The 72,089-nt window shown below is 40.7% G+C and overlaps 1 protein-coding gene across 1 annotated transcript; it reads left to right on the top strand.

The window, feature by feature from the left end:
* The first annotated feature begins 18,953 nt into the window (after positions 1–18,953).
* Positions 18,954–47,805, top strand: LOC126347322 (transmembrane emp24 domain-containing protein bai). Its single transcript, XM_050002261.1, has 5 exons — positions 18,954–19,255; positions 19,333–19,453; positions 20,546–20,616; positions 36,861–36,987; positions 47,261–47,805. The coding sequence occupies exons 1-5, from the start codon at positions 19,079–19,081 to the stop codon at positions 47,380–47,382; spliced, it is 618 nt and encodes a 205-aa protein (XP_049858218.1). The 5' UTR covers positions 18,954–19,078; the 3' UTR covers positions 47,383–47,805.
* The last annotated feature ends 24,284 nt before the right edge of the window (positions 47,806–72,089 follow it).

The following is a 72,089-nucleotide window of genomic DNA, read 5'->3' as shown; positions in this document are numbered from 1 at the left end:
TATACTTCTTCCATCTTCATTCGATATTTTCATCTCTGAACTGGGTAGGGCTACTCCTACTTACATGTAACAAAAAACAAACAAATCCATATATTTAACTTACAAGAAATCGTCATTATATAGATTTTACTCCATTAGTGGAACATACATTCCTGCACACCACTCATAAGTCCACTTATTCTTTAATTCTTTACTTCCCTCGACTACTTTTAAGGCAAGACACTTGTTCACTATCTTCAACAAATATTGCAGTGCGACATACTCACTGTAAACAATATCACTCCTTCTTCCTTTCATATCAACAATTTACCACATGTACACTGGCCAAGGGCCATTCTGTTTACCCTTATTTATCAAGTTGTCACTCTCACTTGGTTTGAACACACATGATCACATATCACTCAGTATAAATGCTCTTCTTCTGTTTCACTTCCCAAAGCGACAGACCAACTCCCAGTCTACCTAAACTTACATGCATTCCTTTTACATCCACGTCCGCGACCTCCTTTCATGCCATACCATGAACCCTCTTATAGGGTCTTATAATCCTCTTTGCAACATATCCTCACTTAACTCACATTTACCCTTTATTTCTATGATTCCTTCAATACTATCAGACCTCTGAACCACACACTGTATTCCCAAGTTAGTCTCCTGTTTCTCTAAGTCAACATTTACTTCTGCTCATATACTACCATTAGTACGACCACATATTTTATCAACTGATTCTTCTACTTTTGCCATTTAATGGCAACGTTTCTCATATCCCAAAGTCTTTGCTCCTTTTGTTGTGTCATTCTCTAAAATGTGTTTTCCACCATATTTGCCAGGTTTGATCATCTCTACTTCCACGACATTGGCGTGTATAATATGCTGGATATTCACTGGTCCATAACCCAGAGGAAATAATTAATGACAAAATGCCTTCTGTCTGCTTGATAGTCTATGCTATCATATTAATAGCTTCTGTCCTATTTCATTGTTCTCTGTCTTCGCCTTTTTATCCATTCTTTCGTTCCACTTGACACTATTGTTCGTATTTTCTTCAGCGCCGATTCGATCACTTCTCTATGCCACTGATATTGCCTGTTTGGGGACCCTATCATTTGTGTGGTATATTCTGCTACTACCTAATTCATAGCGCCATTACCCGAGGAAACTCTGTTGGACTAAGAGTCAAATTGTTCATCACTTCCTTAAGATCGTTAAGCAACACATCCCACAATGCACGATGTTCACTGCAGTATAATCGACAGAGCAATCTCCAGTACTCTCATAATGCTTTCAGAGTTATTTGGGGAGGGTTGGTATAGAAATATCAGTCGAATCCTGTGTGTCTTCAATAGTGCTTTCCATCGGCGTTGACATACATTAAGAACTGTTGCCGAGATAACGTTGTCCACTTGCCCAACTTGTTTCAGGTTTACCTTCTGGAATGTGTCCGAAACTTTCTGCAAAGCACCAAGATCATATATTTCAAAACCAGTTCTATCGTTATCAAAATATAATTGTAGCCCCTTCTCGTTTGCGATAACAGTCCCATCAAATCAGTTGCTGCCAGTTGTCTCAATCTATTTGGTAGGAGCCGGCCGGTGTGGCAGAGTGGTTCTAGGTGCTTCAGTCCGGAACCGCGCTGCTGCTACGGTTGCGGGTTCGAATCCTGCCTCGGGCATGGATGTGTGTGATGTCCTTAGGTTAGTTAGGTTTACCTAGTTCTACGTTCTAGGGGACTGATGACCTCAGATGTTAAGTCCCATAGTGCTCAGAGCCATTTGGTAGGAAATAGATGATCTTGGTCCAGTGTCATCAGTGGTTTTGACTTTTAGCATGGTTTCCAGGTGGCTAACACATTAAATAGTCTCAATGTATAATGTGCATAACCCACAGAAGTATGCCATATTAATTTATATATGATTTGTTCTTGTATACACAATAACAATACACTCTCCCCCAAGTTAGGCTCTGAAACGATATTCCTTTCTGCTGTAGGTAAAACTGTTGGTATCTGTTTAATCTAGTACAAACTTTACTGATCTTCTGTATCCTTCTCCTTGGTTTCTGTTAATCCTGTCATGGACTGTGGATTGGCCACAATATTCAATACACCAGGCATGTAGGTAATGGTGATTTTATATTCTTGCAGGTATATCCATTGTACTAATTTTCGTGACTCAATCCACAAAATAAAAGCGAGAGAGAAGCTAATGTGTTTTGTTTTTTAAGAATTGGGAAATTTCTGATGCTACATTCTGTCGGAGCTTAATTGTTCAGAAGCTGGGATGGGTCTGTAGTGTTACATGCCATTTAGACAAACGGCATTTCCATCCCTGTTTATGACAAGGGAAGATAATCACGAAAAATTAGTAAAGTAATATTAGGTAGGGAATAAGTCGCGAAAATTGTGCACAGTAATCTCGTTTCACGTTTGTACAGAGTTGAACAGAGAGGTGAACTACCACATATGTCAACGGGATTGGCTCTGGTAGAGATTATGAATAAAACGTGTATAGATGCACCCGACTAAAAAAATATGTACCTGGCCATTATCAGCTGAGACTGACTCAGAAAAATTGCAGAAGATGGTGCAGGAGAATCTGCATACACAGACACAGAAAACACTCAAGATCTTTAATAATAATGCTCTGACACCTTGCTTTCAAACAGACGACCTGGTATTAGTGCGTCATTTTCCTCATAGAGCAATCTTAAGAAGGAGCAAATAAAGCTTTCCTTCGTTACGGGGGACCATTCAAAGTGCAAGACATACTGCATCTCAAAGCAATGCATTTGGTAGACCCTGAAACAGCACAAAATAAAGGATTGTACGACATAGGTATGCTTAAAAGATTCAAGGCCTCAGGAGAGATCACATCCCTTGTGAATTCGGTAGACTGACGACCACCAGTTGTCCCACTTAAATTGTTTCTGTATTTATCTTTTTAGTTTTTCCAGAGACAGTTCGAGTAATCGGCAAGGCTCGACGGCGAGTAAACGAATTCAACTGCTGCAGGCTGGGCCTTTTATGTTTTGACGTCGCAGTTTGACGGCGTCTTGACTGTCAAGTATCAGACACCCCCTCAAAGAATGTCAACAGTAGCGAACAAAGAAAGCACTAAAAGTGAGATGCCACTTGCCTCTTGTCGAGCCTTCAAGGCGTATGTTGCTTTTAATTTGTATTGTATCTCCTTCAAGTTACGAAGTAATCGTGAACTGTACACTGATTGAAACAAATACAAGACAGTGGATGAAGAAATGTTGAAGTCATTTCGTAATTAGAGTAGAAATCGTTCTTTTCCTTCCACAAATAACAGCTGCAAAGGAGAAGAGTTGAAGTCTTTCTGGGGCTACACACGGCTCTGCAAGACCTCCACGTAAAGGTAAATGAACACACGACACTTTGGGAAACAGTATGTGAGTGTTCTGACTCAGCTTCAAACACGTGAGAAGAGGGCCAAGAACATTTCATTTTGGCGTCCAGTGGTCAGGACACAGAGCATTGGTGAGGTGGAAGGACATAAAAAGGCGTGAATCGTAAATTTTCAAAATTTTGAAGATTAACAAAGCGATAGATTACAGTGTTCCCTAGAGCAACAGAAAATAAACAGACTAACAAGATATAAGTGGACATATTTAACCTTATTGCCCAAAATCTATTTCGAAATACTATGAGTAAAGTGAACCAATGTATTCTGGACAAGTAAGGAAATTTGAAAACAATCCACAGTTCTAAAGTTGTTGACTAACAAATATATCACCTGAAATCAAATTCACGTGTTCCGAAAATAATGTCGACACGTGTAGAAAAGCATTTCTTCCCTACAATGTAAATGATTTTTGGTAGGTTTGCGGAAGAAGATTTTTTCGGCGGATTCGGAGAAGAAGATTTCGAATCCTGACAACGGATGACAACGGATGTGGCAGGTGATGCAGTAGTAGCTGAGCAACGCTGCAGGGGTATTGCGATGTGCCACATTGCAGTCGAATCGCTTCTTTCAAGACGTTGGCAGGGTCACGTGACACAACACATTGCGGTTCATAGCATCATACACACTTCTGCGTCAGCTACACAATCTGAGGTTGCAGTTTGACAGAAAAGTGAGCTATTAAAATTAAGAGCTATACATTTTTTTGTGGAGATATTGTCACATTTTTTCTGTGTTATTATGTTTGTGTAAAAATGTGAGGTACCTTGCTGAATAGAAGCTGAGCAAAAGAGAAGGGTATATGTGCATTATTTGTCGAGCAGCATTCCGACTGGCTACAAGCATTTATGTAGCAAATTAAGAATTTAAACACAAAGTTAGAGTCCACAAAGGTAGAATTATCTAATACAGTATAAACAGTAAGCCACAAGTTAGATTCCACTTAGGAAGAGTTGTCTAATACAGTAGGAACTAAGTTAACAAATTTAGGAAATGCTTTCACAGAGTTACCTAAGAATAGTAGTAGTAGTAGTAGTAGTAGCAGCAGCAGTAGAAGTAGTAGTTGTGGTGGTGGTGGGCCAAAGATAGAATCACTCCACTCTGCAGTGTTACCAAATTTATTAAAGATGCTAGATCTAAGATAGCGGCCATAGACATGGCAATGTTGCACTGAAGTCATGGTGGAAAGTTCAAATTTTGGCAGGAAAATAGGACAATTCGGCTATTTCCACTAACCTATCTCCATTCCCCCTCCCCCTCTGCTCCCCTCCCCACCCCTCCCTGCCCATCTACAAATTGGTGGGAAAGGTCATGTGTATGCTGGGATGCCAGATAGGATGAACTTAAGTATTTTGTATGTAATGTGGTATATTGTTCACTTTAAAAATTTCAGTTGTCATTGATCAAGCACTAGACATTAGCTCCATCCAGTGTGTCCAACTTGCGGTCCAGAGGCCAACTGACATAGTTCACAACACCATGAGCAGAGGTCACTGTTGACCCTCCCCCTCCCCTCCCCTTCCCCTCCCCTTCCCCTGTCCTTCCATGACGTAAGCCAAGATGGCAGCACAGGGATAAAATTGTAGGAAATTCGCACAGCCTGTGCTGAGTTTCACTTGAGGGCAGACGTAATGCTTTATTGTGTACTATGTGCTCAACAGATGAGATGTCAGTGCTAGAGAAGGAAGAGTTTAGTGGGTACATTAGCTGTAATCACGCACCTGAGAACTCATCCACCTGCAAAATGCTTGGAAAGCAATGATATTTGGTGAATGTATGAAGAAGACGAATATGCTTCATCAAATCATGAGGATGCAGCAAGATGGGGCTAAGTTACACTTTACAGCTCATGCTGATAAATTCTTCTACTGTAACTCGAAATCATTCGATAAAAGACCAGTCAGTCTTCCGAGGTGCAAGAGGCAAAACGTTCACCCATTCTGGTGCAAGGATCCATGTGTATAATTGAGGAAATCCTGGTGATGAGCAGGGGTGAATTTAATAAGTGTAATACATGGAAGCACACAGCTGAGGACTGTACCCATAGCCTCCTACACAACGAATGGAAAGAAAAGATAATGGTTGAACGTGTGGTGAATACTTTTCGACAATTTGAGATGTAATTACATGTTTTATTCCGAGGATTACCGCCACACTTGAACATTGACTCTAAAAAGATCACAGCACACTTGTGAAACCACTCAGACTTCCTCCCTTAGACACTTTGGGGCGGTTTTGTGGGAAATACCACAGCCTTCACTTGTCTTTGAGCATAGGCTGCTTCATAAGTTATTAAATCCAATTGACTATGTCTCTAAATACACTTTCAAAAAATCGCTGCATGGTAGTTTGCTTCAAGATGTGTCATAAATAAATCGTTAAACAATCTGCTCGGACATATTTCATAAACTGAACATACACTTGTGCAGTAGGAACTATTAATTAAAACTACAAATCGAGACTGTTCTGCAATATATGAGTGCATAAACAGATTAGGTAAAATATTTAACACCTCATTACATTTGCAAATGTTGCTTTAAACGATTTGTTTCAAATAAATTCGCACACTAAGCACTGCACTATCTTCCCAGGTGCACATGGAATGGAAATACACTATGTAAAAAGAAATGAAATATGTTGCACGGGAATATTTTTTATTAACTGAAACGAAAAGAAATGATCGCAAATACACTACATCGAAAATCTGAAGACGATCTTACATCACGTGAAAATATTGTTAAATACACTTTCTCAGTATTTTACACTGGGCATGTTCATAACAGAGTGAACTGACGACCGCAAGCGGGGGCACTCCAGCACAAGTAACGGATCAGTGGAACAAGTTGATATTCCCAAAACCCCACAAGCAAAAGCGCCCGAAATCCGTGGCCAGCAGACCAGCACCAACTTGTCCTGCTTGTTAAGACCAGCATTTATCAGCAGGTGGGATAGTATGCAGCACTTCTATTGGCTCCTGGAAATGCTGCATGGCAAAAACAACACTAGTCGCCACATGAGAGGCTGCAGCCACATTGGACCACCAAAGTCACCCCAGCACTGCGCCTCTGAATCAAGCATCGAGCTACCAGCCCTCAGGCTAGGAGGTTAGGCCTACAGCAGCAGCAGCAGCAGCAGCAGTAGCATCGAGAGCCGTCGCCATAGCCAGGCTATTCCCACTGGCCTTGCCCGGAAGCACCACCTCGTCCTCTTTCTCAGCCTTCTCAGAATCATCGCTGGCAATGAAAGTTATTTGTGCTTCAGCGCATACCACTGTGTGCACCTCACTGACTGCATTATCAACAGGATGGACATCATCACCCTCTAATAGTAGTATTGTTAGTAATAGGGATGATCCTGTTGATAGCAGCAGATACCTCTCCAGTCTTTTTAGAGGATATTTGGTCAGTGCTGGTTTCTAAGAGTGTGCCTTCCTGCCATGGAAACGGAGCTCCTCAAAGTAGTCAATGATCTACAGTATCTTATAATTAAATGCAGTGGGGTGCCCTCCTCAAACTATGGCACCTGCCCCAAAGTTGCTCCGGCGCTGAAGGCACAAGTCTTCATTATCTTTTGGGGGAAATAACGCGGAGCACAACAATCACTGAGTGGTTTCGTGAATCCACCTTGAGTGCTATAATGGACCGGTTTTCTGAGAGAGAAGTGAGAGATTCAGCTAAAGCATTCAGCAGAATACTACATATGGAATTCACATGTCTATGACCTGGTAAATGGAAGTTCCAGCTATATCAAGCGCTCTAAGGATATAGCTAATAAGATGTCATGTATTAATGTCGAAAGCAGAAAGGATCAGGCTTCTGTTGCATGGTCAATCCTGGCTTGAGAGAGTAATTAGAATTACAGGGATCATCCTGAGTGTCTTGGTACATACCATATAGGTGATAATATTTGTGGATATTATAACTTGAATGGTATCTAGTTCACCATTAACATCGAGGACATATCTAAATTTGAGGCTCAGAATACCAGAATATCTGTTCACGTTTATGGCCTGGAGAAGAAAAGCAAGTCAGATGAACAGGACAAGCATATTGTCGTCGGCCCCTCTAGTTCTCAAATTTTGCTGGTGAGCGTAATATGCATGTAAACATACTGCTCTTCTCTGATGGTGATAATCATCATTATGTTTGGATCAATTACATGTCCCAACACCTTTCAACCCAAGTGAGGAAGAATCATAGTTAATGGCAATTTTGCGTAAGGCGCCTCAATGCTTTTTCCTCAGACAAGTTATTAGCAGCGCATCTTGTAGATTGCACTTCCATGGACCCAGTATGTGTTCCTATTCCCACTGAGTAAAACAAATTCATAAAGTTTAAAAATGCTTATCATCAGGAGTGATGCCCATTTGTAGTGTATGAGGACATTGAATGCCTCCTCACACCTGTGACCCACTGTGCAAGTGAGCCTCTGATCTCGTATACCAGCTTTGCAGAAAAACATGTACCATGTGCAACAGTGTACCAAATTGTATCGTTCTATGAGTTGAGTCTTAACCACTACAAATCTTACGTTGGGGATAATCCTGCAGTTTGGATGATCACCAAGCTGGAAAAACTTTCATGAGAGGTTGATAAGCTTTACAGTGACAACGTTCCCAGGACCAAATCGAAAGAGAATCAAGATCTGTGCAATAAAGTGGTTACCTGTCATATTTAGGGGTTGCCACTAGATACAAGAGCAGACTCTCCTCGTAGGAACCACTGTCATCTTAGAAAGTTGTTCCGTGGCGCAGATCACAATTTGTGCAGTTTGAAGTACCAGCTACCAACACACATACCCGTTTTCTTCCATAATTTAAATGGGTATGACGCTCATTTTCTAGCTGAGCACTTTTCTGATTTCAGCATGGAGGAAGATCATGTCAGTGTCCTACCTGAGAGCGTCAAGAAATACATTTCATATTCCAAATGAATGACGCCAAGAATTATGCTCCGCTTCGTTGACACACTACGTTTTATGCAGGCACAATTCCAGAACATCATTGAAACTCTGCCTCAGGAGGATATGCATATCACTCGAGATGCACTTTTTGACAAGGAAAAGTTTGAACTTGTGACAAAGGACGGGGTTTTCTTGTACAAGTATGTGGATAGTATGGCAAAACTCAATGACAGCAGGCTACCAGACATAACTGCATTCTCCAGCAACCTTACAGGTGATGTCATAACAGATGCAGAGTATGGACATATAGTGAATGTCTGGTAGGAATTCAGTATCTCTGCTTTAGAAGAGTATGCACAGCTTTACATGGACACATACGTGAGCTTGCTTGTGGACGTTTTCGAGAAAGTTGGTAGTCCATGCCTGACAACATATTCTCTGCATCCCACCTTTTATTACACGGCGCCTGGGTTGTCTTGGGACGAGAAAGTGAAGTGTAGCATCAAATTATTGACCGATGCTAACTGAGAGATCCATGTGGGACTTCGTTACTATATCCATAGACATGCAAAGGCAAATAACCAACAGATGGGGTGACAGGTTCAGTGCATCCCTTGACTTGAGTTACATCATGTAGTTGGATGTAAGTAACTCATACGAGCACACTATGTAACAATTACTGCTGATTGTTGAGTTTTGATGGGTACCTGAAGACAAATGCAAGAGATTGGGTGGAAAAATCATGGGGGTATAGCGCCTGATTATGATGTAGGGTATATGATGAAGGCAGAAGTCACATAACCCTATTGGTTTGCATGGTGCACACGCCGATTTCCCACTGGGTCCAGAGCAACTAGTTTCGCAAGGAGGCTCCTCTCCAAAATTGATGACAAAACCGGTGAAAAAGCAAAGGTACATTTTTCATTATCGTATTCTCCAGCAGTGTCTCAAATTGGGGATGGAGCTGGTTAGAATCACGCGTTGTTGTTGCAGTGGAGATGGCGAAGAGTGCAGTACAGTTCATGAAACCTATTTATGAGGCAGTGGCGGACACAGGATACATATGGCGGGCGCTCGGGGCGCCCTCCCCCCCACCCCCCTTGCGGGGCCGACCGCATTACCGACAGCGCAGCCCCCGCCACTCAGCCCGCACGCTATTCATTCGTTTCTTTCGTCAGTCGAGTCGACTGAATTGAGTTATCGAGTAGTTGTACTTTCCCATGTAGCACAAGTGTCCATGTCATCGTATTTTATACGTTTTTCTGGTACATAGATAGCTAACACACACCTAAGAGGAAAGTGGCAGCCATTCTAGTGATCTCGATGCATTATGAAGGAGGATCTACTTAACGGCTTAGCTCTCTTGAAGACTCAGCCTGACATTGATTGTCCTATCGACGATGTAATTAGCCAAGTTGCTGGGAAGAATAGGTGCACAGAATTCATGATTTAAGGAAGACAACCACAATTGTAACTTTTTTATGTCATTAGATGGCATTGTGTTGTATATGTGTAAACTTTGCATGTGAAGTGATTATTTTTTTTATTACAGTAAAAGTAAAGGTAGCTCAAGATATCTTTAGCGCTCCTTCATTGAGGTCTTCCTGTATCAGCCACTATTATGAGGGGATGTGCATAGTAGACTATCCAAACTCCACATGTACAGCTTTCGTTATGAGTTTGCGAAAGCTCATTTCAAAAATTCTAAAGTTTTTTATACGGATACAGATAGCTTCATCTGCTTGGTGAAGAACTGTGATTCATATGGAGTGATGAAGTACCACGTTAATGAATTCGATACATCTTCATACACAGTCGATAATCTTTATGGTATTATTCCACAAGCAAGAAGCTTATTAGCCTTTGAGATATAAGGCGAATGGATTGCCGATTGCGGAGTCTCTAAGTCTGGGATCAAAACTGTATGCAAATTGCACATTGGAATATACCACCCAGAGGTAGGATAAGTGTGGGCATCATATACAGTGGAGAGCCCTCTCTATCAAAGGCTATTTGTAGTGTTTATGCAGGGGTGTTCGCTTTTCTGCAGTACAGCTCCGCACATGGTACGCCAAACTAGTATTCAATAGAGAGGACATGCGGTTTGCTGTCTAAAATCGACCTGTCGCCTCATGATGGTAAAGGGTCATTTTTGATCACAGGATTGGATTCACGCATTCTCACACTGCTCACTTGTAGTGAGAGGGTGGGTGGGGTACTGTGATTGAATGAGAGAGAGAGAGAGAGAGAGAGAGAGAGAGAGAGAGAGAGAGACAGAGATAGTGTGTATCTGCACAGTAGTAGTGTGACCCTTTTATCATAGTGTAAGTAATTTTGTGTGTGTGCGTATGTTGTAAATATTTATTTACACCATGTGTGGAAAAAAACATAAAAAACAAGAAAAATCTATACTTAGATGTATATATAGAGTGATTTTTTTTCACAATGCACAAAGTCTAGGAACTAATCGAAGAGAGTATATGGAACAAAAGAAGTTTACTCAAGTTACAATCGGAAACACTTGGTTTCTGAGCTACAGGCCATTTATTCAGTCATATTTTGTTACAGAGACTGTGGTGTAATATGCACTGTACCAATCACTTACAGTATGCATGGTTTTCTCCTAGAGGGTGGTACTGTTACTCATATGTCATGCCCTAGCGCCCTTTCGTGCCATAGTAATTTGTAATACTGTGTCTGATTCACTTCTCTTGCTTACTCACCTTGAAGTGGAAGTGATACAGCATTGTACACAATGGTTCCATATTCGAATTGAGAGCTTGCTGATATGGTGTTTGATTACAGAAAGGCACATGGTAACAGATGGCGGGCAGCAAAATTATATCAGTTGTATTGCTGCTGTCAACAACCACAGCTTCAATGTTTGCAACAGTGTTTCACTGGTTGTAAAAGACAGAGTCGTTTCAGGAAGCTGGAAATCGTGAATGGCATACCCAAAATGTTTGGACACCAGACTTGGAGGGAAATGTGATTAACACCATGGAAGGCGACTCCTGTTTCAGTACCAGGCATTTCTCCTGCGAGTGCAGGCTAAGCTAGATGACCCTGTGTAACATTCTCCATGTCAATTGTTACTACACTTATCACTTACAGCGTATGCAGGGCCTGCTAGCGTCAGATTTTCCACATCAGGGGCAGTCTTGTCACTGGTTTTTTCACGTGGTAACCACGACTTTGGGATTTGTGTCATCCATCCTATTCACAGATGAGGCCATCTTTATGCAGAGTGGGATCTTCAAGTTTCATAACAGTTATCTGTACGATAGTGTGCGGAAAAACCAATGGTATGGTGACAGCAAACCATCAGCATCTGTGCAGTCGAAATGTGTGGGCCAGGAAAATTGGCGACCATATTTTGGGACCAGTCCTCCTTCTATGTCGTCTAACAGCCAGAAGTTTGGCTTTCGATCTCAGCTATCAACAACAAAAGCAGTAGATTTTCTGAAGGATATGAGAACAAGAAACTCACTTGTTCAACACTGTTGGATTTAAGCAAAGCCTTTTACTCTGTCACACATGACATAACGATTTAAAAAAAAGCTAGAACATTATGCTGTTGTAGATAGGCCATTACAACTATTTCAGTCATACTTAAGTAACAGAGCACAATTAGTAAAGGCCAACAACCAAAATTCGACGCCCAAGAAATCAAAGAGAGGAATCGCACAAGGCTCAGCAGTTGGGTATTTCTTGATCATTGTGTATGTCAATGACTTCCTAAATTACATGTCATTTCACAGTATACTATGTGCCGGTGACAGGACACTAATTACAGATGGAAAAAATCTACAAGGTGTCTTAGACTACAGCAGAGTAGTAACTGAAATGAGCACTACCTGGTGCACAGCCAATCTTTCATCTACAAATAAAATAAAAAACAAGCTTATATGTTTTACCCTGAAGGCGTTCAAACAAGGTACAAAAAAAGTCAAATTACTGGGACTGCGTGTAGATCAAAAACTTACATGGTGTAAGCATACAAATTATCTATGCAGCAAATTTGCTCATACTCTCTTCCTACTGCACAAGGTCAGACACATAATTAGCAAATATTTATTAATTGCTACATACTTTATTTATTTGCAATCACAACTACAGTATGGGATACTGAACTGGGAAAGTTGCAAAAATCACTTTAAAGAACTCAAGATAATGACACTGTCTAGTATGTCTATCTACACTTCTTTAATGCATGCTTAAGAAATCAAAGGGAATTTTAACTGAAAGTCCCAAGTGCATGTCCTTAGTACTTTATTCTAGATCTTCTGTACTCAAGACTGACATAAAAACATAAGAGGTGTAAGTGTCCATGTTTGAAACTCTATAACAAACTCCCAAATACACAGAGCGATCTATCCATGAATAGCTTTAAGCATGCCATAGAAGTGTGGCTCAAATGTGCGCTGTACTAATCACTTGATGGCTTTCTAAATAGCAACACGCAGGCATATGCAGTAAGCAGTCAATAGTATATCATGAACTATGCCTGTGAGTATCTAATGTATAAGTTTTTACACTTTTCTACCTGGTACTTAACTTAACACATAATTATGTATGGTACTATCGTATTTGTGATTAATATAATTTATTATTATTGTTATTCCATTGTATGCATGATTACTGCATTATCATTGTTATTTCAGCACAGACCTATAGACATACTTTTCTTGCACATGCATATTTAGGTAATTAATATTGTATCGTTATGTGTATTGAAAGCACTGATGAAGCCAATTGTGTGAACCCCCCCTCCCCCAAAGGTAAATAAAGATTCTGTTCTATCATACCCAGTTCTGTAGCTTCTAAGGATATATATGTTGTATTTCCAGATGACTTGCAATGTTTTGTAAATGGATATGCTATACTGTTTCTTTATTCTACAAATAGCAATGTATGTTCTCCCTTGTTGTACTACAGCTTGCTTATTCTGTATATATGACTGATTTATGGGATGACTTTGTGGGTGGGTATGTCATAACGTTTCTTCATTCTAAAAATGGCAATGCCTGTTCTCTTTTGTTGTACTACAGCTGATTTATTCCATGTATGTGACTCATCTATGAGACGACTTAAAAATGAATTCGATCGATTGATATGTTGGTGTGACATATCACAGTGAATTATATTCATGCATTAATGGCTATAAAACACCACGAAAACACATCTGCATTTTAATGCAGCCGAAAAAGCGTGATTCGTGCAAGTAAAACAGAGTGATCCGATCTGTTGTTTATATTGTTGCCCAATTAAATCACAGACTCTAGCCAGGTTCACACATGCAACTATAGCCTGCTTCACATAGGAGGGCACTTCCATGCATAGAGCCAAAGCGATAGGTATGCATGGTAGGGATGAGGTTTGCATATGCGAGGAAGGCGGAGAGTGGGCAAACTAAGTCCGTATTGCTGTACTGTGTTGTTACAGACAACAATCATGTTCATTTGCCTTTGGTACTTTATATAACACGTTCGCATTTTAAAACTGACATCAACCATTTGTCTACATCATTACATTTCTTTGACAACTGCTTCTGTTTCACATAATTTTTTAAAGGTGTACAATGTGAATATGTGAGTGTGATTCACTGCTGTTCGATGTAAAACACTATGTGTAAAAACGAATTGCTGGTAGCAAACACTAGTGCAAAAGACTTTCGTAAAACTTGTTAGTATGTTGTCATATTTTTCGTTGTTGACAGTCATTATGAGTTTAAATTAACTCGTTCCACACCACAGTGGGAGAACTCATTTCTGATCCACTGAGCAAGCTAACAATTAACCATCTTTTGAAAATAACTCTGCAGAATGCTGACCGATAACATCAAAGACCACCGATATCTCGACAGGTAGCCCTCCCTTTCGTTTGAAGGCATTTTCTAATTCTTGCCACGAAAATGGCAGGGATATATGCATCGAAATACTGGATTTTTGATGAATTTATCTAGTGTATGCAACTGATACGTTGACAAAAACATTTTTAAGCCATAAGTCTTTAAAACCAAGAAAGATCATAACTTTACCTTGTTTCAGTCTACATCATAATACCATCTGCTATCTGAGTCCGTGCCCAAACCATTTTATTTAAATTTAGGATGATATGTTCAAGGTTTTTCTCCATCTTCACCTTCCTGTGCAAGTCTTATTTTTGAAATTTTTCAGCATGACACACAGTCTGCACATACTGATGTGGGCTGCTGTCTATTGCTTCACACATAAGCCTTTCAGTGTCTGTTATCTTGAATGTTTTGTTTTTTCCCCACATAGCTTGGAACTTGTGCACAAATTAATTATATAGGATTATACCGATAGTTATATATGGGTACACACAAAGCTGTGTGACCACATTCACATACAAGGAAGTCAAATTTATATATTCTGTCATGTGAATTTTATACATTAACGAGCTGCTGGAGTCCAGCATGAGCCTGGCTTATATTGTCTGGAATACTTTTATTTTTCAGCCTGAGCACAATATCCCCTTTCCTGGTGCTCGTACTTGGTCATTGCTCTGTAACAGCTAAATGATAACTGGCATGGTAATACCAATGACCGACTTCGAAGCTAGGTATGGCAAGAATGGTTCAGTGAATCACTTTTTGAAAGTGACAGCGATTATTTCGGAATGGTAGTCACTACTATTTCTCTTACACATAAATACAAGTTTACTCTCAGGAACCAAATCAGAAGAAGAGCCAGCATGCAGAGTAAATATCCAAGAATCTTTCCCTAAGGATCCTTTAAACCTGCCAGTACCATCACTCACTTCCAAGAAGATTTTAATGGAATGATTTCGATTCACTCTTGTTTAATCAAGGTAATACACTGTAGAACTACATCCTCTTTTTGTATTGTGCATCTTTATAACATACATGGTTCACGTTGCTTCTATGTGACTTCTTTCAATTAAAAATCCTCTTCTTAACATATTTAAAACCAATGTATTTTAAAATTATTTACATTGACGAATCGCCACCTTTGAAGCTAATTTGCTCAGGGATAATTGTAAAATGTTTTCTGTGATGTTGGATATTCCGTTCTTACATACATTCAAACACATAGCGCTTTGGTACATCGATGTCAAAACCATCTATTTGTGTTACAGGTTTCTTGCGATTTCAGTGATTTTCAGGCAATATGAAAACATCGACTGCTTGTGAAATAGCTACATGATTACCCTGCAATTCACAATTAAGGGCGTGTCAGAGCGTTCATAGAACCACCTTCAAGCTATTTCTCTATCATTCCCTTCTCGTGCAGCATGCAGGAAACACGAATGCTTTTATCTTTTCTTGCGATCTCTAATTTATTTTATTTTATTATGATGAACATTCCTCCCTGTGTAGGTGGGCGCCAACAAAGTATTTTCGCACTCTGTGGAGAATGTTGGTGACTGAAATTTCATGAGAAAATCCTGCCACAACGAAAAACGCCTTTGTTTTGATAATTGCCACCCCAATTCGTGTATCATATCCATGGCAGAGTCTCCCCTATTTCGCGAAAATACAAAACGAGCTGCCCTTCTTTGAACTTTTTCGATCAATTCTATCTGCTGTGTATCCCACATCTGACAGCAGTACTCCAAAAGGGGGTGGAAAGGAAAGTGTAAGTAGTCTCTTTAGTAGACATGCTGTATGTTCTACCAATAAATCATAGTCTTTGGTTTGCTTTCCACACAACGTTAACATATGATAGTTGCATTTTAAGTTATTCTTTTAAGTTATGCTTTTGACACCGTTCCTCACAAGCGACTTCTAATCAAGCTGCGGAGCTATGGGGTATCGTCTCAGTTGTGCGACTGGATTCGTGATTTCCTGTCAGGAAGGTCGCAGTTCGTAGTAATAGACGGCAAATCATCGAGTAAAACTGAAGTGATATCAGGTGTTCCCCAGGGAAGCGTCCTGGGACCTCTACTGTTCCTGATCTATATAAATGACCTGGGTGACAATCTGAGCAGTTCTCTTAGGTTGTTCGCAGATGATGCTGTAATTTACCGTCTAGTAAGGTCATCCGAAGACCAGTATCAGCTGCAAAGCGATTTAGAAAAGATTGCTGTATGGTGTGTCAGGTGGCAGTTGACGCTAAATAACGAAAAGTGTGAGATGATCCACATGAGTTCCAAAAGAAATCCGTTGGAATTCGATTACTCGATAAATAGTACAATTCTCAAGGTTGTCAATTCAACTAAGTACCTGGGTGTTAAAATTACGAACAACTTCAGTTGGAAGGACCACATAGATAATATTGTCGGGAAGGCGAGCCAAAGGTTGCGTTTCATTGGCAGGACACTTAGAAGATGCAACAAGTCCACTAAAGAGACAGCTTACACTACACTCGTTCGTCCTCTGTTAGAATATTGCTGCGCGGTGTGGGATCCTTACCAGGTGGGATTGACGGAGGACATCGAGAGGGTGCAAAGAAGGGCAGCTCGTTTTGTATTATCGCGTTATAGAGGAGAGAGTGTGGCAGATATGATACACGAGTTGGGATGGAAGTCATTACAGCATAGACGTTTTTCGTCGCGGCGAGAGCTTTTTACGAAATTTCAGTCACCAACTTTCTCTTCCGAATGCGAAAATATTTTGTTGAGCCCAACCTACATAGGTAGGAATGATCATCAAAATAAAATAAGAGAAATCAGAGCTCGAACAGAAAGGTTTAGGTGTTCGTTTTTCCCGCTCGCTGTTCGGGAGTGGAATAGTAGAGAGATAGTATGATTGTGGTTCGATGAACCCTCTGCCAAGCACTTAAATGTGAATTGCAGAGTAGTCATGTAGATGTAGATGTAGATGTAATCCATAAGTATTTAGTTGAATTTACAGCCTTTAGAATCTTGTGTTTTATCCTGTAAACCGAATTTAGCGGATTCCTTTTAGTACCCATATGGATGAATTATAACTTTTCATTATTTGGAGTCGAATACTACTTTTCTCACCACAGATATATCTTGTCTAAGTCTTTTCAAATTTGCTTTAATTTTGTTGACTTTATAAGACGGTAAATCCCAGCATCATCTGCAAACAGTTTAAGAGTGTGCAAACAGTTTAAGATGGCTGCTCAGACTGTCTCCTAAATTGTTTATTAGATCAGGAACAGAGGAGCGTCTATAATACTTCCCTGCAAAGGCCAGATATCACTTCTGTTTTACTCGATGATTTTCCGTCGCTTACTACATATGAGCTCTTTCTGACAGGAAATCACGAAACCAGACGCAAGACGAGGACGATGCTCCATAGGCACGCTATGTAATTAAAGTTTCTTGTGAAGAATTTCACGTTTATTGCCGTCACATGATATTTTCATTAGGAAATCATACTAAAACGATTACAGATACACATCCACAGCTATACTGCTACAAGAAAGTAAAATTGACATCTGAGTGAATAATTCGTGCTCTCTGTGAATGAAACTGCATGGTCGCGAAATACGGCAAAGCGCAACATGCGAGAGAGAGATGCTCGCAGTCTACTTTGTAACTCGCGGCTAGCCGCTCGGGGGGGGGGGGGGGGGGGGAATTTTCGTTATTGACTGCTAGCAGTTAATGGTGCGAGATGCGCAAAACTGCTGAGAATGTGGCGCCACAGCTTGTGACTTTCTGTAGAGGCATCATGAGCTACCGCTCACCTAGGGCGCCAAAAATTCTTCGTGGTTATGCAGCTTTCAATATGGCGTCAGCTGAAATCACATAGTCGGGTATGAATGTGGACAGCGCAGGTTATGGCATTAGAAATGTGACAAGAGTTAAATACAAGGAAGAGGAAACCCAAATTCTGGATACGAAAATTTATTGATTTGGCGCTGGGGTAAATCACGGACCTCTTACACTTTATAAAAAAAAATAACACTCAGAGACTAGCACACTGGACTCGCATTCGGGAGGACGACGGTTCAATCCCGTCTCTGGCCATCCTGATTTAGGTTTTCCAAGATTTCCCTAAATCGCTTCAGGCAAATGCCGGGATGGTTCCTTTGAAAGGGCACGGCCGATTTCCTTCCCACTCCTTCCCTAACCCGAGCTTGCGCTCCGTCTCTAATGGCCTCGTTCTCGACGGGACGTTAAACACTAACCACCACCACCACCACCACGAAAATGCTATGTGTAAAGATAAAATAACCAACAGCTGGCTTGTTATATCATCTGCAGACATGTCACTGTTTCAAGAGTTTGTAATTTTATTGCATTCGCTGACATAACCACTTCGAATAACTAGTTTTGAGTTTAACAGATGCCATATCACACTCAGGAGCTATTTTCTGCATATAATCCATAATTTAAACAATGCTTGGTCTCTCTCTCACTCTCTCTCTCTTACACACACACACACACACACACACACACACACACACACACACACTTATGCAGTAAAACAAACATTTGTTGCTGTCCATGTAGTTCCAAAAGTTGTGGAATTTACCTGCCGACCACTGATTTCACTGCTTTTCAGTGATAACATCAAAGTGAGGCCACAAAGCACAAACAAGTTGAACTTTTTGTCGCATAACATGCAACTGGAGTAGGCCACTAGCTGTGGCGATAGGTTAGTTGCGTGTGGAATCTCGGCTGTATCGATATAGTTGCAAAGATGTCTTACATCAGGAAATGACGTTCACTTGTGAAAATCTTTGAGTAAAGCCAACTCATCTGTGTTTGGATTTGATGCAATGCGAGTGGTAGTTAACAATATTTGACAGTGTGTTGTGCTATATACATGGTAGTGAGCTCTTTCTGTTACAGAAATGGATTTGGTTTATTTATTATTGGGCATTATAGCCGTTATAAGAAATGTAGAAGGAATAATGTGGAAAATGGAACCAAATACACAAAAATGTTTGAGAGAAGAAATCCAGTCTGACGTTCTTGTGACGGGGGATTATGAAGTATCTCCAGCTCCAGGGCAGAAAGTGGATTATATAGTGGGTTCTTGACAGTAATGATAGAATTTACTATTAATTTGTGGAGTCACTCACTCATAAAATGTTTTCTGCTTTAGGTTAGAGATTCAAAAGGTCATATTCTGTCACAGAAGGAGGATATATCGAAAGGGAAATTTTCGTTTGTGACTGAAACGTACGATAAATTTGAAATATGTTTCACATCACGTGTGCCACCCAGTAAGTATTCGAAACTCCATGTGAAAATTGTAAAATATTGAAACCATATGTTGTGTGTGTGTTTTCGCCAGACTTTTTCTTTTAAAATGCGCAATTCGCACATGCATACCACTGTTTTAATACAGGTAATGAATGCACTACTTTCGCAAAAGGCGCAAGACTGAGCTGTATATTTCAAAGTTCGTCGATGTTCACTCAACATGGGAAGTTGGAACAGGAAAACTCGGACGTTGTTCCCTCAGTTTCGTAAAATTCTGCAACTACTGATTGTCTCATCGTTACTATTTGTAAATGATTGTGATAATTAATTTTTTGTTCTTGAACATATTTCTATTCATATTGTGTTACAGTAGTTTCCCATACAGAAAACGAATATATCAATATTCGTGTGAAGCATTTACAAATGGCAAATTATAGGAGTCCGGAATAGCTTCTTGAATGACCTTTGAAAGTTGCGTAATGTACTGCAGAATGAACTCAACTTAATGTTTGATGCACTAACAACTGTTGTGTTGATGTTACCTTCAGTCTGAAGACTGGTTTGATGGATTTCTCCACACTAGGCTGTCCTCATCTATACATAGCTACTTCAACCTGCAGCCTATAGCCATCTGAACCTGCTCACCATACAGTACATAGGCAAGCTTTGGTCACTCCCAACAATTTTTTTTGCCCTGAAGCTTCCCTCTTTTAAGAAATTAATGGTTCCTTGTCCTAACTGCACCCCTATTTTCGTCCCAAGTTTCGCTATTTCTTTTTTCCCCCCATTACATTTCCGCCTCATTAGTATAGTGTATCCATCTAATCTGCAACATTGTACTGTTGCATCACATTTCAAAAGTTTACGTTACTGTCATGGTTGAACAGTTAATCATCCATATTGCACTTACATAATAACTGTCATGCCAGAACATGTGAAAAGTCAGCATTAGTTATGTGGGTATCGTGAAACTCTTATGTTCAGAAAGAGATGCTACAAATATTTATTTTCAAAGATATTGCTTTTTGTATTTTCGTGGTGTTTCTGTTATTACCCTTGAAGGTTAAAATGGTGGTGTGGAGTGTTTGTCATGTATTTCTCTTTTGCTCTAGATCAGAGGGGCGTAGTCCAAGAAGTTTCTCTTATTACCAAAAGAGGTGTTGAGGCCAGAAATTATGAAGGTGTAAGTATGTTGTATTAGATATGTTTCAAAAAAATGTAAAAAGTGCTAGCTATTTGTAATAACAAAACACTTATGGAGTAAGAATGTCATCTCTCAAATATATCTATCCCAGTCTGTTGACCCTAAATAATGTCAATAAATTTACATATGTAGAGAATAAGATAATTTTAAGTAAGTTAGATATTAAACATTTCATCAATTTACTTTATTCAGAAATATATGAAATATATGAATGTTTTTGAGAAATAATATTTTGTACTTATTGATTTATTATATAAAACGCTGTCCTTCAGTTTTGGGGTGGGGGACTGGGATTAGTAAAAAAATTCAATTCTGTGGTAGTATGTCAGTGTCATGGCAGAGATCAAAGTCTCAACAAGTGACCAGTGGACATCATCACTAATACAAACTTTAGCAAATGACAAACGACAAACAAATAGTGCCACCACAGGTATAGGGGATTCAAGTGGGTGTCAACCTCTTCAAACTTGTTAAAAATTTGAAAATATCAGACCACAGGAGGAAGATAGTTTTTCTCAGGGACACAAATGTAACTCTGGAATGTGCAATATAAATATAGAAATATTATTATGACAAATTCAGTGGTTTCATCAATTTGCAACAAATCTCTCCACTCCCAATGATACCTAGACATTGGGCTACACTATGGTTCACTTTACCATGATGACATTTGGCAATGTAGTCATTGGTGAAAGCAGAACAGCATATCATAGTAAACAACACAATATAAGTCATCACCCACAAGAACTAAAGAACATATTGTTAGTGGAACACATGAATGCTGTATACAAGTTAAATATGCAAACAGAAAAGAAGACACTATCTCTGTGTCTTTTATAAAACAAAATGTACTTGTGTATTACATGAAGCAGCAGTATGGCTATGATTTAATTATGTGTCTAGCTATCACACCTTAATTTTCTTCTATTAATTACTACAATATTTTCTTTCGTAATATTTGGACATTGTGTTTTTGCTTAAATAAGTACGTGTGGTATTAGGTACTAGCAAGAATGGAGAAAACATGTAATCCTATATTTTCAGTGTTAGCAAATATACTATTTAAATCAGTATAGTTGCACAGACGTTTGTATTGTGCTGTACCCATTCAGAATTCCACTGCTTTTAAAAGTGTTCTATAAAATAATTCGCTGCTCTTTAGATAATAGTTCCTAGTTATTTATAATTAGGTGTTAGTACATTACATTTAGTTTTCTCGAAATGTAGGAGATTTGATGCTAATGTAGTGTCTGTAATGGAAGTCTGAGCATGGGACTGAGGAACAGATATTATGTGGCACATACACACGTGTAAAAGTAGGGAAAATTTTACGAGCTTTTGAGCTACTGATATTTTTTCTATTTCAACCACAGTCAAAGGTGGGAGAGCTGGAGAAAGAAGGCGATCGAAGAAGCAGCCTAGCAGATATTTAGAGGAGGGGTATATCACAGAAATAGAAAATATGCTTAAGCATCAGTTTGTGTCTGTACTGTCCGGAGAAGCTGTTGTTTTGGTTGAGGAGGAATCCAAATAGCACACGCCTTAACACACACATTAAAAAAAAAAAAACGGAACTAACGGGACAAGCGTGTGAAATTTGGGGTTTTTGGGTGGGAGGAAAAAGTAAATATAAACAAATTTAGACACCATACAAAACGACGAAAAGAAACCAACAACGCAAAACTTAAAGTCCAATATGATGAACATTTAATCATAATGAAAGAAACAACTAGGCTTTATTGGTGCCATGTCTAAGGCAATATCCTTAGAATTCTCCATAAAGAGGTTTGCAATGGTTGGAGCTAACAGGCTACCCACTGCTGCAATGCCGTCTGTCTGATCATAATACTGGCTGTTGTACAGAAAATAAGATGATGTAAGTGTGTGCCTTAATAGCTTGACCATTTCACTTACAAAGAGCTGGGGTCCTAGGTTCAAACAGTCTTCAATAGGCACATTTGTAACTTTTTATTCAGTGTCACTGCCATGAGACTACGCGTTCTTACATTTGATACTCATAGTTTGCCATTCTTTTTGTGTCTCATTGCGTACCTGAAACTGTTCTCCCGACATATGCGCTGCCAGGTTGTGATGTTAGAGGCAAAGCCCACTTGTTGGCACCACTCTTGTCAACATTAGTCAATCATTTATGTGTCGGGGTGGAAGAAATATTACAAAGGGAATGCATAGAAGAGCTGTTGAAAAGCTTAAACATTTCGACAACATTAGCAGTGTGTGCAAATGACTTGCATATATTTATTATTAGAAAAAAATATTAAATGATATTGATAGTGACTTCATCATGAGTAGTTCTATCTTAATTATATATGAAAACCACGAAGAGAGGTTAGTGTTATATGTTGCCAATGTATTGCTCTTCTCAAACATACTCTGTAAGCTGGTTTGCCATGTTTGTCCCTTCAATAAAAGTTTGTATATACATAAAAAGCAGGTCAGCTTACAGAGCATGTTCAAGAAGTTGTAAATTGGCAACATCAGGGTTGTAAAGAGAGTGTGGTGAGATAGGCCTGCCCAAGGGTCCAGGAAGGGGAGGATTAAGAATTAACCGAGTCATGTAGGACAGTGTTCCTAACTCTTGTTTCTGTCTTTTGCCTATGAAAAGAAGCCGTTCCCTCAGCTCAAGACTGTAGACACTTGCTTTATTGGCGTCATTTTGTCCGAGTAGTTCATAAAGAAGCTACTACTACTACTACTACTAAAGAGGCATCCATTGCTAACATGGTTTTTGTGACAGTAGCATGCTTGTTTCACACTGCTGCAGCCAACACAGCTCACTCATGTTCAACAACAGAACTCTCACTACTACTACTACTACTACTACTACTACTACTACTACTACTACTACTACTTCACAATGGTGTTGCAGGACCTCAAAGGTTTTTGAAAGGGTGCTGAAGCAGATAACGCTATTTGACCAAAGTCTTTTGATTTTTACCAACATCTGATAACTGAGGACTGAAGCGAGAAGTAATGGTTGAGGAAGAAAGCAAAAAATGTGGAAGAGATAATAAGCCTTCTGTGACTGATTATTAATATTGTTAGTCATTGCACCTGCAGACAGCTACACTCTGTTCATCTAACTTGAACCCTTCACCTACTTGACTGTCCTGCAATTTGCAATTAAGGCTCTTGTGTAGAGAAATATATGCTCTGCCTTTGGTTATCAGCTGCAGTGTTCAAACATCTGGTGTAACACTGCTGGAAATAGGCCTTACTTATGTGGTAGAATTTTGTTATTCTAGTGCAAATGAAACTCCTACACACATTAAAGCATTGAAAGTGCTAAGTTTCTTTGCTATTCAGTGCTGAATGTTTAATCCTTGTAGGTCGTTTATAAAATCTCACAGGACGATTGGTTTCACTGCATGTGCCAGTTGTGCCAATAAGAAACAGCGTACAGTAGGTGTTGTAAACAATAAGATATAAATTTTGCTTTATTTTCAATGTTTCTATTAAGTTTACAAAATTCACAAATTTTTTACTCTAATGATACATTCATTTTTTGCACAATATTTGCCAATGGTATAGTACAATCAAGTGACATTTTCTCAGTGGTGCTTCATTTCTGTTAAACCTACTCAAAATATATAAAATTTACTAAATGTGCATAGAAGAAATTGCAGGAAGGTAATTTTATGGAGAAAGGAGGAGGATGTAAAATAGCAAACAGAAGAGTTTTTCCAGACCTGAATTTTGTTTTTTATCTGGGTAAAATTATAATATGAAGTACTCGGGAAAGATAATGACATGCCACAAAATGTAAATTTGTTCAGGGGAGTGTATTGTGAGTTGTGATAAAGTCATGTATGTGTCAAAAATGTGTCTTGTCACTATCTTGCCCCCAAGCGGGCAATTTTATCTCAAATCATATAGGTCAAGAGTGAATGTGTCACATCACTATTTCAAAGTTTGCTGAAAAACTATATGTTGAAGTTCAACATGATATTCTCCAAATCTACAATATTTTGATTTTCTCGTGATTGCCTGTTGTGTTTGTGCTGACTTCTAACATTAACCAAACAATATTTTGTGTGATTCTCAAAAGTTTTTGGATGGGGTTTTTAGTAAATAATTTGTAAAAATGCAATTTCTTGCATTTTTAGTAATAAATATTTAAATAATACAGATAGCTGGAGAAGAGAAGCTAGGACCACTTTGCTTCCACCAATTCAAAAGAGATTAGTCAGTCATTGTGTTGATTTCTACGTGACAAAATTTGGGAGAATGGAACCTTAAAAGTGTGATTTTCAGACTTTAAAAGGATGACGGCCCATGTGGATGCATAAATCTAAGTGTTTCATGGACTTTCCTCATCGTTCCCTTTCAAAACAATACCCGTATACCAGAAGGAATAACAAATGTAGAAGTTTCTAGTAGTTATCCGTATACTGTTATAAGATTAAATCTTTCTTGTACTTCATACTGCACTGTGTCAACTGTAAATATTATTTTAGATGTATGTGTATCTTAACATTTCTTCACAAAGTGATATATTCTTTAATTACCGACAGTGTTTCCGTATTTAAGTTCATGGTTTGGTCACATGTAATTAGATTTCGGCAACTGAAATTACATTGGTAAATGTAGACAGCTTTTTCTGATTCTTTGTTGCATATACCAGAATTTTTTAGCAATAGTATAAAGCCCACTGCATGCCAATGTTTTTACATTTGTTCATTTGTACTATATTTATTGGTCTTAATTTTTAATTTTATTTTTGTATCATCCGTGTTCGTGGCTTCTGGTTCTTCAACTAAGATGGTAATTTGATTATTTTAGTCATTATGCTTGTGGGTGTGATTTTTTGACAGTGTGAACCTTACAAAAGTGCAAATCAGTCATACGCTTTCCGCTTAACCACTTCCCTTTAAAATTACCAAAATTTTTGTGGTATAAGAAATCCGTCCTGTCTGTCGTTGTGCTGCATGAACATTTGGTTTTAAGACAGAGTATAGCCACCAGTTTTGATACCCAACACTAACATGTTACATTTGCATTCTAAGCTGAGAGTTTACATTTTGAGGACCACTGTACCTGAAAATTAATTTTTTATTCTTGGCTTGCAAATATTAACCTATATATGGAAATATTAAAAATTGTCTTACATCCACGTCACTCCCTGTTAACAAGTGATAGTCTTTAATTGGCATGCTTATAAACATTACTTATTTTTAATTTTAATAAGTGATACAAAATTTCTTCTGTGTGTTACATGACACATCACAATGTATGGTTTTAGTTTACCCTTAGAGATGCCTTCTTGTGTCTGGTTTCCAGTAACAGTTTTTTCTTCCCACCTCTAAATTTCTACCAGTGTACTACTATTAACCATTTAAAATGCATCATGAGTCAGCTGTTTTACGAGTGTGTTGTGGTATTTCTCTAATTATGGTTTATGATAATTACATATGTCCAATATGTCAGAGGGAAAGATTATCTTCCATTTTGTGTAAAGTTGAATTTAATTTAAAAATGGGTGTATGAAAATTTAGATGAGGTTAAGAATAGTTAGTGAAAATGTCTTGCAGAAATCATTGTTATAGTAATGCAAAATATTTTAAGTATTAGTCCTGCCATGTGAGAGGGTGAAGATAGATAAGCTGATTTGTATTTCAGTTAAGTTTTACCTTGCTGCACTCAGTAATATCCATTCAAGTAGTATTTCTTAATCACACAGTATTCAAGGTCTTAGACTGTAAAGTGAGAACGGTTTGTTTGATTTTTAAATTAGATTTTTATTTAATATACTTCGGTATCATTGTACAATCAACACTTAAGTTTCATGTTCTCATAGTAGTGTGTGCTTTCTTTTGTTTAGATGTTGTTCACCGATAGTTGCAAGCTGCGCATATAACAGTTTTACAACTATTTTATGTGCACTTCGCTCCCAACTTTTACCAAGTCAGGTGTACAAAGAGCCAATTGGTGCAGTACAACCCGGAATTATCCATCCTTAGCCGCAGAACTAGTAAAAAGATTGCATTATCCTGATCATTCATGCAAAAATTACATGTATAGTACATCAGTTGACTAAGTGACTTGCTTCTTCTGTGACATCAGTACACATTTTACAGTGTGGAATTTGTTTCCATGTACTTGCAGAAATTGCAAAACTCATCTGTGTGTGAAGTTCATAATTGCGAACATTTAACTTTTTCATTTACTTATTGACACACTGCTGCAAGTTCCACCATTGTAAGTATCTGGAATAAGTCAAGCCGTTAGTAGCTCCTTTAATAATTATGTATTGTTAAACTGGTATTAACTGTGTGCTTACTCTGGCTCATATTAATGCAATAAAACAAACAGAATAACAATAATACTATGCAAATGATAGCGTTATTTGCCAGACATTGAGCTGCAGGCAGGTGCCAGAAGCTGTAATGTACAGGGTGATTATAATTAAACCTCCAAAAAGCTGCAGAAATAACACCACTGGTCAGAATGATGTCAAATTGCAACAGAATATTATCGGAGAAGGGGGCAAACATATGGCAGAAGAAAAAAAGTCTGAAAATTGATGAATAGAGGGCACTGTATGTTTCAGGATATGTAAATGAAAACACTTGTCATGCGCATGACCCATCGAAGTTGGTATAAACACGCCAGGTACACAGCTTCTCCTCCTTTCAAGTCTGCGATGTTTGCCATGACTCCCGCAATGCAGGATCATGCTCTGCTTGTAAAGCTGTAATAGAAGAATGATGACTGTGCACACATCGTCCTGTAGGATTTCTGGACACTGAAGGGTTTGAAAAAAGGTAGCTGGGCCGATAACTGCTGTGAGTCTGAAGAAAATGATTCAGAAAGTAAAAAAAAAACTGTTCTTTTGGTCTACAACCTGGTAGAGGAAGGAAATTAATTGGTTCCATGTCAGTGGAAACTGTGGCCACAGCAATGCAGGAGGAGACGAGTGGTGGTATGCAAATGTGTAGTACACGGAGAATTGCCCGGACGTTGAACATACCCTTGTGCACTATGCGTTAAATCCTACGAAACATCCTTCTTTGCTATCCATTCAAAATTACCCATGTGCACGAGTTGCTTCCTGTTGACCTGCCCGGTATTGAGTGTCTCTATTTTTAGTGGCCATTAACAGTCTAGCAACAGGTGTAGGGCCATCCGTCTCACCTTCTCTGCATGCAGATGTTTGCATTTTCTACTGCTCCTCCAGTACTTGTGTTGCTGAGTGGGTCCTATCGGGAGACATCCATAAGGTGCAGTCATGGGCTCTAACCTACGGCTTCCAGTTTTCAGCCGCGAATTCCTGTGTCGTGCACTACTATCGGCATTGTACCAATTGTCTGGAACCAGAACATTACCTTGATGATGGTCCACTCCCTATAGTGGAGACATAATTTCTTAGGACTTGTCAGCTTAAGCAGAAGTGCTGGCCCTCTGTTGCCTGAGCAATACCAGTTGGGGTGCATATCACTCTACACTGCTGCAACTCTACAAAGCACTTATTCAGTCCTGCCTTGACTACAGGAATCTGGTTTATGGTTCAGTGGTGCCCTCTTCGTTGTGGTTACTAGGCCCAGTGCACCACCGGGTTTCAGCTAGCGATGGGAGCTTTTAGGATGAGTTTCGTGATCAGCCTACTGGTGGAGGTGGGGCCCATCCTTTGCAGATCAGACGCCAGCTGCTCGTTGATTACGCCACACACATTCGTAGCTCTCCTGAGCATCCAAATTACTATCTCCTTTTCCGAACCATGGTGGTTCATCTCCTGCATCAGCAGCCCAGGTCAGGGATTACAATTGCTGTTTGCATCTGATCCCTTCTCTGTGAACTAGAGCCCTTTCCTTTACCACCTCCCCTCCGGATCCATACACACACACCTCCATGGTGTATCCGTAGACCACAGCGTCAGCTTCAGCTGGAACTTTTGCAGGGCCCTAAGGACTCAGTTCCTCCTGAGGCTCTCCACTGTAATTTCCTCTTGATTCTTAAAGCATCTCAGGGCTCTGTCATAGTCTACACTTATGACATTGATGGTTGATGGTCACGTTCGCTTTGCTTATGCTCAAGCAGTACAGTTGAACAGTACTACTTGCTGGATGGCTGCAATGTTTTCACTGCAGAGCTGGCGGCCATATCCCCTTCTCTTGGGCATATCAGTTCATGTGCTGGTGTGTCCTTCCTTGTCTGTAGTGACTCCTTGAGCAGCTTACAAGTTGTTGGCCAGTGCACCCTTGCCATCCTTCAGTAGTGACCATCCAGGAGTCCATCTATGCCCTGGAACAGACTGGATGTTCAGTGGTGTTTGTTTGGCCCTTGGGATGTGTCGGAAGCCCATGAAATGGTGGGGCCAAATAGGCTACTCAGAAACCATTTGTGGAGATCAGCATCACTGAAACTGACTTGCGTTCGGTATTATGCCATGAGTTTTTTAGGATATGGGATATGGAATGTCATAATCTAGATATGCCCAATCAACTGCATGCCATAACGGAGACTACAAATGTGCGGAAGTCCTCCATAGGGGCCTCTTGCAGGGACTCTGGGTCCTTTGCCAGCTTAGCATTGGTGATGCATGGCTGACCCATGGCTATCTCCTCCACTGTGAAGACCCACCCCAGTGTAGGTACAACGACCGGTTGACGATGGCCTACATTTTGTTGCTGGGCCCTACTTTTCAGTTATCAAACTTGTTCCCAATGTTTTAGGTGACAATGCCTCATCGACTGATTTAGTTTTAAATTTTATACGTGGGTGTGGGGGGGGGGGGGCATTCATTGTTCCATATAAGTTTTAGTGCATGTCCTTTGTCAATCTGTGTTCTCTACCCTAATGCTTTTAGGTTGGAGGTTTTATTGTGTTGCAGAGTGGCTGGCTTATCCGTTTTTGTTCTCTTGACCAGCTAGCCACGGTTCTCTGCTCTATTGTTTTAATCCCTTCTACTTTTTCTTGCTTCCTCTATGGTTGTCTTATCTCATTTTGTCCATAGTAGTGTTTGCTACCGTTCTGTAGTTCTTGTGGTTTTTCTTTTCTCCAGGTTTTGTGCGGTAAGTCTTGTTTGTTTCATTCTTTCCCTTGTGGCCTTGTTTTGTAGGACCAAGAGACCAATGACCAAGCAGTTTGGTCCCTCCCCTCTCCTCCGCCCCCCTCTGCTTTTTCTTAAACCAACCAACTAGAGTTTAAGCTGGTTAAATTGTGGCACATAGCACCTATATGGGCTCCTCTGGCCAATACAAATAAGGCTGTGAAATATTCAGGTGAATTATCCCTGAAATTGCAGCTGGCAGATTGAAAGTAGGCCCTGTTATCTCGCAAGCTGTTCTGTTAAGTAACAAACCATTCCAATTTAATTCTAGCCTCTGTGCTGACATAAGCTTCCCCTGCTCGAAAAAACTAGCTGTTGCTATCATCTTGCCAAAGGCAGAGTACAACCAATGTGCCTCAGCCTGATGAAAGTACAGTTCCAGCTCGATCACTTCTTTATTGCGTTCTTATCTCCTTTTGTCCCATTAGCAATTTTACTGTACAGAGATCCTGTCCCTCTCTTTATTACCATATTCAGACACTGTGATTTCCCCTTAGTAGCATTTTCGTAACTTTTTACATATTTTCCCTTGTCTTTTGTAATTAATAACAATCATTACTTTCAATATCCCCCACTTGCCAGGATTGCATGGACTATGTAGCACTCATAACATACTTGTTTCCCTGTTACTGGTACAGAAAAGGAAATGTAAACTTTCACTCCATCAGTTCTCATTGATGCTGTGGGTACCTCAAAATAAAAAGGCAAGTTTTTGTGCTCAGGTTGTAAAACCAACCGCAACTCTGGCAATAGTTCCTTCTGTACTATCCGTAGACCTTCTTAATATTGCTCTGGTGACAAGAAGTCCACCCCTAACCGACCTCTTATAGTCTGCTGCAGAGACCCTTGTAGTTCTGTTACTTTCCCTCGTGCTTCCCAAACATTATCTTTTATGGACTGCAAACATTTTGTCATTACTCCTTCCTTATCTAATACTTGTAGTTCCCTGATACTCGGATTAAATGTCTCTTCTGTAGCTCTGGCGTACTGCATTACTTCATCAGTCAGTTGTCGTAGTAGTTGTGTGTTATGCAATACATAAATCTTAAAGTTGCAATCTGTTTAGTGTGCCAATCATTCACCGTTTTGTTCCCTTTTTCCCAGTGCTTAAACTCTTCTGCAGTGTTGTTAATCCTTCGAATGTCTTCCTCATCAGCACTGCCAAATATGGTTTTCATAAGCTAACCTCCAGCGTCGATCCAATCCCACTTTCTTCGCATATGTGGAATAATCCCCAGTACCAGGGTCATCTCGCTCCTTAATTTCTCGTACGCACATTGTACACTATTACACACCTCCACACTGTGCCTTTCCATTCCCTTGCAGAATTTGCCTTGTGCTTCTTACAATCTTCTCATCTTGTGATCAATCTCCCACGCATTGAATATCAACTGTGTCACCCAGTGATGACTGGTGATCACTAAGTCTTCATGCTTGGGAAACAGCACTCCCCCTTCCAGGTGCTGGTTTGATAACACTTCCACGCTGACAAAGATCGGTTGTCCCCCCAATGAACCGCAGCATTTCCCTTTCTCTGCATCTCATGTGCAGGCAGGAAAACCTATTACTTTCAACACTGTTAAATTGCTGCTCCACAGCTGCTTATATTAATTACACTAAATCTATATCTAACTGTACAAAAAAAATAAATGACTATCTCCTCGGCCTTCTCCACACAGGTTCCTCATCAATTCATTCACAACCACTTGTTTTTTCCAATATCTTTCTTCTCACTCTCTGTTTGAGGTCCGCATCTCCTACCTATAGAATAACTTCCAGACTCCCTTGACAATGTTTCAGCTGTCCTACATGCATAATTGTTATTCTTGTCGGCAAATGAATCTTGATATATTCTGGCCCCTTATACTTTGTAGAAAAGTTTTTTGTTTTTCCTTCAGCGTATATGAAGTTGGTAGCCTCACTCATTGACCAACTTTATACTGTGGCATTAGTGCCATACAGCCCACTGCTTCTTCCTGTTTCTTCAGTGGTCATGTATTTTCCCTCTCTACTGTACTCCTAATTTCCTTAATTACACTGGCAGATTCCTTAACACACTCTCAAGTCTTCCCATTCTTCGTTTTCAATATGTCAAATGGTGATGGCATTTTACGACAGTATACTACTTTTTTATGACAGTATACTACTTAATATGACAATAATCCTCATATGCTGTTTAGAATTGTAGACAGAGACGACGTACTTTAGACATCCCAGTTGGTGTGATGTGCGTCAGTGTGGTATCTAAGCATCTTCCCAATTGTCCTATGCACTCCTTCAGTTCTTCCATTGACTTGTAGATGGAGAGGACTCGTCCTTAACTACTCCACATTCAGTAATTTATGTTATTCCTTGAAAGGTCTGACATGAAGTTCGATCCATGGTCTGCTATTATTCTTTCAGGCACTTAGAACTTCTGTTTGCAATTATTCACACGTGCAACAGCGACTGTTGCTACCTGCTGGTTTGGTATCATGACCATTCCTACGTTATCTTGAAAAATGATCTAAGATTGTGATTAGGTATCTATTCCCTAAAGGTGTTTTATTGAATGGATTTAAAGCATCAAACCCCGGAAATTCGAATGGTGCTAATGCTTCAGGGAATCTCTGTGATGGTATATTTGTTTGACACACATCTGCTCTCTGTGCACACTGGATGCAATTCAGCATGTATTGATTTACAGCCATCTGTCTGTTTCACCATCAGTACCTTTCTGTTAAGCTTCTGTTGGTATATTTGCAACCTCCATGACCCACTAGTATGTGATCATGAGCTTCTTGTAGCACTTTATTCCTTAGCTTCGCTGGTACCATTACCAGTGGTTCCAACTTGATTTTGAAGCATAGCAACCCATCCTGCATACAAAACTGTGGCTGCTTAAAATACTGCTTATGTTCGTCATCTGCTCTTGTGTAGTTTGCCATTCCTTATGCTCATTATCCCCAATACGTAATATTGCTAATTTTCTTACTTAAGCGCCCCTCATTTCTGTGTTTCTTCTGAGGCTTATGCGCAACTTCGAAATCAAATTCACTTACTCTTACTGCCCATCACATCAATCTACTAGAAGGATTCTTTAACCTCAACAACAGCAGTGCAGTTAGCTATAAAGAAAGATATTTATCTGTCGACTGGAATGCAGCGTAGACGGACAGTGTTTGCAGCTGGTATAAAATGTTTCAGGTGTGGATAAACGGGGCATTTAAGGAGGCATTGTCGCCAGCCTCAGGGTGATGTGAATAAAGAGGAAGTAATAGTTTTATAAGAACAGGACCAGGGAAGAATAAGGTGTTAAACACCGGCAGGAATCCCAAGTCCATGTACGGTCATTTCCAGTAAGATTGGATGCTATGAAACTTTTTACAGAGGTGGACTGTGTGATAAGAGGAATGGTAGGAAAAAAGGATTGCAGGATGTTATTGGACACATGGGTGCATGTGTCAGTTGCCAGTAGTGATCTGGTGAAATATAAGCAATAGGAACCACCAAAATCCAGACTGTGTGGAATGGAGGATAAAGGTATCACATCATTAGGATTGGTGGACATAGACTTTTGCCTGGATGTGGTCCAATTTAAACAATGTGTAGAAACTGTGCAACATGTGAGTGATGTGATTCCAGGATTGGAGTTCATATCTCATCACTGTGTCTTAATCGATCTTCAGCAACATAGGGTGGGCTTAGACATGATAATGTTTCAGTTAGTGATGTTGTGAGGGGAGTGTCGTGACAGACAAACCAAACTGCGAACGATCACACTAAGACTATTTGCATGACTGTGTTCCTAAGGGTACTGGGAAATCACTTTCGATCAGTGTCCGATTCTTCAGCCTCCAGGATATCCATACTACTGATTAACAGCCCCATTTTTGTCTCCTCTGCACTGAAGTTAGTTATAAAAACAGGCACCTTCTTTTCACCCTTTATTTCTTGTACCCATCCAGTATTTCTTTTGAACTAAGCAATCCACCTGATCAAATATTTCATTCACTTTGAACAGTTCCACCACACACAAAATTTCTATCGGCAAGCTAGACTGGTGTACTTATTGATCGAATGTGTCCGATACTCTAAGCAGGGAAAACATGTTACTTAGCCCTTGCATTCACCATACCGACCTTGGACATAATCATACTTGTGAATGGTGGCATTTTTATTGTGGCACACTCATAATGGTATGTCCCTCAAACTATTACAGCCCATCTACTACTCAGCATAGTTGCAAGACGATTGGGATGATATGCTGCTATCATGTATAAAGATGGTAAAAAGCATTGTAACACTGCACTCATTGGGCCACATTACATGTTTCCACTGGTTTATAAACAAGATATTGTGCTTCTTTTCCACTGGAGTCTCTGCAATTATGTAGTTTACAAGAGATTGGCAATAGCAGTACAACTGTGGAAGTTTTAAGTATGCAGTTCCAGTACCAGTGTTTTTATTTGCTGTGTTATATACATATAGATATGACACACCAAATTGCAGATGTACTGGTGACTCTCCACACTTCCACGGCTATAACAGTAAAAGGAAAGTTGAAAGGCGCAGTTTCACTGGGGAAGAAGATAAGTTATAATTTCTATTAATATGTTTATTCCAGTGCTTTCATATTATTTGGCTCAACTTCTGCCAGGCATTATTGTACATAAAGGTGTAGAACATTAAATACCTCTTAAATGGTATGACCTGCAGAACAGTCTAGTCTGTGGTTGGTAAATACGATGCAGATAGCATCAAGAGTGTGTGACGAGAAAAAAATTGAGTTAAAGGTACGGGGAAACTGGTTGTGCTGATTGATAAAGGATAAACTAGATGAGGTGAATGGTAGTATGCACTTGTGAACTGGGAATTTGATATTCTGGGAGGCCATTTAAAAATAATAATAATAATAATAATAATGCACAACTACAGAAATCTCTAGTTATTGATAAATGTTCAATTACCCGAAAGTTCCTAAATGCAACGTAACGTATACCGTACAGTTAAAAGGAAGTCACGCTTGATCATGGTTTGCGTCACTTTCCATTTTTAACCAGACATAACGTCTGAGAAAGGAAAGATGATGATGATGATGATGATGCAACCTTCAGAAGTAAGATGTTGGAGTGCAGTTTTGCAATTTTAAGACATGCATAACGTAAGAAAGTAAATAAAAGTTAAGCTTTCAGAGGTGAAAGCTATACAGATCAGATTACTTCCAAAAGTGCAAACTGTGATTAAAGTAATCAGACATGGGGGAAAAGTATGTAATGGCTACAAAAATATACTAACTCAAGGACGAAATTTGATGGGAAGATGTAAAAAAAATGTAAAGGATAGTGTGTGTGAAATGTCAGAAATATAAACAAAAGTGTGGGAAACAGTACTTATAAATTAATAGTAGTAATAATAAATTAATATTTCACTGTATTTTCTGTAGGATAATCATTTTTGGCACTAAGAATGATCCATTTCTGTGAATGGTGGGCTCCATGTGGTTCCCAAGTTGTGCAGTAACTGTAAACCATAAAATTACCAAATAAGTAGCAACCAGTCGCAAAATTGTTTTCTTTATTTACTTTTGCAAATCGATTTCAACTGATAAACAGCCATCTTCAGTGCTACAAATACAAGAATAAAAATAATTAATAACAGTGACCAAATGAATAAATGTACATAAAGCAACGTAAAACCAATTAAATTATAGAGACTCATTAAACCATTTAAATGCACTTACAAATTTACCTTTCAACGAATATGTGCCCTGAGTAGTAACACTGTCTTAACAAAGGTCAAACATAAAGTGATACATCGAGAATTAACTATGACGATGAGAAATCTTAAGGGGCGCTGCAAAGCAAACCCGCTCTCTATGCGAAAAGATACAGCTAAAATAAAATAAAAATGAGAAGAAGATATGACATACAAAGTGAGGCAAAGTATGTAGATAAAATACTGAAATATTTACAAAAAATGGATATATTGACAAAGATTTTGTCAACCACATAGTACAGTTATATACACCAAAAAGCAAGTGTACAAATTAGTAAAAAAGGAACAAACATAGGTGAGAAGCACACCACAGAAAAAAAATTTAAAATACTCTTTAAAAAAATTTAAAATTATGTATCATATTATCGAAGAGCAAAAGTTAATCATAATGACAAAACGTAAAACGGTGTTGGCATCCATCTAGCGTACAGTTAATGGTATTCAGGAAGATCGGATTCACCCCCCCCCTCCCCCCTTCCCCCCCCCCCCCCCCCCCCCCTGGCAGATGGACACACATTGCAAAAAATAAATATCATTAACTGTATGCTAGAAGGATGCCAACACCGTTTTACATTTTGGCAATATGATCAACTTTTGCTCTTCGATAATATTATAAATAATTTTAAAATTTTTTCTATGGTGTGCTTATACCTTTGTTTGTTCCTTTTTTACTAATTTGTACAATCACTTTTTGTTATATATAACTGTACTATGTGGTTGACAAAATCTTTGTCAATATATCCATTTTTTGTAAATATTTCAGTATTTTATCATTATATTTTTAACTTACTTTGTATGTCATTTCTTCTCATTTTTATTTCATTTTAGCTGTATCTTTTTGCATAGAGGGCGGGTTTGCTTTGCAGTGCCCCCTTAAGATTTCTCAATGTCATAGTCAATTCTCGATGTATCACTTTATGTTTGACCTATGTTTAAGACGGTGTTACTACTCAGGGCATATATTTGTTGAAAGGTAAATTTGTAAGTGCATTTTAAATGGTTTAATGCGTCTATATAAATGTAAGTGGTTTTACGTTGCTTTATGTACATTTATTCATTTGGTCACTGTTATTAATTATTTTTATTTTTATTGTTGTATTTGTAGCACCGATGATGGCTGTTAATCAGTTGAAATCAGTTTGCAAAAGTATATAAAGAAAACATGATTTTGTGACTCTGCTTATTTGGTAACCCATTTATATGTAATGTATGTAAATCATTTTGTTGGTCTTGAGCCTATGCCATTGAAATGAATATACATTCCTTTCTTTAGGTTTCACAATTTCATACTTTATATATGAGGACTATTTAACTGGCTAGAGAACACGTATGGCAAATGTTATTTACAATATTCTATACTTTTGCAAATATTTTAGCAAACCCTTAACTTTCATTTCAGATTGGAGAAGCAGCTAAACTCAAACCTCTAGAGGTAGAATTAAAGCGCCTTGAAGATTTATCTGATGCTATTGTTAAAGACTTCTCTCTTATGAGGAAGCGGGAAGAAGAAATGAGAGATACAAATGGTATGTATCAATATAATTTAAAGTATTTTTGATTTGGAAAGTATTTTTCAGTCCTGGCTGAAGGTCACTCTCAAATTTTTTTCTTTTTACAAGGTGTACAACTTTGCTTCCGCCGTTTCTTCCCCAACATTTGAGGCTTTAATGAAACAAATTGGTTACACATATATCATTCAAACTATTTTCCATCACTGGCCACTACTTTTCTTCCATCTTTTGGGCAGTGTACGAATCAAGTGTCGAAAAAATTGTTCATCTTTTGAAGCGATTCACTAATTGATCCAATTTGTGACATCCTCATGAGATCGGGAGTGTTGGTCAGCCAGGCCATGCGCCATTGATCTAAACAGGTTATAGTCAGAGGGAGCAATGCCTGGAGAACACCATGGATGGGGCAGGACTTCCCATTTTAACGTTTCTAAGTACATTTTGACCTCTTTTGCAACATGAGGTCGAGCATTGTAATGCTGCAAAATAACTTTATCATGTCCCCGCTGTATTGCCGCCGTTTGTATTTTAATGCTTGGCTCAAATGCATTAATTACATTCAATAATGAGCACCTGTAATTGTTTCACTTGGTTTTAACACCTCATAGTGCATAATGGCGAGCTGGTCCCACCAAATGCAGAGCATGATCTTGGAGCTGTGAATATTCAGTTTGGCCGAGGACGTGGAAGCATGGCCGAGATATCCCCATGATATTTTGCATTTAGGGTTATGGTAATGAACCCATTTTCGTCCCCGGTCACAATGCAGAAATCGCTTCGGTTTTTGCCTCTGAAGCATCTGTTCACAAACACAAACGCCATTCAATGTCTCTTGTTTTCAGCTCACACGGGACCAAAGTTCCTTTTTTCTGAATAAAAAGTCCAAGCTAACTGCTGACATCAGCAATCTGTTTCTTTTGGCCGCTGCTTACCGTTGTTGCCATATATTGGCAAATGGCGGAAGCAAAGTTGTACACCTGGTATTTGTGCGTTTCATTCTACAGTGAATTATTACTTATTTGGGAATAATTATGTTTAAAGGTAATTTGGTGCTATAGAGGTTATTAAAACATTTAAGAGATGATGTCATTTAGTAGGTGATAACTTAAATCACCCACTATTGTGGGACACACATTATTTGCAAGTACATAAAATGACCTTTATTTTTTTTGTTAGCACTAAATAGGTTCCCCTTTTGCTAGAACACCTTGTGGAAGATAAAGCTGGTATCAAAGATCACATCTTGGATATTCAGGAATCCAACTGAATGTTCACATCATCCTTGCACGATATTTCAATCACGTGCCTTGCTGTCTTCTTCAGGTGCTACCTGAGACTGGTCCTTGGGTTGATAAGAGTCCAGTATTTATGCTTGGAAGAAGCTAGGTGTTCCCTAATCGGTCCGCGCCTAGTCGAGTGTTCCATCTGTGGTCAGCACCCGCCAGACTCTGCTTCAATGGACCATTCGTCGCGGATGTTCAGACTGCCATCCATGGCCGTTTTGGCCATCCTCAACGGCTGTGGTCGTCATCTGAGGTGTCAGACTCGATCTGAGATGTTGGTTACTCTGTCTCATGACTGTTACTATGATTTCCACTTCTGTTTCATGCTGGGCGCTCCATAATCGGTCCATGCCGCGTCGTATGTTCCGTCTGCAGTCCACCAGCCCACCAGACGCGGCTACATTGGCCCTTTCTGGTCGCCGATGTTCCGACTGCTGTCCGTGCCCGACCTATCCGTCTTCTGAAGTAGAGTTCATGATCTGGGGTGTGTCGAACCTTATTTGTCCGACACCTTATCTCACGGCTGTTCTCTTGGTCTCCACTTATATTTCTTGTAGAATCCCGTAGTGTCCTGTGTTGAGTTTCCACAAGCTCAAGCACTGGATTCCAGGCAGTGCTTATTTGGTATCCCGAGTCACAGTTGATTAGACTGTCTGTGACCTTAATCTCAATGGCTTCTTTAATGACAGGGATGTCATACATTGGCCAGACCACCAGAACTACGGACATCAAGTGTAAAGAACACCAGAGAAGTACCAGACTCAGTCAACTAAATCAGCATTAGCAGAGCATTGTCTGGAACTTGGTTATTCAATGGATTACAATGACACCAAGATTGTGACACAGACCTCAAGATTTTGGGACAGTGTCATTAAAGAAGCCATTGACGTTAAGGTCACAGACAATCTTATCAACCGTGACTCGGGATACCAAATCAGCACTGCCTGGAATCCAGCGCTTGAGCTTGTGGAAACTCAACACCGGACACTCCGGGGTTCTACAAGAAATAGAAGTGGAGACCCAGAGAACAGCTGTGAGACAAGGTGTCGGACAAATAAGGTTCGACACACCCCAGATCATGAACTCTACTTCAGAAGACGGATAGGTCGGGCACGGACGGCAGTCGGAACATCGGCGACCAGAAAGGGCCAATGTAGCCGCGTCTGGTGGGCTGGTGGACTGCAGACGGAACATACGACGCGGCATGGACCGATTATGGAGCGCCCAGCATGAAACAGAAGTGGAAATCATAGTAACAGTCATGAGACAGAGTACCCAACATCTCGGATCGGATCTGCCACACCTCAGATGACGATCACAATCGTTGAGGACGGCTAAAACAGCTGCGGATCGCAGTCAGAACATTCACTACTGGAGGGGTCCATTGAAGCAGAGTCTGGCGGGTGCGGACCACTGGCGGAACCTCGACTCAATGCGGACCGATTAGGGAATGCCCAGTTCCTTCCAGGCATAAATACTGGACTCTATCGACCCAAGGACCAGTCCCAGGTAGCATCTGAAGAAGACAGTGAGGCACGCTGTTGAAATATCGTGCAAGGACGACGCGAACATCCGGCTGGATTCCTGAATAGAGATGATGTCAACAGATCGCCAGGAAAGCATGAACAATTACAACCCAGACCTCGTTTCTTACGTGATCTGGGCTGGTATGACATATTTTTGCTGTAGATGTCAGGGCTTAGAAATATTGGTCAGTTCCTAAACAATAAATGTGTTACATGCTTGTGATATTGCATACATTTTTATAAAGGTAAGTGTAAAATCTAATAAATAAAAATCTGCCCAAAATTTAAATTACTGTTGAAAGCACTTTTTAATTACTTACATTATGATTGGAGAAATAATTGATTGGTAGAAAAGCCACTGTGCTTTAATTTGTGCAAAAACATACACATGGAAGTGCTACATTGCACTTGCAAGCTGACAAATTAGCATGCTGTATCATAATTCTTCTATATGATACTCCTGAGCATTTTCATATTGTATCTCATCCATGCGTTGATTATTTTTAAAAAAAATCATTTTTGTAATAAAGAGCAAATTAACTAGTTAAACTAAAGATGTGTAAGGGTGGACTTATAACTCTGGTTAATTTATTAATTTAATTGAAACTTTCCAACTGATGATATGTTTTTTTGCAGTACGACTTTTCAGCTGAAGCAAGTTTTTGGTAGCTATCATTGGTGCTCCACATATGTTAGCTAATTTTGTATAGATAAAAGTAACATGTTTATTGTGTAGTGATTCTATGTTGTTACTGTTTTCATTGGACTGCTGTATTGGTTTTTAACATATTCTGGAAACCTCATTGAATTTTTTTGAAGAACTGTTGATAAAATTCATGATATTGCAATGAGAGTGACTAAATTGTTGAAATGATAGTCATGTAATATGAATGGTAAAATAACATCCTGGATGAAATTACATCAATGAAAAAGCAGAATGTGTGATGTGATTGTAAGTATGCAAGGGAGGATGTTTGAGAATCAACTCTGGAAAAAAAGTGAAATTTCTTTTTGCTATCATTATTTGGCTGCAGGTGAAATGGAGCTTTGTATTTATGACTCATATTAAAGGACCTTTTGTGTAATGAATTGAAAAAAGTGCAAAGATTAACTTCCAGACATGGCTTTGCACCATGCCAGTACTAAAAGCGTAGCCTAAATGACTCTCAATGAGGTGGCCGATGAAGAGCTAAAGCAATAGAAATGTAAAGCGGGTATTACATGTCTGTGCTGTGAACAGTATTGGTCTAGCGCGACAGCCGTCTGGCGGTAGAAAGGTTGAAACTATGAAAATTAGCAGATAAATTGCCTACGTGCCAAAATAGAGAGCAGTTCTAAACTGCCATCAATCCCCACTTGCGCAGTAGGCAGCGATAACTCACACATGTGCAGAAGGGTGTACCATAGTGCTTTCTGCTTGTTGTGTGGTTATTGTTAGGTGTCTAGTGGCTAATTTCAGATTTTCGTGTTGGAGTTTTTTCACATTGGGATCTTCCGCATTTTGTTTTTCAGTAAGCAGGTTTAATAAACGCAGGAAAGAATCTTTTGATAGCTTCGTATTCTAGAAATAAAGTGGAGCGAAAAGGTGTTAAGCATCTTAAATCAGGCATACAGTGGGGAAAGTTGTATGTATGACCTGCTGTATCATAATAAGGTAGTCGGAATCGTCTATTTCTGAGTAATATGTATATAACGTTATATGGTGATTTTTGATTTGTATCGTAATGCCTTAGTTTACGAAAGCTCATGTTTGATTTGATTGCATCTCTTACTTGATTTCAGCATGCCAGAAAAGAGAAGCTGGCAATGAAAGGGAGAAAGTCCTTGCAGTTTGGCACAGTGCGACAGAGGACTTCAAAACTCTGAGTAGCACATACCTGTAGTCAAAGTTTGGAAAAATAACACAAGTACACCTTTAAGTATTGGTCCTTTAAAGTGTTGCAAATTGCAGTGCATATATCCACAACTACTTTTGAAATGGCGGGCTGTGCTATTCGTTGCCTAAAAGCCAGACTCTTTAAGATTACCCAGTTGCCAGGAAACATAATGTTACATCCAGCCTGCAACGTAACAGGGCATTTATCGGCATTTTATTTGTGATCTAGGCTGGTATAATCACAAAACTTATAATCATATGATTTAATTCCTACTTTCAAGAATGTGAGACAGCCTCCCTCATGACTGTGTCACATTTGCTAATTCCATCTTCTATCACAGACAACAGCTTCTCCATGTCCATCCTCATGAAGCTCCGAAATTCATGCGGATCTTTGACCCTCAGTTCTTTCATTTGCAATGAATATAATCCCCTACCTTTGTCCCTTCTTTTCATCAGGGTCAAACTCAACAACGTCTGGCTTTTTGGTTTCGTCTTCGTCCTGCCCTAATCCAAAGATTTATTGTCACTACCAGGACAACAGCTTCAAAAACAAGTGGTCCTCTGTGTGCAAAATATTGTATTAATACATATACATGTGTAACCAAGTGCCATAATATAAAATTAATTGTTGAGTTTGTAATTCAGAACAGTAATAACCTACATAAGAGTATAACAATTACTTAATAAATAATAATAAACATTTTCTTATGAAATAGGAACCTTGAGTCACGTAATTTGAACGGATGACGTTTCAATATGTCACAAGGTCCCCCTTGTGATTTGTGCGGTAGAACGAACGACTTTACAAGAGATCAGACAGCTCTGTTTGCGTTTTGTGCATCATCACTTTCTACTGCACGTGCGTCAGGTATATCCCGCATGGATGATGGAATAGGTTTACGTGAACCAGCCTGTAGTTACAGGTATGCAAGCTAGGGGTACTGGAGCTTAGGTGTACGGTTTAGGCGCATTGTGTAATACGGGCTTAATGACAGTGACTAATGATATTGACCAATTTTCACTTATTAACATCATCAGCCATCAGACAGCATCGATTGATGTGTGTAACGTGTTCTATGAATGAGGTGATTCCACACTGTCAACATTTCACCGATCATTACTTTCATGGTATCCCAGCATTCCTAGACTTAGATGTCCGAAAGACAATGTTATCTGCTTGATACAGCTGCCAAACAACAAGAAATCTCCCAATACAAGAGATTAACATGATATTCAACGTTTTTAGATTCTTCTAGTTCATCCATCTTACCAAAAGTTTTCTACACTTGCTCACATGTGCCTGAGCAGGTCTTTAAAATAGTTGCATACTCTTGTTGTTTCAAAATTTTTGCCTAAGTCTGTTTCCTAATTAAAAAGATAAATTGCTTGGGGGGGGGGGGCATGGGGGTGGATAATTTTATCACATGAAGGGGTTATCATGCTGTCAGTGCAGAAATGCAGAAAAATTTCTTTTCCAAGGAATACAAAAAAAAAATAGTTTTAGTAGATCAGATATATTGAACCTATCAGATTTGATTGACATGTTTTGTAATTAAAATGTTGTTTATAATTTTTTGCAAAATCTGTAAATCCATCCTCCTGTATGGTCATTTGGGATAAGTGATTTCTGTAAGAGCATCACAAAATAGTCATCTTGACCCTTATTCTCATACCCACAACTATTTAGGTTATTTGCAATTTATCAAAAGTACACAGGTACACTCTTAGGTAACTTGATAAGTGGAAAGTCCAGTGCCTACATGACACAGGAGATAAGAATGTACAGTGGAACTTCATTTATCTGGCTCTCATTAATCTGGATTTGAAATTCATCTGTTCTGTTTATAGAAACTACAGTAACTGTACAGTATTGGATATTTCGGAAGTAATAATGGCAACAATTGATGATGACTAGACAATGGATTACATGCATTTGCATGTTGTATATGCATTTGCATATTTGGCTGCTTTTCACCAGTTATATTAACTAAAAACTTGTGACGAAGCATATTTTCACTCTATGTTTACAATATTTTAAAAATTTATATGGGCGGTCTCTAGTTCGATCTAATTTTTGATGGTCTCACAGATTGACCACAACCTAGAACTGCGTGAAGTCGCTAACCGAGAGGCCACTGCCTAGTGAAATCATTACTTCACTTGTACACAGTTAAACGTATTTACGACATGTAGTGTGTAACGTGTTGTGCGCCATGCCACCCGAAAAATAATGTCGTTTTGTGGATAGCTGACCATGTGGAAATGTTGACTGAATTGGTTTACATTATCGAGTTTCTAATAGAGCAGAATGTCAAGACAAGTCTTCATATCGCAGGAATGCAGAAGAAAGGCCTAAGACAACAACTTCTGACAACAACAATTTGCAGTAGTAGGGATTTGTCCAAAGGCAACCAAAAAAAGTCAGTTTAACACGGATCTATGGGAAGTATCCATTGCAAGCAATCTTCCTCTTCACAAACTTATGAACCCTGTCCTCAAAGGCTTCCTGTGCAAATATTGCTTAAATCAAAATATACCAGATGAAACAACATTGAATAAAAATTATGTACCGACAGTTTACATAAATGTTCTGAAAGAAATACGCAATGAACTTAAGGACAGCATTATCTGGATTTCAGTTGATGAAACTTCAGACACTTGCGGCTGTTACATTGCAAGTGTATTTGTTGGTGTTTTGAAAGAGAGCCTTCTTCCTATTCAGCAGCCTGAAAAGAACTTGAAAAAGTAAATCATTCTGTGATCTCGAGATTTGTGAATGAGGGTATTAGAAAAATATTTCCAGAATCATATGCAGATAATAGGGTGTTCGTGTTTATTTCAGTTGCACCTCTGTATATGATCACAGCACGAAAATCCCTTTGAGTATTTTATCCCAATTTGATTCATGTGATGTACTTTGCTCATTGAGTACATCACCTTTGCTGAAGAAGTATGTTCCACTTTTGTGAATGTAAATAAACTGATTTCATCAACAAAGAAAGTGTTTCTGAAGGCTCCTGTTTGCATCAAAACCTACAAAGAAAAACTACCAAATGTTATCTTCTGAACCAATGGTAACTCGTTGGGGTACCTGGGCCGAAGCTGTGTTTTACAATGAACATTTCAAGGCCATCAGAGTGGTAGTAAATGGCTTCAATAATACAGAGGCCTTGGCAGTTTGCCAGTGCAAGAAAGCTTTTAATGACATTGCTGTGATTAGCACTCATTTTCCCATGTACCTGCAAGTATTAAAAAGCTTGAAACTCAGGGTTTGACATTGAATGAATCTATTCAGCCAATGAATAAAACTATTCTAGTGAACTCCTCATTGCCAGAAATATTCCCAAGAAAACTTGAAGAAAAGTTTAAAACATTTTAAACAATATCCCAGGCTTTGAAGCCTTGTGCCAAATTGATAGTTGTATTAATGGGACCGGTGAAATTTTACCAGAAACAATGAATGCCAACATAGCATCCAAATTCAAATACTGCCCAGTTACCTCAGTTGATGTAGAATGGTCCTTTCTTGCTTATAAAAATGTTTTGAGTGATCAAAGACACAATCTTACTACCGAAAATTTGGGACCGTACTTGATCGTTTGTTTACAGCAGTGGAAAATTGTAAATAATGCTTTGGTCCAATTGTATAAATTAATGGTTAATGCTGTTCAAAAAAATTCATGATTGTATGTTGCTTTTTAAATAAAATATTACAGAGTTTTTGAGCATGCCCTTCTGCACGTGACATATCTTGAAGTTGATGCTTTACATATCAATTGTTTTGCTGCAAGTCACTTGCATTGCATCTGCTTGTTACCAACAACAATAGCAAAGAAGGAACAATTCTTGAAACACGGTGTGCATCCCCAATCTACAAATTTTTAAAAAATAACCCCAGAAAGTCCCCTTCCTAAAATCTACCAGAAAGTATTCAGAAAATATCAGCATCCTAAATGTACTGATCTTTTGCGTGTCCAATGCTCTTCCTTATAATTGATATGTACAGGTTCGACTTTGAGATATAATGCATGCAATAACTGCCATGTTTTTCTGTTATTTGATCTTGCATATTTCGACACCTTCATGCATTTTAAAGCATATTTCATGCATATTTTAAAGTTTCCATGATGAATGTAACCCGGTCTCTAATGATGACAGCCGAGCGAGGTGGCGCAGTGGTTAGACACTGGACTCGCATTCAGGACAACGATGGTTCAATTCCGCGTCCGGCCATCCTGATTTAAGTTTTCCGTGATTTCCCTAAATCACTCCAGGCAAATGCCGGGATGGATCCTTTGAAAGGACACAGCCCACTTCCTTCCCTAATCCGACGAGACCCATGACCTCACTGTCTGGTCTCCTTCTCCAAACAACCCAACCCAACTTTAATAATGACAATCATTAGATTTAAATTTAACCTATTGCCATACACAGATCCTGGTACGGTGTCAGTCAGTAAGTTACCATTGAATTGTACGGTACTGTATTGCCTTTGTTTATTGCAAGTGTAAAACATCATCAAAGAGAGAGAAGTTAGTAGTGCCCGTGGATGAAAAGATACTCTGCATAGGAAGGAGGGAGTAGTATTCTTTAAAAGCATTGCTGCTGAATTTGGTTCTGTAACTTTAGTGATTAATCTATGACCAGCCTCTTGTAAGTCCACTATACAATTTGTGCATTTAATAGGAAACAAATTCAACTGAACTTATTGACATAAACCTATGAATCTAGCTCAAAAGAAAGTTGCTGATTATTTCAATGAATAAAACTGTTTTTTCTTCAATAAATGCCTAAAATGTGTGTTAAAATTATATGTGATTAGTGTGTTTGTATGGCAGTCGGTGTGTTTATGGCACTTAAACAATGTTGTGATTTAGACAGAATTTTCGGTTTTTTGATAACCCGAATGAACTATGGCCCCACCTAGTCTTGATAAGTGAGATTCCACTGACTATTATTTGAGCATTCACTGTTTATGCACTAGACTATGCCCAATAAAAGCTCTGCCAACATAATCGTGAAGGCTGAATTCTCTCTCTCTCTCTCTCTCTCTCTCTCTCTCTCTCTCTCTCTCTCTCTCTCTCTCTCTCTCTCTCCTTACCCTTACCCTTCCTTTCCTTCGCCCATCCCAGTGTAGGATTTAGTTCCTCACAAATACTGTGCCACATTCTGTTAATATGGCAGCTGTATAAACTGAAAATATTTGTTTAACCTGTTGTGAAATGTGACTTTATTTGAGGACTATGAGTAAGAAATGTTTTGATTGTCCCGTAGAAATCAGTTTTAATAAAAAAACATTAAGTTAATTTATTTCATCAGAACCTACAGAATTCCCTACAAATAGAATTACATTGTAAGTTCTTGGAATTTGCACAATGAAATCACATTGGGTATGAAAGAAAGAAATAATAATTTTTCCTGATATTATCAATATATGGAATACAGCCAACAGCATAGGATGCTGTCATGTTTACTGTATGCCATACACATTGTAACTGGATGTAGATTTTTGTTACTTTGCTCTGCTGTTGTGAATGTCTGAATATTTTGCTTTTTATGTGTTGGTAGTATTATTAAGAAGCAATTCTTTTCTTTTGCAGAATCAACAAATAGCCGAGTCCTTTACTTCAGCATTTTCAGTATGTGCTGTCTTTTGGGTTTGGCGACATGGCAGGTTTTGTACCTACGAAGATTTTTCAAAGCCAAGAAACTTATTGAATAATTGTCATCATTGGTGATTTGGTGTAAATTAACCATAGTGGCTTTGCAATCCTCATGTCTGCTGTTTCTCACTACAGCAAGTGAAGAACTCTGGCAGCACATGAACTTGAGTTGTTTGTGAATTTGATGTGACACGTCATCCATGTGAGTTGAATTACATTGGACTGTGTGACTTCTTTTAATTGTTTGTTTCGTTTCACTGTGTTGTGCGGATGAGTTGTATGATTGCATTGTCACAAGTTGTTACTTACTCGACTGTAAATGTATTTGACAAAACATTCTTCAGAACTTGTGAACCTCATTATCTGTGCTGTCTTAAAAGCTGTTTTGTACAAAAGAACTGAAATTTACAATATTTGTTACAGTGCACATTTTCTTAAAATGTTTGTAACATGCTGTAAATTATTAAAAAATATTTATTTAAGATATTTCGATTTTCTCCATCCTGGAGTTTTATGCGCAGTAGTATGAGCATACGTTATGTACAGTAATTGCTTTGCTGAAGCGACATTTAGTAATGAGACTGATTAGTAAAAAAATGAGCCCATGTATTTGATGTCAGAGATCAGAAGTAAGTCAGCTTATGTAAAAGTAGGGTGGCAGATTATGTCAGGTTACTATATTTGAATTGTGCCTTGGCTGAAGGAAACTACTAAAGAACAAGAGAGGCGTTATGCATGTACTGTTAAAACCATTTGCATTTCAGGAAATCGATCTACGAACTATGTCTTCCCATACATCTCTCATGAAATGACCGGCTGGCAAAATTAACAAATTTGATCTTATACAAAGGCTTAGCAATAGTCTTGCTCCATGCACACCATTTGTGAACTGAACATGAAGGCAGACTATTTAGTTGCACAGTGTATTGTCATCCACCTTCTGTGAGACACCTTGTGGTGTATAAATGTAAATAAAGTTGATGTTTCTGAATTATGTCTGAAGTGTCCCATACTGTACGACATTCACATTCATTTTCCACATTTAAGTCTGGCTTACTGAAGAAATGTCAGACAACAAATCCAAAGGTCTTGCCTTCAACCCCTAGTCAGTACTACGATTTTTATCTGTTACATAACAATTATTTCACATCCAACAGTATGGGTTAGTGTGAAAAACATAGTTGCATTGTTGTTTGGAGTCCACACAAAACTCTAGATTCCCTTGTAACTAGCTGGGGAACTCGGTTTTAAAATTGGAGGAAGGCAACAGCATACCACCTCCAGTAGGACTGGACCACGTCTAGTAAATCCATGTGAAGTTGAAACCAACCTTTTAAGTGTAATGTTTTTTCAAGGTACACCATTTGATATTATTTTTGTTGTAGAGGGAGTTTGTATTTTTGAGAGATTCATTGTTGTTCTGGGCTTCTGTGTCTTCATTTATGTTGCTCATTTAGTTTTTTCAAGCTGTTATTTGGTTACATGTCCTGATGATCTTTGTTGCAGTGCAGGCTTCTGTATTTCTCTTGATATTAACACACCAACATCAAAGATGTGAAACAGTTTCATTTCTTGCATGATCCATAAAAAATTAATGTTACTATTTTCAGTAGTTTTACAAATTTTACTCATTACATGAAACTAATTGTTCTGAAAGAGGTATCAACACTGTTGAATAAAATGTACATTATGCTGAGAAATAATCATTTGATTTATATTTTCCTAAAATTTTACATAAAAAATTAACTTAAAAGTAATCAGTATTTTTAACAAAAGAAAGTGACAATGAGAAGAAGAGAAATATTACAAGGAAATAATAGTTAAATTTAAGTCAGATTTTTTACATTACACTGTTTATTTGCTCTGCCTTGCAGACAACTACATTGTTCCCTATGTACAAAGATACTTTTAAGATATCACAGTATCAGCAGAACTATTGTTTGTAACTGTAATAAGGGTATGAAATATCAAAATTAACCTAAATATGACCCAGTCTGCAGTAGTGAAATATGCAAGTTCAAAAGTTCTTACCTACAGCATCAAGTCAGTTTGAAATATAGGCATAATTTTATCACCACTAAATATGTGGCACACTTATACCACCTTCCATTATGGTAACATCTACTACTACTACTACTACTACTACTACTTATTATTATTATTATTATTATTATTATTATTATTATTATTATTATTATTATTTATTTGTTTCTGCTTCCAATAATGGCATTGAATTTTTCAACTATGGCTCTTTGGAGACAGTCAACTTCAGTTGCTATTGAGATGAGTCAACTATGTGTGGTGCATTGGGGTCCTCAGAATTCCAGAATTACTCCAGTGTAGCAGTGAAATTTTCCAATTAATCACTGCTTTACATTGGCAGGTAATGAGTGTTACAGCGTGCATTTGAGAACTTAAGAACTGAATGTTAATGGGTCTCTTCAAGACACAATTTTCATCTTTCAGAAAGATGAGAAAGTTTTAAGAGGAGTTTTGTCTACATCATGAGAAATCCTACATTTTGTCCTAATTATTGATATTTGGGTAGTTCCAACACTATTTCACCCAAGAAAGTAACAGTGGTTGGTGACTATACCATTGTGTGTATTACAGAAAACCACAAAAAAAAATTGTCATGCTTGTTATTCAGTGATGTGCCATTTATCTTGTAGTCCACCGACAAATGGCTTTTATAAATCTGTATATCAGACAGTTCTAATTAAAAAACTTACAATGTATGCTTATGTGCAGCCAAATGGCCATCTTTGAACTTAAGACAGTTTAGGTGTGAATAGGTTAGAATGATCCTCTATGCCAGTGTCTTATCATCAACAAACATGGCCTTTGCAGAATAGGCAATATTGTCTGACCCATCTGATGAAATCGGGAAGGATCATAAATTTCAGTTTTTGTATAAAAGTAGGCAGTTTCTGACTGTGAATAAATGACTGAATCTAAATATTGTTAGATTAAAGGAGACCACTCATTGAAAAGCAGAAGTGTTGAGTTGTCAATAGGTAGACACAGAAAGAAAACTTGTTACCTTTCAGAGTAATCCTTTTCCCAGTAAAATAACACAGAAAACACACAAATGTAAATACTGTTCTTTGACTAATAATACCCAGTACATTCATAGAGCTATGTCACATCTCATGCTGGTGTGTGTGGTGAAAAGGGCACACTATCTGCATTGAAATATATGAAGTATTATAAAAAGTAACCTGTGCATATTAGTGGCACAACAGGCACTGAGTACTGCACTGTGTGTAGAAATCGGTCAATAGAAGCCTGTCAAGTGTGTAATTTCCTCTGCTCTATTTATGATACCAAATCCGTTTGAGGCAGAAGAATATTTCACACACAAATATTTCACTTCATCTCTAGGTATACTTTTACTGAGCACAAAATCCACAGACTGATTGTACATCCATCCAGAGATGAGAAGGCAGTGAAATACGCAGGTATTTGGCCATTTTGTAGCACCGCTTTATTGTGCATAACAATCTGCATAATGTATTTTAAAAAAAATTAAAAGCAGAATTATTTGGTCTATCAATAGAACACCTCAAGATTTTGAGCAGTGCACAGTATAGGATACGGTGAGCCCATCACATTTTTCAATTTCCATCTAAGAATCATTTGGATAATTGTGAAATAGTCTCATGGTGCAATGAGAAATCCCTATTCAGTTTTCTCACCACACTGATTTTCACCAGTTGTAGTAGACTCCAGCATCCAAAACTTTTACTACTTGTAATTTCACATCTGTGTAATACGAGGATAATTCTTTATTAGAATGAACTTCACTGCAGCAGACAGCATAACAGAAACTCTCTGGTTCAAGTAAGGTAGGGTATGAATTTCTCAGTATCTTATGGGGTGTAATTTTCGTGTCTCCTGTTGTTTAATTTCTGAATATATTGAGACTGGCTTATTTAGCCGTATTAACTATGTATGAAATACTGAAACACACACTGCAATGGAAGGCTGTAGGAAAACGATAAAAATGTTAACAAACTATCTGAAAATGTATGCATACACTTGTAAGACTGGGCGATTACAACCCATTGACAGGAATGTCACTCAAATACGTAGTTAATGGAATGTTGTTTACAGTGAAGTGTATCTTGTGACATATTACTCTGGTGAAGTGATGTGTTGCAAAAGCGCTTTTTGAACCGACAAATGATGATTGCCACTATAAAAGTTTTTCTAGTAATTAACTGGATAATCTAATGTTTGAATGTATATTTTATTTATTCACATGCATCATGAAATGGATAGACACAGCATATCTTCAAGCCAGTACGATGATAATGTTGTACCATGTTTGCAGTACCTGTTGTTGGGCAGTTTATTGCATGTTGTCAGGTCCTGCCTTGGAAATAACGGTGCACAACGTAGAGGAAGAGTGGCTGTAACGATGCTTACGACATCACAGGGACAAGAGAGAACTTGCTACAATCAAGCAATGTAGGAAAACATAGATTGTTACTTACAGTAAAGATAGCACGCTAAGTTGCAGACAGGCTCAATTAGACACACAAATGCTTTTGACCATAGCCTTCATTGTAAAAAGAACAACACACAACATTCTCACGCACACAAGAAAGCACACCTCATGCATACATGAGTGCAATCTCTGGTAGCTCTGGCCATAATGCAACTATCACATGGGATGATAGCAGCAATATAGAGGGGGCGAAGAAGGGGAAGGGATAGCAGTGTATGGGTGGAGGAGTGCTGTCTGGCAGAGTCTGCAGGGATTACAGTGAAAGCAGGAGGTTGTGGGGCATGGAGATGGGGAAAACAGGGTGAAAAAAGAATGGACTGGTGAAAGAACAGTGGGTGTATTGGGAGAGAGTGGCAAACAGACTTGAAGATGGGAATGGGGAGGAGGTGATGTGACAGTGGTTGGAAACTGGTGGGTGGAGGGTGTTGGGACAGTATCTTACCTTAGATTGAGGCTAGGATGTTTATGGGAGCAGAGAATGTGTTGTAAGGAGAACTCCCGTCTGTGCAGTTCAGAAAACTGGTGGTGGAGAGAAGTATCCAGAATGCTCAGGTAGTGAAGCAGCCATTGAATCAAGTGTATTATGTTCAGCTGCATGTTGTGCCACAGGGTGGTCTACTTTGCTGGTGACCACAGTTTAGCTGTGGCTGCTCATCCTGGTGGACAACTTGTTGGTAGTTACACTAATATAAAACATTGTGCAATGATTGCTGCAGAGCTTGTGAATAACATGGCTGCTTTCGCAGGTGGCCTGGCCCCTGATGGGGTAGGATAAACGTGTGACAGCACTGGAAGTGCAGGGTTAGTGGATTGGGCAGGTCTTGCACATGGGTCTTCTGCAGGGGTAGGATCCTTGTGACAAGGGATAGGGATTGGGAGTGCCATAGGTACAGACTAAGATGTGGCAGTTGGGTGGGCTATTGACCACCATTTTAGGAGGGATGGTAAGGATTTTGGGTAGGATTCCCCTCATTTCAGGGCATCATGATAGGTAATCAAAGCCCTAGCAAAGGATCAGGTTCAGGTCAAGTGCGGGTTGTTGATGGGTGATGGGGCCACTTCTTTGTGGCTGGTTTTTGGGATAGTGGGAGGATTTGGGGTGAGAGCAAATGGCACAGGAATTCTGTCTGTGGACTAGGTCAGGGGGATAGTGCCTGTCTGTGAAGGCCTTGGCGAGACTATCAGCATACTGGGGAAGTGGGTTCTTGTCACTACAGATATGCTGTCCCTGGGTAGCCAGGCTGTATGGGAGGTAGTTCTTGGTATGAAAACTATCAAAGTGCAAGTACTGTTGGTGGTTGATGGGCAGAGATGTGGTTGGAGCCATCAGGTAGTAGTAGGTCAAAGAGTAGGAAGGTGGCATGCTGCATTGAGGAGGACCGGCTGAATCGGGTGGGAGAAAAAAATTGTTGAGGTTGTGACAAAAAGGATACATTCAGTTGACACAATATACCAGACTTAATGAGAAGCCTCTCATTTATTTTGAGACTTGCATATTGGATTCGTTCTCTTAACTTCCAGCAGTAAGTGCAGCACTTCGAGGAACGAAGTTCGACTGGAACAGGTTGGTGAGTGAACTGAAATAGTAAGGTGAACAAGACTGAATAATAGGAAGTCTTAGCTCCCCATCAGACGTTACTTCGCCAATCGATATCACAGTAAAGAACTAGTGGAATACGTGGCAACTGTTGACAACAACCAGAACATAGGACTAAATAAACTTTATGAAGCACAACAAATTTTAAAGAAAGCTGGTGCATTTTATGAGTGTGGAGATTTGTGGCTGTTGATATCTGTTGTCAATAGTGACAAATATCAACAGCCAAGAATACCTTCAAAGAGGCAAACAGGATAACACTTGTCTCACAGTACTTTCTGCAATCATGGTGTCGTCTTGACGTCACATGCAGTATGGTATCACGGGCTCACTGCGTTATCACCAACCGATTTGGGAGGCACCATATTTATTTTGGCATATCCAACTGTTTTGAATTATAACTTGCAGTATGACCTTTTCAAGGCAATGACTCATTGAAAATGTATTGTAAACATGTCACCCTTATCATTAAATGTCAGTTAATACCTCATCAACGATACAAGCCTTGAAGAGATACTATGATAACAGAGACTTAAAGACTATTATAGCATGAATAGGCAGTATGTGTAATGGACAAATAATGTTGTGGTGTATGGAGTCGAAGAATGTAAGTTTACCTCTTACAAAATACTATTATTATTTTATATTACTGTTGTCAACACCTTATTGGCTTTTACTGTGAATGTAATACCAGTATTTCTGCAGTATTCAATGTAATTTTAACATCTGCGTCTGATCAGAAAACGAAAGATGAAATGTGTATTTGATTATTTATTTCTGAAAATATGGTGACTTCAGAGTGTGGGGTTAGGCAGGAACCTAAGAGGTCAACTGAAATTGCTGAGAGTGAAATGATGGACAATAACATTATATTCTTCCTTGTCACTAATATTTCATTTCACACATCCTTGTGTAAACCAGTGACACTTCCGGTTGGTATATTTCTGCCGGTAAAGGCATGTGTTACCCATGTTAGAGAGGTCCACACTGAACGCTTACGAATGTCTATACCAGTTCCTGCCATTGTCAATACTGCACTTGAAGTCGAAATGTCACATTTGCAGGAAGTGTTCTGAGACTAGTAGCTGTAAGAATAAGGGCAGCTGTCATGATGTCAAAAACTTGTAGCCGATGTTCACCATCTTAGGTGCCCGAAACCCTTACCTTCAGGTGTTTTTGTTATTTCAAGTCATGAAGGTTGTTACAACAAAAATACCACCTTACATTGTTTGTGGGTGAACTAATCGTTCTGATTGGCCATTGTTTTGCGATATTGATAAATTAAGAACCCCCCCCTGCGTGTCCCGGGGTTAAAAGAGGCCCAAGGTATTCCTGCCTGTCGTAAGAGGTGCCTAAAAGGAGTGTCACACATTTTAGGCTTTATGTGATGGTCCCCTGTAGGGATTGATCTCCATTCTTCAAAACTTTTCCCGATGAGCGAGCCAATTGGGGAAGTGCCCCTTACATGGTGCATCGTGCTTTGAGATCTTCAGCCCACTTTATCGTCGTCACATTGCGGTACTGCCCATTCTCCATCTCTTGAGCGTGGATACCTTCCGGGGTGCGTTTTCCGCCATGCACTATGCAGTGTCGCTTTCTGCATCTATGATGACCATGCACTTCTTTGCACCCGATATCCAGCACGGTAGCCAGTCCGCTGTGGTAGGGCCGCCATGTACCCTATTTGCTGTAGCCCCCTGACCACACAGGGATCGTTGCGCTGATGCCTGTGCCGTTAACTCCCCGTGTATACCAAAGAGTAGGTGCCCATCCCCCTGTGGCACCAGGACTCCTGGCAATGGCCATCCTGCCAGATGGCCTTTGCTGCGTCTGACACCTGTGGGGAGGGCCCTGGGTCGGAGTGGGTGGCGTCAGGGTGGATGACTCGTGCTAAAGTGTAGTCCACCAGCAGTCTCTAAGTGATCATGAGTCCAATTCAATGCGACTGAAGTATGACCCCAAATTGTTCCTGTCCCTGGCCACACCATGGAAGGAGTGTGCTCTGCCTCCCGTCTGTGTCAACTGCGGAGAGCACCATTTGCCTAGCTCGCCTGACTGCAAGATTCTCCAGAAAGAAAGGAAAATCATGGAGTACAAGAGCCTGGACTGACTGACCTACACTGAGGCTAAGAGAAAGTTGAATGCCTGCATTGAGTGCGTATGACATCTTACGCCGCCGCTACAGAAGTTCTGGCACCATGAGCTGCGCCAACCCAAGTCACCTCTCAGAACCAGAAGACTACACCTGCCCCCTTGATGGTGGGGAGCATTTTCCTCTCTGTTGCTCCTGCACCACCTACTTCGGGAGCAGCAACCCCCCAACCATCGGAGACATCTACCGTATTTACTCGAATCTAAGCCGCACCTGAAAAATGAGATTCGAAATAAAGAAAAAAAAATTCCCGACTCTAAGCCGCACCTGAAATTTGAGACTCGAAATTCAAGGGGGGAGAAAAGCTTTAGGCTGCACCTCCAAATCAAAACAAAGTTGGTCCATTGTAATATGAGACACAATTTAGGTCGAATGATTGACGATACAACTACAGTAGTTTGGTTCGAGTCGTAAGCTTAGCAGTTAAGCTTTACCAGGTAGCCATTGCTATGCGTCAGGCGCTCCGTCCGTATTTATACGGGTACTCTTACTTTTTCACGTGCTTCGTCTGGTTTGAATGGATTGCTTATTTTGCTTTGATCTGGTTAAGTGCCGTTTTCTTTGTTATAGGTGTCTACGTCACTCTAAGCTGAAAATGCATTACTGTACTGTGTCATGCATTGTTTATCGCATCCTGATAGTACGTGTTAACGGCCTGTCGCCGCTCGCGGCATAGCTTGCTTTTGTGCGAAACACTAGATCGCGTGTTTTTTTTTTAAAAAAAAGAGGGGAATCGTATCGTTAGCGAAACAATGGCAAGAGACTGCTATTTGTTGTTACTTACACTGCTGCTTTCTTTGATAATGATCAACAAGAACCAAATAATAGACTACGTGTGCTAGAACACGTTCTGAACGAGAGTTAGGCGAAAATGTTTCTCAGCTTGAAAATCTTTGCGGCCGCTTCTTTAGTACATCAAATTCTGCACAGAAATTAGTCATCTTAGATTTAAGCATCTAGTCAGTTGCCGTGATTCATTTCTGACTATCACTATTAGGCATAAGAATAATACGAATATAAACATGACACGATACGTATATTCTTCCGCGTTTGCTGTTGTGTCACTCTAGTTTCGTAGTTTATTAGGTAGACAGGATTTAAATGAGATAGCAGCAAACACGAAAGAATACTTAGCAAAATGTTTATATTCGTATTATTGTTATGGTGAAGAGAATACTGCATGTGATTCACATTTCATCAGGTTCCTATTAGCAACAATCTCTTCTGACAGGCCCGGAAAAAATTCAGAACGTAGAGTTGGCTATGTTGACAAACATCCCAAACAGTCTTGCCTGTCGGATTTTCGTAGTATATTGAAATTTTTCAACATTCGAAGATGAACAACATGGAAATTGTATTTACTTCGTTGGATAATGTATGAAAATGCAGTGGTCGAAACTAGGGGCGGAGAAAAAAAGCTCGTCTTCCACCTTTTTAAAAAAATTTATTTACTGACGCAGAGGTTTTGGCGCCAGTATTTATCTTTGTGCCTACAAAGCATGCCTGTGTAGCGCTACATATATTCGACGGCAGAAGTTAGTTTTAGCGGCACCTACCATCGTTTTTCAGAACTTCTGCTTGCTTTGCACTCGATTCTAAGCCGCAGGCGGTTTTTTGTATTACAAAAACCGGAAAAAAAGCGCGGCTTAGATTCGAGTAAATACGGTATCCTCATTTCTAAGCCGGAGAAGTGTAAGTCTTCTTCAGATTCTCTTGCTTGCTCCGCCAACCCAAGTCACCTCTCAGAGCCAGAAGACTACACCTGCCTCCTTGATGGTGGGGGGGGGGGGGGGGGGAGGGGGGGCATTTCCCTCTCTGTTGCTCCTGCACCACCTACTTCGGGAGCAGCAATCCACCAACCATCGGAGACATCTGTCCCCATTTTTAAGCTGTAGAAGTGTACGTTTTCTTCAGCTTCTCTTGCTAGGAAGGGGTTCCTTGGTTCACTCTGTTCCCGGGTTTTTGCTAGTGGGGGAAAACGACACCCACCAGTGGGTGAAGAGCCCAAAAGCAGCTGGTCGTGGGGCTTCACGCTCATCCTCAGTCCCGGAGACTGAACCAGTGAAGTACTCCCAGCCAGGGAACCCCAAGGAGCAGCGAGAGAAATCCAAAAAGAAAACCCCTAAGACCAAGGAAATTGCGGTGGCACCCACACCACCGCTACCTACAAGCTTTGTGTCTGAGGATGGGGTGGAGATTTTTGTGTCTGCTGAGGACTTAGATCTCGCCAGACCCTCAGATAAAATGAATATAGACTGCGCAGGAAAAAGTCGGTGGCAGCAGGTGATCCTGAGGGGTAAACTGCCTCATTGAATGTTCCATGCCTTCCCAGTGTCATGATGACATCATCCTCCAGTGGGATTGTGGCGGTTTTTTCCACCACCTGGCTGAGCTACTGTAACTGTTAAGCTTTATACCTGCTATCCGCATTGCCCTCCAGGAAACCTGGTTCCCGGCAATGCGGACCCCTGCCCTCCACGGCTATAAGGGATATAACAAAAACCGTAGTGACTATAATAATAAAGTGTTAGGTGGAGTTTGTGTTTATGTCCTAAACTCGGTCTGTATTGAGCACGTGCTCCTTCAAACCCCTCTTGAAGCTGTGACTGTCAGAATAATTGTGACACAGGAAATAACTGTCTGCAATGTATGTCTGCCTCCAGATGGTGCAGTACTCCTGAATGTATTAGCTGCACTGATTGATCAACTCCTTAAACCTTTCCTACTTTTGGGAGATTTTAATGCCCATAACCCCTTGTGGGGTGGTACCATGTTTACTGGCCGAGGCAGAGATGTCGAAACTTTACTGTCTCAGTTCGACCTCTGCCTCTGAAATACTGGGTCTGCCACACATTTCAGTGTGGCTCATGGTAGTTATTCAGTCATTGATTTATCAATTTGAAGACGAGGACCTCTCCCATCTATCCACTGGAGAGAATATGACGATCTGTGTGGTAGTGACCACTTCCCCAGCTTCCTTCACTGCCCCAGTGTCAGGCCCACGGAAAACAGTATCGAGAAGGTACTGTCTCATATGCCAATTGAAACAGCAGGCAGTACCACACCTAGAGTTTGTCACCTCCTGTCAATGCTGATTTAACCAGTGACCCATTGTTGGTCAGCCCAGTTTGGTTGCAGACTTAAAAAAACATCAGTACTGAGTATTAGAAAGACAATACTTAGCCTGCATTCTGTGAGTAGTAATAGATTGTCAGTTTACTTGCACAGAGGAGGCACAACTAATTAAATAATAGTTCTCTTTTTTGTAGAAATAAAGTGTTATATTAACCTTAAAGCGTATTGTAGATGATTTTGGATTCCTGCAACCTACCTTCGCTGTACTCTGCTCTGTCACAGCATGTGACTAATATGTCAGGCCCACAGACACATACCTAGATGGGCTTTAAACAAGGTGAACTGGGAGACATTCATCTCTGCTGTCACCGCTGAATCTCCCCCACGTGGTAACATCGATGTGATGGTTGAGCAGGTGACTACAAAAATTGTTTCTGCGGCAGAAAACGCGATCCCCCGCTCTTTAGGGTGCCCAAGGCGTAAGACAGTCCCTTTGTGGTCGCCGAAAGACGCTGAAGCAATTAAGGAGCGTTGGCGAGCTCTACAGTGGCATAAGCAGCACCCTTCCCTGGAGCACCTCATAGCCTTTAACCAGTTCCGTGCCCGTGTTCGCTACCTTATCAAACGACGGAAGAAGGGGTGTTGTGAGAGAGATGTCTCAACGATTGGATGCCATATGTCACCTTCCCAAATATGGGCAAAGATCAAACATCTTTTCGTGTACCAGTCCCAACAAGTGTCCCCAGTGTTGCCATAAATGGCGTGTTATCTACCAATGCAAACGCGATTGCAGAGCACTTTGCTGAACACCTTGCTCGAGCCTGTGTGTCAGAGAATTAACCCCCCCCCCCCCCCCTTCCAGCATTTCGCACAGTCAAATGACGGCTGAAAGGGAACGTGCTCTCATTCACTGTACGCCACAGTGAATCCTATAACGCCCCATTTACAGAGTGGGAACTCCTCAGTGCCCTTGCACATTGTTCCGACACAGCTCCTGGGCCTGATTGGATCTACAGCCAGATGATTAAACATCTCTCATCTGAGTACAGGTGACATCTCCTCATCATCTTCAACCAGATCTGATGCGATGGCGTCTTTCCATCCCAATGGCGGGAGAGCACCATCAACTTGGTGCTAAAACCTGGTAAAAACCTGCTTGATGTGGATAGCTATCGGCCCTTAGGCTCGCCAATTTTCTTTGTAAGCTGCTGGAACGTATGGTATGTCGGCAGTTGGGTTGGGTCCTGGATTCTCGTGGCCTGCTGGCTCCATGTCAGGGCTGCTTCTGCCAGAGTCGCTCTACCACTGATGATCTTGTGTCCATCGAGTCTTCCATCCAAACAATATTTTCCAGACAGAAACACCTGTTTGCCATCTTGTTTTCCTTACATAAAGCATATGACACTAGCTGGCGACATCATATCCTTGCCACATTGTATGGGTGGCTGCTCCCGATTTTTATCCAAAACTTCCTGTCGCTCCATACTTTCCGTGTCCAAGTTGGTGCCTCCCATAGATCTATCCATATCTAGGAGACTGGAGTCCCGTAGGGCTCTGTATTAAGTGTCTCTCCATTTTTAGTGGCCATTAACGGTCTAGCAGCAGCTGTCGGGCTCTCCATCTCACCTTCTCTATATGCAGACGACTTCTGCATTTCGTACTGCTGCTCCAGTATTGGTGTTGCTGAGCGGCGCCTACAGGGAGCCATCCACAAGCCGGAGTCATGGCTCTAGCCCACGGCTGCAAAGTTGTGTGTAATGCACTTTACCTTAATGACGATCCACTCACTGTAGTGGAGACATATCGATTCCTAGGACTCGTTTTCGATGCTTGATTGACTTGGCTCCCTCATCTTCGTCAGCTTAAGCAGAAGTGTTGGCAGCACCTCAATGCCCTCCGTTTCCTGAGCAACACCAGTTGGGGTGAAGATCGCTCTACGCTGCTGCAGCTCTACAGAGCCCGTGCCCAATCCCGAATCGACTATGAGTGTGTGGTTTACGGTTTGGCAGCACCTTCAGCATTGCATTTACTCAAGCCTGTGCACCACTGTGGGGTTCAACTAGCGACAGGAGCTTTTAGGACGAGTCCGGTAACCCCAATTGCAGATCAGATGTGCACAACTGCTTGCCAGTTACATACCACACATTTGTAGTTCCCCTGAGCATCTGAATTACAGTCTCCTGTACCCACCTGCGGCAGTCCATTTCCCACATTGGCAGCCCAGGTCTGGGATAACGACTGCAGTTTGTGTGTGGTCCCTTCTCTCTGAACTGGAGTCCTTCCCTTTACCACCTCTACTTCGGGTCCATTCACGTACGCGTCCATGGTGTATGCCTCGGCCACAGCTCCATTTGGACCTTTACGTGGCCCTATGGATTCCATTAACCCTGCAGCTCTCCGCTGTCACTTCCTCTCGGTTCTTGATGTGTTCCGGGGCTCTGAAGTGGTTTACACCGACAGCTCTATGGCTGATGGTCGCGTTGGCTTTGCCTACATTCACGGCGGCGTATTGAACAGCATTCGTTACCCGATGGCTGCAGTGTATTCACAGCAGAGCTGGTGGCCATTTCTTGTGCACTTCAGTGTCTCCTTTAACGCCCTGGGGCCTGAAAACTATCGACCAATGCTACCCTTTTCATCCTTTGGTAGCGTCTATCAGTGCCCTGGAATGGTCCAGTCGTTCATTGGTGTTCGTCTGGACCCCTGGTCACGTCGGAATCCCAGGAAAGTAACCTGCTGACAAGCTGGCCAAACAGGCTACATGGAAACCACTTCTGGAGATGGGCATCTTCCCCAACTGACCTGCATTCGTTATTACACTGTAAGATTTTTCAGCTTTGGGAGATGGAATGATAAAATCTCAGTACCACAACAAACTGTGAGCCATTAACAGAACCACAAATGTGTGGAAGTCCTTGATGAGGGCATCTGGCAGGGACTCTGTGGTTCTCTACAGGCTCCACATTGACCATGCATGGGCGACCCATGGCTACCTCCTCCGCCGTGAAGACCCACCTTAGTGTTGGTGCTGTGCCCGGTTGACAGTGGTCCATATTCTTCTGCTATGTCCTTCTTTGGCTGCCCTGCGACTTCATCTTTGGTTGCCAGACTCGTTATCATTGATTTTAGCAGACAACGCCTCATCGGCTGATTTGGTTTTACGTTTCATCCGTGAGGATGCGTTTTATCGTTTTATCATTCGATCTGAGTTTTAACGCCTGTCCTTTGTCCCTCTGTGTCCTCCACCCTAGTGCTTTTAGGGTGAAGGTTTTGATGTGTTGCAGGGTGGCTAGCGTTTCCTTTTTATTTTCGTGGTCGACTAGCCACTGTAATCTGCTTCCTTGTTTTACTCTTTTAACGGTTTATTGTATCTCTCTGTTGTTCTCTTGTCCTCTTTTGTTCCTTTTAGTGTTCGTTGCCTTGCCTTTGTTCTTGTGGTCTTTCCGTTTTGTATTGTATATCTCATCTATTTTATTCTCAAACTTTTGGCATTGTTTTATTACGAACAAGGGACCAATGACTTCGTTTGGCCACTTTCCCCCCTCTTTTAAACAAACAAACCAACCAACCAACCATACTAAGAAAGCACATGAATACTGAGGGAATAAAATGATAGCTGTGTGCCTTAATATGCTTCATGGGTTGAAATATTAGGAAGTGTAAGATTCTTCTGATAATTCACACAGATTGCTTTTGTTAATCGCAATTTTTTGGACGTTTAATCTCGTAGGACTTGTCTACTTTCCTGTTATGTAGTTTTTGCTTATTTGACATTTGTATCTGAGGTGCATATTTCTCGGTGTCCATCTGAACAGTCGCCTCTAAATTTGTCACACACTGAACATGTGTAAGTTCTGGGGTACGCAAAATTTAAGTTGTTGTCCATCACGAAAGTCAATCGATATTGTACATTTAATGCAAAGTTTAGAGGATTTTTCTCTGAATATAACTTGCAACTTCTGAATGTTAAGTTCTTCTGGTGAACATAACCATTGGCCATCAGGAATGGTACAATGTAAATTACAATCTCTCACTGGCTGTACATGTTGACACACTTTAGATATGGTTTCTCCTCTAAGTTTGTTTGGTCTAGTGCTATGTCTTCCTCTGGTCTCAACATGTGCTTTCCTTCTAGTTGTCAATGCCTTTTTAAGAGAAGTAAGACGTGTTGGTGATGGCATGCAATGTCAAGAATACTTGTTGACATGCCTGAACATCCTGTATTTGTCCAGCTCTATTAATACGCTCGTTATAGACATAGGAAAAATATATAGCTTCATCTGGACTTTCCTTTGGCCTGTTTTCCATCGCAGGCTTTACACTCATAAGAGCAGTCAGGTGAAATTAGTATATCAAAGGAAGTCATCTGACTGTATTCCTTTATTAATTTACTCCTTTCTGTAAATGACACATCTCAACCATAAGCACTTACAGTTGTCACCTGTCACATGGCTCAGGGCCTATTATCTTTTTGAAGAATGAGAAGTACGGTCCAACACTTTTCTTTTCATTGTACTTGTATTCTACGAAGGACAGGAATGTTCATTCCCTGACATTTCTGCTGCTTTCATTTCACTTAAGAAATAACTTCATGCACAATCTCGGTAACAGATGGGTGTTTCTGCTCAACTTAATGAAGAAAACTACCTCCCAATCTCTTCAGATGCACATTGTGGCGCAATGCTATGTCCGTCATTGCTTTATTACTAAACAATGTAACAATTCGAACTTCGTATACAATGTGTGAGTGACTGCAAGTATTGTTGAAAAGCCAGTAACTTGAAGGTACAGCATTGTAAGATGTAACATAAAAGGAGAAGAAAAGATCTCTAAGTAGGAAATGGATCTTTGTCGTTTTTCCTCAGCACTGAGTGGATCTTGGATGTTTTTCTCAAGTTCAAGATAACTTAAGCATAGATTTTCAGGCACCTTGATCGCTTTTATCAAAAACAAACCTTACCACATGATGCTTCTTCCATTCCTCTATAAGAAGGCCTTACATTTCAAATTTTGATGGACCTTGATCGTAATTCCGCGTACCCATCATAAACTGCTGGAATATGTCTTCAAAAATGAATCTATCATTTTTTTTGCTATTATTGGCCCAACACTGAATGACTCCATTTCAAACCAAGAAGATATGTAAACAGCAATGACAGTGACTTTTGTCGTTGGCAGGAGAGCCAACGCCGTGTTACCAGAGGAGGCCGAAAGGCACGCGATTTAGCTCACGCAGACTGGCGTGAGGTCTGGAACAGGACAAGGAAATTAGAATTTAGAAACAACGGCCGTAGCTGGTGGAATACTTAACTTTAATCCATTAATGACGAACGTCGCTCTTGACGGTACATAGTTCACAATATCAATAGTAACTGATAATGGCGCCTTGCTAAGTGGTAGCAAATGACGTAGCTGAAGGCTATGCTAAACTATCTTCTCGGCAAATGAGAACGTATGTAGGCAGTGAACCATCGCTAGCAAAGTAGGCTGTACAACTGGGGCGAGTGCTAGGAAGTCTCCCTAGACCTGCCGTGTGGCGGCGCTCGGTCTGCAATAATTGATAGTGGCAACACGCGGGTCCGACGTATACTACCGGACCGCGGCCGATTTAAAGGCTACCACCTAGCAAGTGTGGTGTCTGGCGGTGACACCACATTCCTCCCCCGCAAATCGGCGTACGGTTGTGGCATAAGGCTTCCGCCCCATGTTGAGATATGCGACAAGGTGGGGAGCCTAACAACAGGCGAGGCTGTGGCACCCGCACCCTGCCATTTGGACCACGGGGAGCTAGAAAACGCCTGAAAACCTACTCCAGGGTGCACGCCAACATGCGGTGTATGCGCCCGTAGAGAGACAGGAGGGGCCGAAGGGTCGACCTACATCGGGTCGGGGCACCCGACGGGCGAAGACGACATATGGTCCTTAGCAGGCAAGAGTTCCATGTCGGAGGACAGCTGGTCACGGGAAGCGATCGGGGGCGCGTGACCAAGGGAGGCGCCCGGCGGTTGCAGCGACGTGTCCACTGCGGGCGTCGCTGGCGGGAGAACAGGCGGCGGTGGCGGTGGCGGCGGCGGCAGTGGCGGCGGCGCGTCGCCATGGGGCAAAATGGAAGGCAGCGTCGGTAACACCTGGGGCTGAGGCGAGCCAGTAGATGGGTCCCCGGGGCGCTGACCGGATGGCACCATCACTGAAATCAGACGGCGAGCGGCAGACCCCGTGCGACGACAGAGGCGCAGCTGATTGAGATGCCGACGCACCTCACCAGAGGCCCCCAAAACCAGATACATAGCGCTGCCGAGGCAGCGAAGAATGCGCCCTTCGAGCCAACGCCGTGAACCTCGATATTGGCGATAGTAGACAACATCGCCTGGAGCAAAAGCAGGTGTCTGCCGCTGCACAGGAACCTGATGCGGCGGATGTAGCAAAGACATCAAGGTTCGATGATGACGACCGTGGAGCAACTCAGCCGGCGAGCGACCATCTCGGGGCTGAGAGCAATACGAGAACAAAAAGAGCAATAACGCGTCCTCCCGAGAATGCGACTCTTTCAACTTCAACATCTGTGACTTGAAAGTCCTGACCAATCGTTCAGCGGCACCGTTTGACTGTGACGAAAACGGCGCGTACGTCAGATATTGAATACCATTGGCCTTGCAGAATGACTGAAATTCTGCAGAAATGAATTGTGGGCCATTGTCGGAAACAATAGTCTGTGGAAGACCTTCAATGCATAAGATAGCATATAACGCTTAGATGGTGGCAGATGACGTCATGGAAGACATCCGGACGACAAAAGGAAAATTACTGAATGAATCTACCACAACCAACCATCGAGCATCCCAGAATGGACCAGCAAAATCGATGTGTAAGCGTTGCCAAGGGGAAGTGGCTTTTGGCCATGCAAAGAATTTCCACGGTGGTACTGATTGTTGTTCGGCACACGCCATGCAAGAAGAGCACATATTCGTAATCACTAAATCGATTCCGAACCAAGTACAGTGCTGACGAGGAAGCTGTTTCGTTCTCACTATACCCCAATGTCCTTGGTGGAGAAGCTGTAAGACAGAGGACTGTAACGAACGTGGTACCACGACCCTGGACTGATCATTATCAGAACGCAACAGCAAAGCACCACGTCGTACAAAAAGTCTCTCCTTGTGAGCAAAAAATCGGCGAACCAACGGGTCCCTGATCCGTGACTTTGACAAGGGCCATTGCGTAGCAACAAAACGCAGAACGGGAGCAAGGACAGGGTCGGCAGCTGTGGCTGTAGCTACACGACGAAAATCAATCGGAAACGATTCGACCAAGTCATCGGTTTCTGCATCAATGAGCATGCAAGCAAGTTCAGAGGAATCGAATGCCCTATCCTCAGCAACAGGTAAGCGGGACAACGCATCGGCGTTTCTGTGCTTAGCAGTGGACCAATACAAGATATCGTAGCAGTACTGCGAGAGGAAAATAGACCAGCGAATGAATTTCTGTGCTGTACGTCGAGGTACAGGCTTGGTTGGATGAAAAAGCAATGTCAAAGGTTTGTGGTCTGCGATTATGCTAAAGTGACGACCATACAAGAAATCATGAAACTTTGTAACACCAAATACGAGAGCCAATGCTTCTTTCTCGATCTGTGAATAATTTCTTTGCGCAGACGAGAGCAATTTGGACGCAAAGGCAATAGGGCGATCGTGCGATCCATATTTGTACGCAAGCACAGCACCGATCCCGAAATCCGATGCATCCACCATCAACAAGAGGGGCTTCAGGGGATCGAATGGCGTACGGCAAGTATTGGAAATCAACGCCGATTTCAACCGGCGAAAGGCATGGTCTCATTCCGTCGTCCAGACGAACGGAACACCCTTACGGCGTAAGCGATGAAGCGGAGCTGAAATGGAAGAGGCATGCGGCACATAGCGGTGGTAGTAATTTATTTTTCCCAGCACACTCTGTAGCTGCTTCAAATTCTGCTGCGACGGCAAGTCTTGTATGGCACAGAGATGTGTTGGACTGGGATGTATGCCTTGGGCACTGAGTACATGTCCCAAGTATGGCAAGTCACGAGCAAAGAACACACATTTGTCCTTCCGCAAGTGAAGACCATTTTGTCGCAAGACCTGAAATAATGTTCTGAGATTGGCCAAATGTTTTTCTTCCGTCTTTCCGGAGATAAAAATATCGTCCAGATAATTTGCTGCAGTAGGGACCGACGCACAAACAGTTTGTAGATATTGCTGAAACAATGCAGGGGCGGATGCACACCCGAATGGCAGTCGTTTGAATTGATACAACCCAAGATGCGTGTTAACCACCAAAACGTGCTGGGATTTTTTGTCCACCGGTATTTGCAAGTACGCATCTGCGTGGTCCAACTTCGAAAAATATTTACCCGGACACAGTTTGTCAAAAAGATCTTCCGAGTGGGGTAAAGGAAAAGTTGCAATCACTAGTTGTGGATTCACTGTTGCCTTGAAGTCCACACAAAGTCTCAATTTTCCGGAAGGTTTGGGCAAAATTACTAAGGATGATGCCCAGAGAGAAGCCTGCACACATTCAATTACACCTTGTGATTCCAAATCGTGTAATGTTTTTGCGACCTCATCACGCAATGCATGGGGAACATTGCGCGCTCTGAAAAATTTCGGTTGCGCGTTTACTTTCAGATCCAAATGTACTTTATAGTTCTTAGCGCAACCGAGGTCCGGTGCAAAAATGTCTCCAAATTCTTCACATAGACGAGAAACACTATCTGAAGGCACCATCTGGTTCACTGATAGGACCTGATTTGCTATAGACAAGTTAAACAACTGAAATAAATCGAAACCAAACAAGTTCACTGCAGAAGAAGAATGAAGGACGTAAAATGACACAAGTTTTGGTTGTCCTTTGTATGTTGCAAGAAGGCTGCACTGTCCTAACACAGGGATCTATTGACCTGAATAGCTAGTTAACATTTGCGGCATGCAACAGAGGTGTGCCCAGCAGTTTGTAAGTGTCTTGATTGATCAGTGAAACTGCAGCTCCGGTATCGAGCTGGAATGGTATCACTTTGCCGTTAATGACCAAGTCTACAAAAAGTTTGTTGTTCTGCTGACGACAAGAGCGACTGTCTTGGGCAACGTGAACTGACAGTGGTACATAATCACTTTCGACTTGACGGGAGTTCCGGCGATGTCGACGCACACTATTTTTGGGACGAACACAGTCACTGTTAGAGAGAGTGGCACTGCGCGGAGTGGAATGAACTACATGAATTTCCATGGGCGAAGTTCCTCGAGGCCGAGTATCATTGGTTCGATTCCGATTCCGGCGTGAAGCAAAGGGCCTGGGACGGTTTTGAGCTTCCGATCTGAGCTTTTTCTGGCAAACACTCTGAACATGTCCTTTTTTATTACAACAATGAGAGCCTGGCGGCAGCAGCGTGGCCGGGCGCGAGGGCTGTTTACTGCTCCGTGCAGCTCGGCCGGCGGGCCGGTTAACCTGACACACGGCTGGCGAAGTTTCAAAGGATTCCTGAGCAAAGTCAAGTGTGTCTTGCCGATCCAGTATGTCCATCACTTGTTGAAGGGAGGGATTGACTAGTTTCAAAATCTGTTCCCTTATACAAACATCAGAAACGTTATGTGCAATTGCATCACGCACCATAGTATCTGAATACGGGAGTCCACATTGACACTCAAAAGCACAATCCCTAGTAAGGCCCTGCAAGATTGCAACCCACTCCCGATTAGTCTGACCTGCCGTACATTTAGTACGGAAGAAGGTATACCTTTTCGCAACTAGATTGACTGAGTCTTTGAAATATGCATCTAATGCAGACAAAATTTCTTTGTAGGACAGAGTTGCTACGTTGCGGCGGGGAAATAATTTGACTATCACTCGGTACGTTTGTACGCCGACCGAAGACAACAAAAATGTTTGCATCTCTTTACCTTGAATTCTGTAGGTGGCGAGATGGAATCTAAATTGGCGTGACCACTCCGTCCAGCTTTCCAGTGCAGCATCAAAAGGTCGAAAAGTGGGTGCAACAGCGTGTTGTGGCTGCGTTAGCGGTGGAGCGGCGGCTGCCGCATCGTTTTGCATTGCACGTTGACCCTGGACGAGCTGTCCAAGGGCATCCAGTAATGCCTGCGTCTGCTAATACTGTAAGCGATAAAATTCGGACAGTACATCTGGAAATTGTGGCGAAGCCATTACACAAGGAAATCAGGGCAATATCGATAAGAACGCGGTTGTGCCTCGTCGCCAATTTTGTGGTTGGCAGGAGAGCCAACACTGTGTTACTAGAGGAGGCCGAAAGGCACGCGATTTAGCTCACGCAGGCTGGCGTGAGGTCTGGAACAGGATAAGGAAATTAGAATTTAGAAACAACGGCCGTAGCTGGTGGAATACTTAACTCCAATCCATTAATGATGAACGTCACTCTTGACGGTACATAGTTCACAATATCAATAGTAACTGATAATGGCGCCTTGCTAGGTGGTAGCAAATGACGTAGCTGAAGGCTATGCTAAACTATCTTCTCGGCAAATGAGAACGTATGTAGGCAGTGAACCATCGCTAGCAAAGTCGGCTGTACAACTGGAGCGAGTGCTAGGAAGTCTCTCTAGACCTGCCGTGTGGAGGCGCTCGGTCTGCAATAATTGATAGTGGCGACACGCGGGTCCGACGTATACTACCGGACCGCGGCCGATTTAAAGGCTACCACCTTGCAAGTGTGGTGTCTGGCGGTAACTCCGTGTAGTTCTGTCCCTTCGACATTTCAAAAATCTTTCACTATGTTGATAATCCAAAAGTCATGATTGCATACCTTGCTTACTTCTTCCTTCTTTCACACATTTATGGGCCAACAAAAAAAATTTCGCTAACATTTTTGCAGGAGTGAAGATTAAACATGTTATGCATATGATTTCAAAGTTGAAAGTGTAACGACTAAGAATCAGTACTAGAAGCAAACAAGCATTGTTTTCGGAGTTCCAACTTCTTCAGCTATCGACGCACATACAGTAAAAGAGGATTTAAATGGATTACAAAATCATAGGTTTCACACCACATACTTCTCTACCTGGTTATTTGGAATGTATAAACAAAAAGAGTTACATTTATGAGGTAAAGCGCATCGTATTACTGGATAGAATACACTTTTAAGACCAGAAAACATTTGAAAACGCCCTCCTGATGCTATGCTATTAAAAACAGATGTTGGGTGAATAGGACACAAATTACGAACGAAAAGGAAACTTAAAGAAACTCCATTTAAAGACTAGTCAGCTGTTTTTGGGGCATCTAACATGGCAACGCCAATTTCACAATAACCAAGGGTCGAGCACCATTCACACTTCTTTTTGCAGGAACTGACGTAATGGTGACGCAGTGGCGCTGTGAAGGCGATCAGAAACGAAGCTATCGATTAATAGATCACTATAGCGCCCAAATGGAGCTTAAGGACATGTTAGCGACAGGATAATCTCAGTTGTCGTGAGGACACTTTATGGGAATATGTGGTTGTCCAATGTGAGAAATATTTGTGATGTGGAAGAATATAAATGTTATTGCTCATCGTTTCACTTGCAGCGATTTAAGCTGCCTTTTATGGTTCCTGCCTAATCACACACTCGGAAATCGCCACATGTCACTGTCCATGACCTGGCTGTAGGAACAATGATTACCAAAGTACAAAGTACAAAGGACAACTAAAACAAGCAGAAACATACATTTGTTCAGTAAACTATACAAAAAAAATCAGTTGTCATATCTCAGTGAGCAACTTGGACCTTTCAGCACAGGGCAGAAGCATGAATCCTGGCTTAAGTTTGAAGGAATAGTTAGATAGATATGTTCCCAGTAGAACAGTTCATAATGGAAGGGAACTTCCATGGTATACACTTACTGTAAAGAAATTCCTAAAGAAACAGAGATTACTGCATAGGGCTATAAATAGAGAGATGCTGAATGAAACGAGTTTGACTGTCAAGATACGAGGGTCAGTCAAAAAGTAATGCCTCCTATTTTTTTTTCTACGTTTAATTGTCAGGAAATTTAAATGCAATTACATAGGTTGAAAACCACAACATTGAGGATCATTTTGTCATTTTTCAATGTAATCTCTACAGTTTTGGTCCATCTTTGAACAAGGGCATGTATCCCAGCATGGTAAAAATCACAGCTCTGCTTCCTAAGCCATTGACGCACGGATGTTTTGACGGCCTCCTCATCTTCAAAATGAATCCCACAATGAGCTTCTTTTAGTGGCCCGAACAGATGGAAGTCTGATGGTGCCAGGTCAGGGCTGTATGGGGGATGAGGCAAAACTTCCCATCCAATTTTGACAATCTCGTCAGAGGTGTGACGACTGGTGTGTGGTCTTGCACTGTCATGCAAAAGAAGAACATCTGCCATTGATTTTGTTGGGCGAACTCGCTGAAGACGTGCTTTAAGTTTTTTGATGGTTGTGACGTATTGAACAGAATTTATTGTGCATCCCTGCTCCAAAAAATCAACCAGAATCACACCCTCTGTATCCCAGAAAACTGTTGCCATAACTTTCCCTGCCGATCGCACAGTTTTGAATTTTTTCTTCCTCGGCGAGCTTGTGTGATGCCACTCCATTGACTGCCTCTTTGATTCGGGTTCAAAAAAATGCACCCATGTTTCGTCCCCGGTCACAATTTTTTTCAGAAACTCATCTCCCTCCAAACGGAAGCGCTGCAAGTGTTGGGAGGCTATTGTTTTCCTTGCCTCTTTATTCTGATCGGTTAACATTCTTGGAACCCACCGTGCACAAACTTTTGAGTACCCCAATTGTTTAATAATCGTGATCACACTGCCTTTACTAAGAGAAATAATGCGACACACTTTATCTGCAGTCACCCGACGGTCACCATGAATGATGTCATCAACTTGCTGAATGTTGTGTGGAGTCACTGCACTCACCGGCCTGCCGCTCTGCTTTTCGTCAGTCAACGGTGTTTGCCCTTCAGCTTCCTTACAACGACGAACCCATCGTCTAACAGTGCTGACATCCACTGTCACAACACCATACACCTTCTTCAGTCTTTCATGAATGCGTATGGGCGTTTCACCTTCTGCATTCAAGATTTCAATCACACAACGCTGTCTCAAACGAACATCGATGTCGGCCATCTTACAAACTTCTGCTGTGCTGCCACCTGTTGACACAGAAAGTTACTACTGCAGTGGATTGCAGAAGAAGGTTTGAGGAATGGCGCCAAATTCAAATTTTTCACTTAACTTAATTTTTTTAAGTAGAAAAAAAATGGGAGGCATTACTTTTTGACCGACCCTCGTAGAAATGCGTGATGCCTTCAGTGACTACTGTAGCAGATTATTGTCAAGTGATCTTTCACAGAATCCAAAGAAATTATGGTCATATATAAAGTCTGTTAGTGGCACCAAAGTTAGTGTCCAT

Source organism: Schistocerca gregaria, chromosome 1 (genome assembly GCF_023897955.1).
Source record: "Schistocerca gregaria isolate iqSchGreg1 chromosome 1, iqSchGreg1.2, whole genome shotgun sequence".
NCBI lineage: Eukaryota > Metazoa > Arthropoda > Insecta > Orthoptera > Acrididae > Schistocerca > Schistocerca gregaria.
The sequence above is the reverse complement of the archived record's forward strand: the minus strand, read 5'-3'. Positions and strand labels throughout refer to the sequence as shown.

Bases quoted from the DNA above. Each gene is read 5' to 3' on its own strand.
- LOC126347322 (XM_050002261.1), top strand. From the start codon at position 19,079: ATGGATTTGGTTTATTTATTATTGGGCATTATAGCCGTTATAAGAAAT. The intron at 19,256-19,332 runs GTGGGTTCTTGA...TTTCTGCTTTAG, and splicing joins GGCAGAAAGTGGATTATATA to GTTAGAGATTCAAAAGGTCA. The intron at 36,988-47,260 runs GTATGTATCAAT...TTTCTTTTGCAG, and splicing joins AGAAATGAGAGATACAAATG to AATCAACAAATAGCCGAGTC.